Genomic DNA, 72,089 nt, shown 5'->3' with positions numbered 1-72,089 from the left:
TTGATTGGGGGTGACCAGGTGTTGGGGGCATGTTTCACATTTGTTTGCTGAAAGTCAGCATAACGGCGCGGGCCAACCTGATTTCCAAGCACTTTTAACAACAGAGCCACATGCCCCTCTGGTTTCTAACATTTTTGCTCCTGGAGTAAGACTGGATGTAAATGGGGGTTCATACTTTTCGTGGAAGATATTGTGCTTGCCTTGATTGAAAAGCCACCTCCTCGTTTCAGAGGAGCTCGGTAAAGTTAATGACTTTGGACCCTGGTAGAGTCAAGCATTCTAATTTTGCTATACACACAATTCAAAACCACCTAGCATATTTACATTACCCATAATAAACTCTGCACACCTTCATTCAAAACCACATAACATTCTTCTCACTACTACGTAAATGCACCCCACATAAAACCAATCTATACCACATATCAACTCGCATAAATACTTTCCACACTCTGCCACATAATTACAATCAGCATAATTTTACTCAACGCCACACAGTTCCACGCCACATAAAAAAACTCAACATGTTTCAATTACACACCATATAATTCAACAAGAAACCACATAATAAAAATCAACAACACAATTACATAACATACCACATACATACAATCCACATCAGATAATTCCACATCACACTACAAAATGAAACAGTACACCGCATAATCAAACTCCACCACATAACATTTAACACAAAATACCATGCCACATAGTTACTCTCCATAACAATCCCACTCAACATAATTCCTGTACACTAAATTCAAGTGCACACCATACCACATAATTCCATAACACACCTCATAAATCCACTCCACTCCAAAACACATAAGTAAAAAACATTTACAATGCCAATAGCACAACACTCTACTTCAATTTACTTACCTTCACTCACCACCCCTTTACATCAAAAACCTTTAGCCAAACTAGATAGCAACAACAGAAATCTACAACAAAACAACAAACAAAAAAAATAGACAGTCATAACAAGAGCAGATGGGAGGGAGAGGTGGGGGAGGAAGCAGACCACAAACCCAGTGATGTGTGTAAAAGGCCGCTTTATTGAAACAGGTGCACATCACATACTGGTGCACATCACGTACTAACTAGGGGTCGGCAGTGCAGATGCCGTGAATGGCGATTTACCGCAGAATTTACACTTCCAAACCCTTTTTCACGATCGATTTCTTTTTGTAAAAATTACATCGTTTGTTCCAAGAATCCGTGTGTTTTCATGAAACGCGTTTTTGCTGACTGATTTTAAGAGAATGGGTTTGCGTTGTTCGGAATTGACACTTTTTTTTATCATAAATTTGTTCGTGATTGTCACTTCCTCGAGTTGAGTATTTTCGGCTGGTGGGAGGACTGGGAGTGGAGTGGCGTGGTGGGGGATGGGGCGGTGGGGGGTAGAGGGGAGTGTAGGTTGTGAGACAAGACCATCACTGTCTAAAATACGACGAGTTCGCTTACGGGAGGGTGCGGTTCGTTCGCACACCATCTCACTGCAAGGGAAGGCGAACAAGTAAACCTGCATTTTATTTAATTATTGGTTATCGGACACATCATTGATCTAGTCCCTTCGCACAAGGTGGCTGGTATCTTACCTTTTATACGTTGGCAGATTATTTGTTTAGTAGCAAGCAGCCCGAAACATGTAGTTTAAGTTAAATGGCCTTGCAATGCTGGCAAATGGCCGGAGGGAAGCCGGATGGGGGCGGGAGAGCCGGGTGGGGGGGCGGGAATGTGAGCGAGGGGAGGAGAAGTGTGGCAGGCGGATTAGGGAGATGTGCGGAGGGAAGCCGGATGGGGGCGGGAGAGCCTGGTGGGGGGGAGGGAATGCGAGCGAGGGGAGGAGAAGTGTGGCAGGCGGATTAGGGAGATGCGCGTGCTTGTGTGGTCACGTGACCCGCTTTTGTGGTCACGTGACTCACATGCACTGTGAAAAAACCGCAGTGGTTTGATGAGTCGATGGAGCACTTGAATTCTCGCCTATTACATTCGCAAGCGAATGATAATAGGCGAAACCTAAAAACCTTGGCAACGCCTTACAAAACTAGACCTCACAGACCAGCCAAATACCTGACCCCTTGGCATAGCCCCCGCCCCTAAATTCTTTTTGCACCCACCACCACCTAATACAATCCAACATTACAACCGTACAACATTACACGTTAAATGCAAATTATAACATCCCCCAAATACCAACCTTCCATTAAACAACTTCCCCTGCCGTTTTATCACTGTCCACTCCCACACCTGCCCAACTTGAATACAGCACAACTTGCCTACCCATTCCTTGACAATAAACCAACTCCAACAAATAACCTAAACTTCTTTTAACCCTGTCAAAAAACAAACATCCCCGCCACCCAGAAGGGGGGGACTACCCCCCTTTCTGCCCCCCCAACTAAAACTGACACTTCTTGTTCAACCGGAACGAGCCTGAACCTGCAAACACCGGGGTAAAGCTTCCCTCATTTCCAACAGATAGAGGTCCATACCACGTCTGGACAAATGCACCCCGTCGCCCCATAAAAACTCAACTGCCTCAAACCGAAGCTCCCTATGTGCCCTGCCAAAACCCAGATGACGACAAAACCAAGAGATTTCAGAGTTCACCTTCCTTCGGGCCCGGTCAATGGGCCGAGGGTTCAAAGCACCCCTCCACACTCTACGCGGCACCAACTCCGTCCATAGCACGTGGCACCCAGCCCATTGCCTCTTCAAACATGTCATATCTTTTTTCATGGCCCTCATCAACACCACACCATTCACACCTATCAAGTCGTTCTCACCTAAATGAATCAGCAACACATCCGGGCACTGGCCCCCTACCAACCATCTGTTAAGGCTCGGGATCAAATCTTTCCACAAGATCCCCCCTTTACCCTTCCAAACAATGCGGTACATTCGGTCATTAAACCCCAACATTTCACCAAATTACTGCCGGCATGCATGAAACTGAGCCCATTTAACAAAAGAATGGCCCACAATCCATATTGTCAGCTCCGTTGAGTGGGGCCCAGCCACAGAACCTGTAACGAGAAAGACAAATTGAGATTCAAACCAAAGAGGATGGCGGCCTGCAGTATATATCGCTGATAGCAAGCAGACGACCAGCGCCCCAACCTCTTGATATCTCCCTGTGACCATCCCCTGTTATGCGCCTCTGTGGCTGCCCCGATCCTAAAAGAATGTGTCCCATACTCAGCCCCATCCAAACCCAGACTGCTCAATGCCTTCCTCAACACCATGCGCAGCTAATAGTCCATTACCCTCTTCCCGTCAGCATGCTGAGAAAACCTCCTCCGATCCAGCTCCCTGAGACATAGAACACCAACGGCGCGCCCATCTCACGGGGCACGTGGCAGAAGGCACCGCCGCCTCCAAACGTACCCCTTTTCCCAAACCTCTCTGGTCCGTTTTCGAGCTGGCCAACCAAAGATGGATGCCAGGTAAGGGGGGTACGCGCCGCACTCCCCCCCTTCTCCCTAGCCCACCCTTACAACATCCTCCTTCCCACTTCGCCTACCGATGGGGTGCACCCACATAGGAGTTTCCCCATGAAGGCAATGCCCGCCAACTTTCCCGCAATGGTAACCTTTGTCAAACCTCTGTCAATAAGTGCTAAAATGAACTGGACTACATCCTCTGACCGCCGCCCAAACTCTGTCCGCTTGCTTGCCCCAGATGCCAGGAAATCCCTCCACACCAGCTTGTACGATGCCCAAGCCGAAAGGAAGCCTACCACCAGTTTTAGAACCCTATGTTGCCTACATACCACAGATGTTCCGGCATTGGGGTCGGTGTCCTGTCCACCTCCTGTGCAAGTCAACGGAATCTCACCCACTGTGAACGAGACAAGTCATCCGCTATGTCATTGTTCACACCTGGGATATGCAACGCTTTGAAAGCAATTTCTTGACGCAAGCATCCAAGCACAAATACCTGCAGCAACTTCAGAACTTGTTCGTCTCTTGCGGACTGCCTGTAAATGACCTCCACAACTGCCATGTTATCCACCCTGAACAAGACCTTCTTATGCGCCAATTCCTCACCCCACAGGGACAGTGCCACCAGTAACGGGAAAAGCTCCAGGAACGCAATACTCCTCCTACCATCCTTCCACTGCTGTGGCCACTGCTCAGCGCACCACCTTCCATGCCAGTAGACACCAAAGCCCTCACCGCCTGCCGCATCCGAAAAAATGTGCACATCCCATTGGACGTCCTCCTCCCTGGCCAACGGCACACCATTGAAAGATTGCAGGAAAACTGACCACATCCGCAAGTCCTCCTTCACCTCTGCTGACAAGCGAATATGGTGGTACGGCATTGGCGGTGCATCCATTAGGGGCGCTTGGGCGTTGCCCCACCAGCCACTGTGCATTGCCCACTGGCCACTATGCCACGTTCGGCATCGGACGCAGCAGCTGCAGCCTGCGCCCGACTCCAAGTTATTCCCCCGGGCACTCCGGACTCCAAGGCAGTGTTCACTATCAGCGTCAGGACAGAGGAGGACGCTCTGAACGGTGGTAGGGGCAGGCTCAATGATACTCGGCATCATGCATTGCAAGCGAAAGCAGGGCTTGCTTGTAATGCGCATGTTTGGTCTGGGGCAGGTAATTTTGAGGCGCAGCACGAACATGTGCACTGGCCTGCACAATAGGAGACCGGGGGTTGCTTCATGCCGCAGCCCCAGGTCTCCTAATGGGCAGGGAGTGACTCTGCTCCAGGCCAATCCTGGCGCTGCCGGAGCAGCGTCTGGATTGGCTGGGCACGCGGCAGGACTGCCGCGCGTGAGTGGCACTGGCACACTGGTACGTGTAAGTTGTCCAATCACTGTGGCTTTATGCACACAGTGATTGGCCCGACAGATGGCGAAGGACCGTGACGTGACGTCGCATAGACCGAGATACCTCGTGCTCAGTGCTGTGTAGTCGTGTCGTCGGTCCTCACAGGCTATTAGGCTAAGCCTTGATTGATTTTATTAATTCGTCTTCGATTGATGATTTCAAATATCGCTCCGGCTCATCACAACATGACAACGAACTGGCTGCGATTCCTGTGATACACACATACAGTAAATCTCTTAGACTTAGTATTATTATTACCCCTGTAGGCGAGCCTAGGTGAGAAATAAATTAAATCCCCGCTCGGCCGCTCCAAGGTGGGAGGTCTCTTTTTGGCGCGGCCTAGAGGCCGTTCACGTCGTAAAGCCAGAAATGTGTGTTTGTTGTTTTCTTTGTTTACATCAGTCTTGGGTGCGCAGACGCTTGCACTGCTACAACTCTCATTTTTTCTCCAAGTTTTATGAGATGCCTGAAAAGTTTAACGAATAGACAAACAGGCTGTTTGTCTATTCGTAGGGACAGGATACTTAAAACCATGGGTGAAAAGGCTGCTGTGCTTTAATTTGCCAATGCAACTCGAACAAAGGCCTCCGGTTCCCCATTATTTTGTTTCATTAGCTCAGTTTTTAAGAACTCTTTCAAATATCCAGGCACTTTCTTAACCCTCCCATCCATCTGATTGTCCCCGTCATGAAACCAAGGGAAGTGAATGTCAAGAGGGCCAGGGATTATTTGTCTTAACCTTGGACCCGCGCTGATCAGAATCTCGGGTCTAAGTCAATGAAGGTGGCCCCTGTTCAGAATAACCTGATCACTTTCGTCTCCTGAGGTTCCGCGATTCTGAACCCGTTCAATAAAGGTCGTCGGATAAAGACGATTTTGGTATCAGCGGACCGCAAATGACGAGTGTGGCATGTACGAGTGTTTTGGACATAATCAATCAATGGAAACACTACGCATTCAGGGATTTCGTTCAAACCTTCGAGTTCCATTTTGTGTACGGCAGCCATTTTGTGGTTGCCCTCACATAGGCCGATGACTACGGCCGAACGAGTCCTTGGGACACGTACACCTTTAGCTGACTTTTGTGTGACCTGAACGAGCTGACTCCCTTGCCCGAGGCTGACCTCGTTGAGCCAGTTCCTTGTTAGGCAGCTGGTCAGATAGAGATCAAAGAGCAGGACATTGGTGAGATTATGGTACATGCACACACCCTTCTATCTTGCTTCTCATCTGTTTCTGTTCCTTCCTTTATGGCTTAATTTCTGATATGGGTTGAGGTCTTTTATTATGGGTCCGTCCGGCCTGTCCAACAGGAATGTTGGATTTTGCCTAGTCATTTCTGGTGGGCTGGACAACGGAAAGTGGGTTTGTCGTCATGCGATATGTTTGAAATGTCATCATCTGATTGGTTCGTTTGTATGTAACTGATGCTAGCCAGGATTGTGAATTTTAGCATAAAAGACGATGCTCTGCTCTATGAATTTGTACAGTCTCTAGCGAACCACCCGTGTTGTGCTTCGTAGACCTCTGTTCCTGGTTGCAGCCAATAAATTTGGTCTTTGACGTCACCGAGAAGTATCCCGTGTCACTGTATTCTAAGACAGGTAAACCCGAAGACATCGGGCGTTTCCCCTGGCGCCGCTGGGTTCTAAAACCCGGTTCTTCAGTTGGCGCCCAACGTGGGGCGACTTCAGCGGTACCGGTCCAAGCCTGAAGATCGTGAGGAGCTTCGTGTGAAAATTCTGAAGGAAGGCCTGCCACTTCATCGACCCCTGTATGTCGTGGTGGTCTGAAAGTCTTTGCTGCGAGGTTCCCCGCTTTCCGACGGCTACGAAGGACTGCTGCCCTGACTGTCGCCCTATCTTGGAGCCATTAGACGATTTGTAAAGTGAGACAATAGACGGGTCTTCTGGCGACGCCATCGACATTTCAGTTAAGTATGAGTGGAGCGTCTCCCAGTCCTTAGTTTTGTTTTGGTATCCCCTTGGGATTCTTTGATTTGAGACCTGCAGGCCTCAAAGCCGAGGGACTCAGGTATTCGCGAGACTATTGTCTTTGACATTCCCTTGAAGTTTGAAGCTAGACTAGTGAGCGAAGATGCCTGGTCTTAGCAGACTTGGAAAGATATTTTGCTGTGGTTGTAATAGGGATTCCCGATTGGAGGACTCGTGTCCGGTTCCTCCGATTGGAACTCCGACCTATGAGCTCTATGTAAAACATGGTGTGGGCCCTATCGCGTATAATGAAGTATGGATTAAGTATACCAGGAAAGACGGTGTCCTACAGTGGCCCCGATATGGTAGCTTTGAAACAGAGATTTTAGACAATCTCGAAGTTAATCTGTTCAAGAAGAAAGTTCGGTCGGCAATGTTTGACTCTTTCCGCTTATGGCGAAAGGAAGCCAAACAGAAAGAAATTAAGTTAGCGAAGCGAAATAAACGAGAACGAGGTATGTCAATGGTGCAAGCTGCTATACAGTTTAGGGATAACGAAGAAGAACAAAAAAGCGAACAGTTGCTTAGGCAACGTAAACTGGCGATAGATAAGTGCTATCCTGCTTTGCCACCTCAACAGCAGGATGAAAAGAAAGATCTCGTGAAAGATCCTTTAATGTCGCACCTATTGAGTTCGCCACCCCCTTATGTGCAGAGTGCTACCGCACCTCCACAAGCTTTAGTTGCTCAACCTCTGGTTGCTTTGCCACCTGTGGTTCCTCAACAGCCAGCACCTCTTCCGATGGCTCCTGCTCCTTTGGCGCATCCTCCTCAAGGGATGCCGCCTTTTCTACCTCCTTCATCTGCTACTCCTACGCCTGTATTGCCTGCTCCTTCTGTTACTGTTCCGACTTTGGTTTCCTCTCATTCTGCTTTGTCTCCTGTCAACTTCTCCTTCTGTTCGACAGAGAGTGAACAATACTGTTGCTGGTCTCTTTTCGGATCATTGGGTATGTCTCCTGTTGCAGAGCGTAAGCAATTGCGTAGCCAATTGCCTGGTCCCGATGAACGGACAGTGTTGGATCACTTAGCGCGTAAATGGGTTACTTACCTTTGCACTATAGTCTCGAGTGTGTCATGGATGCTTTCCGTCAATGGGGAGCACCGACACAGAGATATGTTTTTGAGATGATGTGTTCTTTCCTTCGTGAAGAATGGGAAGATGGTGAGTTAGGACAAGCTCCGCCTGAGTTGTTCCGTATACAGTCTGAGTTTGCGAAGGGAACTCTAGTGGGTATTGAAGTTGAGAAAGTGGTTGCGACATTGTTGTCGTTCAGGAGTGAGTCTCCTTCTAGGTCGTTGTTTGAGCCTGATTCTTCAGTTAGGAGAAAGGCGCGACAATATCCGATGAGAGAGGTTCCCCCGGTTTGGAGATCGGGTGATGCAGCTGCTAATCCACCTGTTCCGCCACATTTTCAGCGTGTTTGGGTACATGTTCCATGGAAGCGTGCGGAAGTTTTAGCCCTTAAGCAGACTTTGCCTGATCCACGTAAAAATCCTTCATGGTACTATAAGGAATTATCTCAGACTGCAGATTCATGCACTATGAATTTGGCTGATATAGACATGTTGTTTGGGAATGTAGTTCCACAGCCTTTATGGGGATTGATTCGTCACACGGATCATGCACAGGAATTGGGTGATACATGGAATAATATTAGAGCCGCAGATGCTAGACAAGTTGGTGGTGCTAAACCAGAGGATGTGGTTGCTGACCTCGCTGGTAGGATTATTAATTACATGAAGACTTTGATGCCTGCTATGCGTGTCAATTGGGACAAGTTGTCTGCGTGTAAGCAGAAGAAAGACGAAAGTGTGTCTGACTTTTTCACTAGGTTCGAAGAGACGATTATCGACCATAGTGGTCAGGACATGAGTACGGAAGGTGGTCAATGGTTGTTCGTTGACAAGTTTGTGCATAATTTGCTTCCAGAAATATGCAATAAAGTTGAAGGATTCTGAGAGTGCTTGGGCTGTTTCTTCGTCAGCGCAGATTTTGGCTACTGCCCAGTACTACGAAAATAGAGATAAGGACGAGAAAGATAGAGTTGACAAGAAGACTAAAGAGCTTAAGACTAAGGTTCTTTTGCAGCAAGCGTATCCGCCTCGTAATAATCAGTGCGATTATCAGCAACCTCAGCAATATCAGAGAAACTCGCAAAGGTTCGAGTCTTCTCAACAGCGTTTTCCCGTAGGCCCTAATCAGTGTGCGTATTGCAAAGAAGAGGGTCATTTCAAGAGCAGTTGTCCGGTTCTGTTACAGCGCATGAATGGTGCTTCTGGTGTGAGACGTCGAGGTGTTCAGCAAGCTCCTAGTGGTAGAGGTCGTGGTCAAAATGCGCGTCCTTTGCCTCCACAGAATTCTATGAATAACTTTGATCAGCAGAATGGTGCGTCTGGTAGGACGGCTCAGTACTATGCGGATGATTACTATGTCGAAGGTGAGGATGTGGATGGTAATGATTGCTAGCACAGCCATAGACAAAGAGTGGGAGTTGTTTCAGTTCCAGTAGATCAGAGTGGACCTTATGTTGAAGTGATTGCATCAGGTGTGTCAGAGCCTTTTCTGTTGGATACTGGTGCTGCGAAGAGTTCTATCATGCACTCTAAACTCCCTGGTGCACCTTTGTCTGGCTTAACAAATGTTTCAGTAGGTTTTTCTGGCGCCCCGGTTACTAATCCAATTTCTAGTCTGTTGTCTATTTCTGTTGGACCTTGTGAATTCGAAGCACCCCTTATTTTGACGACAGGTTGTGGTGAGAACTTGTTGGGATTGGACTTGCTGAAGAGATTGTATGTGACGTTATATTGTTCTCCTTCGGGAGTACAGCTTACATTGGGTAAGAGAGTGATCTCTCCGATGTATTTGTCTAAAGATAAACTTCCAGCTGAATTGTCTTCTCTCCCTGATTCTCTTTGGGCTACTGGTCCTAATGATGTGGGTCTCTTGGACATTCCGCCATATGTTGTGATGTTGAAAGCGAATGCTAGATTGCCACGTATTCCACAATATCGGATTTCCAGTGATGGTGAAAGAGCACTTTTGGCGATCATCTATGATCTGATTGAGAAAGGTGTGATTGAGGAAACGAGAGGTAATGTGTGCAATAGTCCGGTTTTGCCTGTTCTGAAAAGAACTGATTCCTCACAGCCTCCTGTTTATAGGTTTGTGATTGATCTCCGCGAGGTGAATAAGATTGTAGTTCCGCAATTTCCTGTTGTGCCTGATATCACCGCTTTACTGACTTTGATTCTGGCTACAGCCACGTGGTTTTCGGTGATTGACCTGAAGAATGCTTTCTTCAGCATCCTGATTGCCGTGGAGAGTAGGGATATTTTTGGCTTCTTTTTAGGAGGCCGAAGTTTCCGGTTTAAGCGCGCTCCTCAAGGCTATTGTGAGAGTCCATCGATCTATAGTCAAGCTTTGAAAACACAACTTGATTCGATTGTTTTACCTGATGGTGCTGCTCTTATTCAGTATGTTGACGATTTGTTGGTTGTGGCAGACAGTGAAGAGATTTGTAGAGAGGCTACTTTGTTGTTGTTACGTCATTTGTCTGATTTCCATCATAAAGTTTCTCTTTCGAAGTTGCAATATTGTCGACAAGAAGTTACCTACTTAGGTCACCTCTTATCGAAGGAGGGAAGGAAACTGTCCCCAGAAAGAATTCAAGCTATTGCGAAAATGAGTGTGCCTACGACACAGAGAGGAGTACGTGCTTTTCTGGGTATTACGTCGTATTGTAGACAGTGGATCAATAATTTTTCGTTACTTGCGAAGCCTTCGATAGCTCTTACTGTTAAGGATACTCCAAATCCTATTCCTTGGACTGACGAATGTCAGAAAAGCTTTTCAGAACTACGCGATGCGTTGTGTTCGGCTCCTGTGTTTGGTACTCCCGACTACAGTAAGCCTTTTACATTGTATATCCACGAGAGAGAGGGATGTGCATTGTCAGTTTTGACTCAACAGTTTGGCGATAAGCAACGTCCATGTGCGTATTTTTCGTCGACTTTGGATCCGGTAGCTAGAGCTTTGCCGAGTTGTCTGAGAGCTACTGCAGCAGCAGCTGTTTCGATTCGACAGTCTGCTGGTTTGGTGATGGACAATACACTGATTGTGATGGTTCCACATGCAGTGGATACCTTGTTGAATCGTACCAAGACACAGCACTTAACTAGTGCTCGGTTGTTCGGTTACGAATTGACACTGTTAGCGAGTCATGTGCATATAAAGAGATGCAACACGTTGAATCCAGCTACGTTGTTGCCGATTTCAGTTGAGACAGATGTTGTTGAACAGCATGATTGCTTCCTTAGGACAGAGGAAGAAACAAAAGGGAGGATAGACCTTAGGGACAATCCTCTTCCAGAGTGTGATGGTACCTTATGGGTTGATGGTTCATGCTTTAAGCTGCCGAATGGTGATGCGACTGAGGCATATGCTGTTACGACTTTGCATACGATTGTTGAAGCTGCACGTATCCCACATAATTCAGCGCAAGTAGCAGAATTGATTGCATTGACAAGAGTGTGTGTGTTGTCGAAAGGAAAACGAGTGACTGTGTATACCGATAGCCAGTACGCGTTTGGTGTGGCTCATAGTTTTGGACGTTTGTGGAAAGAGCGTGGGTTCCTGACTTCGCATGGAACTAAGATTCAGCATGGTCAGTGGGTGAATGAACTTCTTGAATCTCTTACTTTGCCATTGCAAGTTGCGATTGTGAAATGCAGTGCGTATAAGAAAGTTACTGATGATGTTGGTCGTGGTAATGCGTTTGCAGATGAAGTTACGAAAGAAACTGCGAGAGTCGAATGTATGTTGCGGGTCCGGTGAGATGGGTTCCGGATAGAAGTATTTGTGAAAACGATTGAGAGTGTGAAATCCATCCAAGCTGAAGCTACAGAGAAAGAGTTGAATGAATGGAGAGTATGCAAGGGTAAATTGGATTCGAATGGTTGTTGGATTGAATTGTCAGAGCATCAGAGATGGTTGTTACCCGATGCGTATGTACTTCCAGTGGTTATGATGGTTCATGGAATGGCTCATATCAGTGTGAAAGGAAATTTGCAAGTTGTTAGCTCCAGTATGGCAGAATGCTGGAATTCCTAAGTGTGCAGAGAATCTGGTTAAGAATTGTATGGTGTGTTTGATGTACAATTCTGGTAAGGGAACTCCGACTCCAGCTGGTCATTTTGCTCCTCCATCGTATCCGTTCGAGGCTTTGCATCTAGGTTTCATCCACATGGAGAGGTACAACAACCTGGACTATGTGTTAGTGGTTGTTTGCTCTTTTTCGATATGGGTGGAAGCCTACCCTTTGAAAGATAACACTGCCTTGTCCACAGCGAAAGCCCTTATTAAGGAATTTTTCCCTAGGTATGGTTTGCCGAGAATGATCTGGAGTGACAATGGGAGTGAATTTGTGGGTCAAGTGATGAAGAGAGTGTGTGATGGGTTAGGAATAAGGCAGAAGTTCCACGCTGCAAATCATCCCCAATCAGCTGGACTAGTTGAGTGCTATAATGGCACCCTTAAGCTAAAACTAGCCAAGATTCAGGCGAGCTCTGGTTTCCAATGGCCAGATGCCTTGCCATTAGCCCTTTTGTCCACTAGAATGACTGCGCATTCACGAATGGGACTTAGTCCTTATGAGGTAGTGTTTGGTCGCCCGGCAAATATTTGGGGAGTGCCGCGGCCGACAAAATTTAGCGAGATAGAACATCCTGTATTGCTTGTTTACCTGTACGAATTGACGGCTAAATTGCGTGTTTTGCACCAACAGGTTCATGATACACTGCCACAAGCTTCTGACATTCTATTGAACCTGGAGCGTGGGTGCTTGTGAAAAACTTCCAGCGGACCAAGAACGATCAGCCCCGCTGGATCGTCCCCTACTTGGTTCTTCTGTCCACGCATTCCGCAGTACGAATGCACGGTAAAAAGAACTGGATCCACGGCGTACATTGTAAGAGGGCCCCTTTGCCTCTGCCATACGACCGGTGGGTCCAGAAAGGACTTCCGGATTCTGAGACTGAGACAATGCCTCGTTTATTGCCTTTTAGTGATGCCCGTTTGATTGGAACGAACACTGAACGAGAAAGTGAAGATCTTCTGCAAGAAGCTGTGCCTCCATCGAATCGTTTGGACACTTCTGAACCTGAGCTCTTGTTCCGAGAACAGACATTGCCTGGCAAAGAGCGTTATAATTTGCGACCGAGAGTCGCTGGACTAATAACATAAATTCTTTCTTTTCTGACTTTTACGGTTAAGCTCTCCTCCGAGGAACTATTTTGATTTTTGTTTTTCGAACCACCATCTGGGTTCAGCTGTAGGGTCCCGGTGTCAAGTCTTTGGAGTGCAAGCCAAAGACATTAGGTCGACGGTTCTGGTTGGTCTGAGGGCGTTTCCCTGGACTGACAGATGCATTCCTTAGCACGGAACACCCTACCGCCGCGAGCAGCACGATTAGAGGATGGAGTTTTTCGAGATGGAGAGACCTGTTGAAAGAATAAGCTTTAAGAGCAAAATATGTACAGTTATGAGCAGAAAACGTTTTTTTTAATATTGTGTTCGTTTATGTTGTTTAGCTTAATGATGTTTTTAATTGGATATGTGACATTCTCTTTTCAAGTGGCGTTCATGCCCACTATGCAACCTATGCCTCCTCCTACTGTTTCTTCACATTCTTTTCACCCTCTGCCCGAACATGAAACTGTTAGAAGATTGGAATTTGCTAACAATTCCTTTGTTCAGCTTCTGCACCAACACCAGTTAGTATTGAACACGACAAATTGTTGGGTGTGTGGCCTTATGCCCCATACTACGGATAAAGGTATTCTTTACCTGGTTTTGCCTTTTAGCTATAATGGTTCTGTCTGGGCATACAGAACAATGTTCATTTATGCTCATGGAGTCTATCCCCAATGTTCTGTGAAAGATAGCCCGAAGACTAGTGCTCTGGTCAAGGGTATAGTCGACATGATTAGGGGAATTAGTTCCTATGAGACTATCCAGAGAGATGAGACACAGGCATACATTGGATGGAACGTTACTGGATATGGAGTTAGTCTGAGTGTTAACCAGCGAGCGAAGAGATCCCCTCCGATTTGGATAGTGCCCCATCAGGGTCAGTATTTTCTGCAAGGTAATGGCAAGAATCCGAGAGCTCAGTTAGGGAAGAGTGTTTGCCCTGAGACTTATGTTTTTGCGTCTCAGACTTCCCCAGCGTTCCTAGCAGCTAAGGGTACCTATTTCATCTGTTAGGATAAAGCATATACATGGTTGCCTTCTGACTTTTCGGGCACATGTTTTGTTTCGTTCCTGTTGCCTCTCACATTTACAGCTGCAGCAGATTACCACAAGACGAGAGTTGCTAGAGGTGTCTTCAGTAAGGAAGATACCGCAGGACAGGAATTAGGAGATTTTCTGAAGGGTTTTCTGCCATTTTGGGGACCTATGGCTAATAGCAGGAACATTCGACAGTTGACGAGAGTGGTTGAGTCCACCATAGTCTAAACTGCCGGTGCCCTTAGTAACTTGACTGCTGAGCTCCAGTCGGATCGCCTTATGACTCTTCAGAACAGAGTTGCGTTAGATGTCATACTTGCAGATAGAGGAGGGGTATGGAACTTGATTAAGTCGAGCGGCTGCGTTTTCATTCCAGACAACGCTCCAACAGTTTGCCAAGCCATTTCCAAGCTACATAAGATCTCCGAGTCTGTACATATAGACGAAGGGGATTGGTTGTTGATGGGATGGTTTTGGGGATTGTTATCCACGTGGGAATGGAAGATTCTGATGGTCATTGGTATGATCTTAGCTATCCTTTTCCTGTTCTGTCTTTGCGTACAGTGTGCTCCTGCTATTTGTGGCCTTTGTGCTACTTCATGTGCGAGGAGACCTGTCAAGAGAGAGTTGCTAAGTACTAGGATGATGCTACAGCAACATCTTGATGATCTGATGAACATAGACCTGGATTCAGACTGACATGGGTTTGGGTTTGTTGCCTATGTAAGGGCAAAAGGAGGGGCTGAGGTTCCGTGATTCTGAACCCGTTCAATAAAGGTCGTCGGATAAAGACGATTTTGGTATCAGCGGACCGCAAATGACGAGTGCGGCATGTACGAGTGTTTTCGCCATAATCGATCAATGGAAACACTACGCATTCAGGGATTTCGTTTGAACCTTTGGGTTCCATTTTGTGTACGGCAGCCATTTTGTGGTTGCCCTCACATAGGCCCATGACTACGGCCGAACGAGTCCTTGGGACATGTACACCTTTAGCTGACTTTTGTGTGACCTGAACGAGCTGACTCCCTTGCCCGAGGCTGACCTCGTTAAGCCAGTTCCTTGTTAGGCAGCTGGTCAGATAGAGATCAAAGAGCAGGACATTGCTGAGTTTATGGTACATGCACACACCCTTCTATCTTGCTTTTCATCTGTTTCTGTTCCTTACTTTATGGCTTAATTTCTGATATGGGTTGAGGTCTTTAATTATGGGTTCGTCCGGCCTGTCCGAGCAGGAATGTTGGATTTTGCCTAGTCATTTCTGATGGGCTGGACAACGGAAAGTGGGTTTGTCGTCATGCGATATGTTTGAAATGTCATCATCTGATTGGTTCGTTTGTAGGTAACTGATGCTAGCCAGGAATGTGAATTTTAGCATAAAAGACTATGCTCCGCTTGAGGTAATATCAATTTTATGATCGATTGTGTCCCCTATCTTAGACCCCACCGACTCCATGTACTAGCTTGAAGTGCATGTAACTTCCCTCCTGTGCTAGCTATGAAGACGCAAATACATTTGCGTCCAACGTTAACATGTTCTCTTTCCGATCCGCCATGAACGGATTGGATATTCAGTTCCTAAATATGCTATGCCAACGTCTTTTTGTGGTATACCTTACACGTTTTTCAGCTCTGGCGAAGTAGGCCTGAATTCTGCCATCGAGCCTTTTTCCTGCCTTCTGACTCCGAAAACCTCAGCCCAGGCTGCCTCTGTGCCAGTGACCCTTGCCTTACTTCTGGCACGGCTAACGGTGCTCGGCTCAGCCCGTTGCCTGCCAAGACTGCATTCAACCTTCGAATTATCTGCTCCACTCCTCGAAAATACATTCCTGTCTAGTAGATCCACGTCAACATCCTTCCAGCTGCAGGGCAGAGGGTTAGGCCTCACTGTCTCTATGCAAGTAATTCATGGCCCTGTTTCCATGGTAGGCCCATGCCCTCCCCTCGCTCCCCTCGCGTCTCATGTAGACACGCAGACGCTCATACACGCACTCATAACCAGTATAGAAATAGCCTCTTGTCCGAGAGACCTTTTCCCTCCAGATAATGCAGTTCCTTAAACATGAGATATTAGATACGATTTGGGATTAGGTTGATCTGACATCCAGACATCCGTCTACACTTGTAGGGCTAAATGTCAAGTCCCCCTTCACCCCTCAAGTTACACGTACATTATACGTCATCCCGCTGCGCGCGCATCTCTGCCATGTAATTTTGCTGATGCCGGATTCATTTATGGATCCACCTATTTGTGACATCATGTTCAATGACGTTCTTGTCCACGCCTTCATGCACGCCTATTGTAACGCCTTTTGTATTACGTACACGTATTCTTATCTCTCTTCTCAGCTGTTACGCCTCCTGCATATGCCTTTACTGTAATGCATTGACTATATATATGAATGTCTGTCAATTATGTATTGTCGCATACTTGCATATTCGCATATTACCATTGACTCTGTCAGTCTGTCCCTTCCCGAACCTATGTGGTGACGGAATGGTATGCCACCTTGGCTCGAGCCAATATGCTAATCACCCAATTCCTTTTATAGGAATAAAACCCTTTTGAGAAACCTCAAATATCACGGATTTTGCCTCTTATTTATTATGAGTTATTCTTATTGATTATAGAAATTAAGCACCGGTAAATTAATTATTTACGACAATTTGGCGCCCGAACAGGGACCCCTCCCCCATCTCACGCGCCGGTGGTGCGTTGCAGGCCTGGCCCCCTGCCACAGCCGGACGGACAACTACGCGTACCCGCAGGATTTCCTGTATCTCCCTCAGGCCAGCGGAGGTGACTGAGGCTGCGATCGACACCCAGACGAGGCGGTGAGAAGTGCGGAGGATCCCGACCAGAGCCTAGCTGAGAGAGCAAGATCCAAGGTATACGGAGGCCCACCAGGTTCCGACGTTCCGAAGTATCAGCGTCACGAGTCGAGTCCGAATCCAGTCCGAATCCAGTCCAGGGTTTCCGAGGCCTTCCGTTTCCGTGCTTCCCGGTGAGTACCGTTGCTGGGGACGCATATAGACGTGCGCATTAGTTTGTGCTAGGTGACAGGTGTGGGTACACAGACCTGGTCTGCACTGTTTTAGACAGTGTATCTGTACTGTTTAGCAGTATATCCAGTCTGCACTGTTGAGCAGTGTATCTAGTATTATGCAGTTAGCAAGTTACCTTCTAATTGTCATCATTCATGTTAAAATGTTTTAATGTGTCTCAAAATGTTGTGGTATGAGTGATTGTTCGATCGTAATTATTGTGATTATTGTGTTCAGTATGTTCATATCTGAGTAAGAACCAAGTAGCCAGATTTCAAGATGCCGTTGTTCTCCAAATTAAGACAGATAAAAACTAGAAAAGGGGTATTAGAAGAAGCTGTTCCCATTCCACCTAGGGACACTCCAGGGTACTTTATGTACCACAAACATGGCCTAGATGCCGTTTTATTCCTCGACTTATGGGTGGACTACACTAAAGAATTATCCGAGAATCAGAGATGGCCTGCTGCTGGGACATGGGATGCAGATTGCATCATGAGGGTAGAGGAAGCATTGTGGAAAAAGAAAGCCAGACAGTCACAGAAGGATGCCATTGAATTATGGCGTAAAGAATCACATAGGCGTACAGAAAAAGCACTTAGAAAAGAAGAGAAAAGGAGGGAGGATCCAGAGAAAGCCCAGGAAAACGTATTAGTTGAGGAAGGTACCCGAGTAAAATTAGAACAGGTAGACAGGCAGCGAAACACACTCATGAACGGCATGTACCCCCTCTTGACTGAGGGTTTGCCTAAAGCCACCCCGGAGGTACCAAAAGAACTACCACCCCCACTGCTCCCGACTAAGACACACCAGAAAACAGCAAAGGACATTTTCCTTTCGTCCTACCTAGATGATGTGGCTCCCGCATATGTAAATACCGCACCGCCACGCACACCTCCTCCTGCCGACCAAGATGGTCAGCTCCTTCCTCCCCGACAAGCCACTCCTCCTCCTGTTCCTCCTGGTCTTCCAGCTGTCCTTCCACCTATTCCTGGGCCTGCTCCCTCCGCTTTTCACTCAACGAACCCCTTCGGAGCTGGCGCCTCAGGAGGCGCGTCCGGAGGAGCGACAGGTTACCAGACCCCGCCATCGGCCCATCGGCTGACCTATAGAGACCTAGCACAGCAACGTACACCTAGAACAGGCGATATTACACTACATGGAGATCGTCTTGCAGACTGTAGATATGATCCAGTGCCTGGTAAAAAGAATGACGAAAGAATGTTGCTCGCATCAGTACGCTTACGACGAGTTACGAACTTCTTATTAACCCTACCTGGAATGGTAGATCATCTAGATCGAATATATCAGTTCGTACAGACAGGAGTAGGGCCTGAAAGTATTAAGGAGGCCATGACCTATCAGAAAGTGGATACGAAAGCCAAGATATTACGGTTTCTTATAAACTGTTTCATAAGGGAAGTGGATAGGCCGGGTATGAACCCGGAAGACGTGATAGCACTCCACCGGTGGGGCCAGAATATCGCAGATGGGAATCACGATAAAGAGGCCTGTGTAGAAAATATGTACCGAAGAATAAGAAATGCAATAAAAAAGATGCATGAGAAAAGACAGCCACCACCGGAAATAGATTCAGACAAAGTTGAATCCTCAGAGGAGGAGGATGAGCATGAGCAGACCCCAGAGCAGACACAATTACCAGTCAGAGAAACGATAGCATATGTAGGTAAGGGAAGACCTTTCAATAATTCAATACGGCCAGTACGTCCAGAAAGTAAAAGAATATTCCAAGAAGCCATGTGCAATCCAAGAACTCCTGAACACTTATTCCAAGCTACTGATAACAGACTTCGAGAACGAATGGGGTACCATGTACTCGATTCTATGGATGAACAAGAATTAGCCAGGTCAGCCGTGCAATGGGCTGACAATTCTGAGAAATATGGTGATGATGCGTTAGCGCATACGTTTTTGAACCTGACACCGAGTGAACAGCGTTTAGCTGGTACATACATGATACAACACCTGCTCTTATTGTATAGAAGCCAACATTCTGACCCAGGCCCCTTGCCTGATATATTAATAGAACTACTCATGAACAAATGGAGAGGTCTAGGTACCGATCTAATTAAAATAATTCTAGAACACCGACACAGATATAGCGCCTTCCTATGTCCACAGACCAACTCAGCTCATGTCATGGAAAGAAAAATGTATTACATGGACGGACAGAATCCGTTGCGAGAAGTGCACCCAGTACAGAACGCAGACAATACGTTTAGACGGGTGTTTGTGTACACCCCCATAACTAAAATAGAACTATTGGAAATGAAAAAATTAGTACCTAGTCATGACAAAGATCCCGCAGGTTTCCACCGTGAAATAAAAGACATGATACTAATGGGTGACTATACTTATCCCGATATTATGAAAATATTGAAAGTATTACTGCCTCCCGGTATATATGAGAAACTCAAAGAAAAAGAGTGGGAGGTGGGAGACACAAAGATTGATTGGGCTGCATTAGAAAACGAAGAAAGTACTAGAATTCCGGGCCAAGGGCTCGGGGATAAAGTTAAAGCATTACCAGGATTGTTAGTACAAGTGTTGCCACGTTTATTAAGTACCAAAAAGGAAGATTGGGGTGCCATTTCAGCTTGTAAACAGAAACCCGATGAAGATACCAGTGATTTCTATACCAGATTTGAAAAATGTTTTGGCATTAATAGCGGTCTGAAAGCAAGTAGCGAGTCATATCCACATCTTTTTGTAACGAAATTAGTCGAGAATTCACTGCCCCAGGTTAAGAATAGAGTATTGAAAGTCGAAAGTACTTGGCAAGCTAACACCCCTTCACAAATGTTACAAATGTTACAGTACCACCAGAGTAGAATTAGAGAAGAACAAGAACATGAACAAAGACGTATGAAAGACACGAAAATGAAAATGTTAGTTGCCCAGTCAGTTCCCGCCGAAGGACATAAAAAGGGTGGGACCCAGCCTAGTAATACGACAGCTCCTGTTAAAGGGACATGTAACTACTGCAAACAGCCAGGCCATTATGTAAACGATTGTGCCGTTCTGAAACACAATATCTCCACGGGTAAGACCAAGGAGAGACCGCGCGTACCTAGACAAGATCAGGTCCAGCAACAAGTACCACAGAATATACAACATATTCCGCCTATGCCAGCTTCATCACAAACTGTGGCAGTCCCACAGCAACAGCCTATAACTGCAACGCAGAACACAACACAACAGATGTACCAGTACGCACAGAACGACTACCCTGATTATCAACGATACACATGAAACAGCCTAGAGAGGGAATTTGGCTTGCCCCTTATTGAAGTTCCCGTAGATCAAGAGGGTCCTTATGTACACAGTCAGGTGCTAGGAAAAGACAGAAAGTTTTTGATTGATACAGGGGCAAGCAGGACCACAATCAGTCACAATGAGGTTCCAGGGGCACCCCTCTCAGGCTCACAGAATGTTTCCCTTGGATTTTCAGGAAAACCTATTATTAATGAAGTATCACAGCCACTCCCCCTTGCAGTTGGTCCTCTGACACGGACTACAGATTTATTACTCACAAAATCATGCCCAGAAAACTTATTAGGAATAAAGACACTAAAAGCTCTAGGAGCTATAATATGCTGTTCTCCGGAAGGAGTACGCTTATTTTTGCGAGATTTTAAAGGCCATTATGTATTAAGAGATATGGATCCCCGGTTACAGAATGTACCTGCACACTTGTGGGCACAAGGCCCCACTGATGTAGGGTGTATGCACATTACACCATATCGAGTCACACTCAAAGCAGGAGTGGTATTACCACGAATTCGACAATATAGGTTACCTCCAGATGCTGTAGTGGCTTTACTGAGAATTATTGACGAGCTCATTGCACAAGGAGTGGTTGTGGAAACCGACTCCAATGTATGTAATTCTCCTATCATACCAGTTCTTAAACGTACTGATCCAAATGCACCACCTGTTTATCGATTGGTTATTGATTTACGCGAATTGAATAAATGTATTGTACCACAGTATCCTGTGGTCCCAGATATCTCTTCATTACTGACAGCTATTGATTCAGAAGCGACGTTCTTTACTGTAATTGACCTCAAGAACGCCTTCTTCAGTGTCCCAATTGATCCAGAAAGCCAATACCTGTTCGGATTCAGTTTAAATGGACGATCTTTCAAATTTGCACGCGCACCTCAAGGATTCACAGAAAGCCCCAGCATCTATAGTCAAGCACTGAAAAGACAACTCGACAGTATCCACATGCCAGCTAACACTGCCCTACTCCAGTATGTCGATGATCTGCTGATCACCGCACGGAGCGAACCCGAATGTGAAAATGCATCACTGACAGTTCTGAATTTCCTGGCCGACAAGGGGCACAAGGTGTCCCCTTCGAAGCTGCAATTCTGTGTTCAGCAAGTTGTGTACCTGGGTCACTTGCTGTCCAAAGTGGGGAGACAGCTCACTCCTGATCGCATTCAGTTAATTGTAAACATGTCACCACCAAAGACACAAAAGGAGGTGCGGGCTTTCATAGGCCTCACCTCGTACTGTAGACAATGGATTCCCCAATATGCATTTCTAGCAAAGCCACTCATCCAGTTGACAACCCAGGAGGCAGCGACATCGACTGTCCTCCCTTGGACTCAGGAACATACACAAGCTTTTGACAACTTAAAGAAAGCCTTATGCCAAGCACCTGTTTTAGCAACACCATGTTACAGTAAACCTTTTACACTTTTTGTCACAGAACGTGAAGGTACTGCCTTGTCAGTCCTCACCCAGGAACAAGCAGGTTCACACAAACCGTGTGCTTACTTTTCTAGCACATTAGATCCGGTGGCTCAGGCTTTACCTGCGTGTTTGAAATCAGTTGCAGCGACAGCTTTAGCAATCAGGCAGAGCGATGCCATAGTATTAGGGCATCAATTGACAGTACAAGTTCCACATTCCGTGGAAGTTCTTTTAAATCGCACACAGACCCAACACTTGACCATAGCAAGACTGACAGGTTATGAATTGACATTGTTTCAACCACACATAGAAATCAGACGCTGTAGCACATTAAATCCCGCCACATTGTTGCCATTAAACGGAGTAGATCCATTGGCACATGATTGCATTGAAGTCATTACTATTACAACAAAACCCAGACAGGACTTGACAGATGTCCCATTACCAGATCCGGACCTGACACTTTATGTGGATGGTTCATGTATGAGAACAGGTACAGGAGAATTAGTGGCAGCCTACGCAGTCACTACAGATACCGAAGTTATAGAAACAAATTGTATTGACACCCTGTCAGCTCAAGCCGCAGAGCTCATCGCTCTGACACAAGCATGTATTCAAGCCAAGAATAAGAGAGTCAACATATACACTGATTCACGTTATGCATTCGGAGTCGTTCACGATTTTGGAGTCCTCTGGCGAGAGAGAGGTTACTTAACTTCTCACGGTGCCAACATCCAACACGGTCCTCTCATTCAAGGTTTATTAGATGCAATACATCTACCTACTGCAATCTCTATCATGAAATGTAAAGCACATACAAAGGTTACCGACACGATCTCCCAGGGTAACGACCTGGCAGACCGAACAGCTAAGCAAACGGCTCAGAATCAAATGCATGCAACTGACTCGACAAAGACAATAGTTCCGACACCATCACACTGCATGACAGTCAGGGATCCCGCCCATGATGTAATTGACATACAGACACATGCCACACCAGACGAAATCCAGAAGTGGACTGAACTAGGAGGGATCCAAACAGATCAGGAATGGATGACGAAGGGAAAATCTACATGGTTTCTCCCCGACTCTATGGTTCAGGTCATCATTAACACGATACATAGTCCAGCACACCTAGGAGAAAAGGCAATGCTAGATAGCATTCAACACATATGGTACAACAAGAACTTACGAGCAGCAGCCAAACAGAAAGTGCGTACTTGCATGATTTGTTGTCAGTTTAATCCAGGTAAAAGCATCCCTGTAGAGCAAGGTGGATTTCAGCCTCCCGATCACCCTTTTGAAGTCCTCCAGATGGATTACATCCAGATGGACCGCTGCCGAGGTTTCAAGTATGTCCTCGTAGTTGTATGTGCACTTTCCCGATGGACAGAAGCATACCCAGTCTCAGATTATACTGCTCCAACAACAGCCAAGCAACTGGTTCGCGAGTTCTTCACGCGGTACGGTTTGCCCCGTATTGTGTACTCAGATAACGGTCAGCCATTCTCATCCGAGCTTGTGAAACACATTACACTCTTGTTAGGCTATCAGTGGAAGTTCCACTGTGTCCGGCATCCCGAGGCAGCAGGTCTCGTGGAGCGTCATAATCAGACCCTAAAAATCCGGCTTTCCAAAATCTGTAGAGAGAAGGGCGTTGACTGGATAGTTGCTTTGCCGGTAGCCCTCTTCTATATGAGGATGGTTGCCCATTCTCGAACCGGGCTATCCCCGTATGAGGTGGTCTTTGGTAGGCCTCCGAATATGTGGGGGACGCCTATTCCGCGAAAAATTACAGATGTTGACTGTATTATGCTGACAGATTACCTTGCCTCCTTGATGTCTGCACTACAATCTTGTCGTTCACAGGTAGCTGCAGCCTTTCCCGACAATGCCGATGTGAAGCCCCACGAGGTGGTCCCGGGGGATTATGTCTTCGTCCGCAACTTTGATCGGAGAAGTCCGTTGGAGCCCCGCTGGCAAACCCCGAAATTGGTTCTTCTAACAACGAGGACAGCCGTCAAAGTAGAGGGCAGGAAGGGGTGGCTGCATTCCAGCCACGTGAAAAAGTTCCACGGACTCCCTTCGGACTTGGACTCTAAACCCTGCCCTCCTACACAAACTGACTCAAAGCTCCCTTTGGTTGAGAAAACAGACTCTGAAAAATATAGACTAAAATTACGATCTAGCAAGTCAGACAGTTTAATTGTTTAAGTCCTCCCCTAGGTGAATCGGTTAAATTAGTTTCTGACATGTATCCCCTAGATCGAGACAGAGAGAGAGATAGACAGAGAATACTGAAGAAACGTGCATATTGTAAATCACTTCGTAGTCACTGTATAGTGACATTGTTAATCATGTTTTTTCTAAGTCTTCTGATTATTGCTGCTAGTATCTTGCTGCACATTTACTACCCTATTTTCAAGCATGTACAATCTGCTTATAACGTCACTGCCGAACATTCTTTTAGCGAATTACCTCCACACGAGCTTTCTTACAGACTTGCGCTGCGCAACAACACATTCATTAGTATGTTACATCACTCTCAACAGACTAACAATGCTACAAACTGTTGGATATGTGGCCGCCTCCCTCCCTACCAGAAATACAAGGGAGTTCTGCCTCTTTTTCCGTACCCGTTCACTCACAATGGCTCCTGTGGGGCATGGTTTAGATTGATTAATTCCTTAGATTCTGACATTGCTGTTTACGATGGGAATTGGGTTTGGGGAAACCTGAACTCAGTTCTACTTAAAGTCTGTTACCCTGACAAGAAAGGACTTCCCACTAGAACAGGAACTGATCTAGAAAATGAAGTATATGGATTAGGAAATTACACAATCAACCTCATGATTCTTACTGTTGAATCCGAAACTGCACCAGTATTGCCTGCCATGTCAGTGTTACCAGTCAAAGGTGAATTATGTATCAGGAAAAATGGTTCCATACACTTAGGTCATAGTAAATGTACTACTGTAATCGAATTCAGTGATCAAGGCAAGTCCACGTTTAGAGCTACACGTCATTCCTACTTTGTTTGCGGTCATATTGCATACATACGTTTGCCTCCAGATTGGGATGGTACCTGTTACATTGCATTCCTTCTGCCACCTGTTTTCCTAGCCCCTCCTGACTATCACCGAAACACCAATCTAGTAAACAATAGACTCCGAAGAGACCTCCCGATTGTCGACTACACTGAAACGGCATGGGAGCAATACACAGACTTCAATAAAGGTTTCTTCCCCTACTTAGGTGCTGTTTTTAACAGTAAACTGATACGCAAATTAACTAGAACCCTTGAAGCAGTAGTGAACGAAACTACCTCAGCTTTAGGTAACTTAACAGAGGAGCAGTCCGCTATGCGGGTTGTTGTTCTTCAAAATCGTCTCGTTATTGACGTCATCCTAGCTGATAGGGGTGGAGCTTGTAAGGTCATCGGGTCAAGTTGCTGTGTTTTCATTCCAGAAAACGCGCCAACGGTATATAAAGCTATAACACGTCTCCATAAAATTGCAAGTCTGATACATCAGAATCCAGGCACCTGGACTTGGTCCGGTTGGTTCTGGACAACGTTAACCGCTTGGGGATGGAAGATCCTATCCTTCCTAGGTATTGGCCTTCTCATAGTATTCAGTTGCTGCCTGTGTTTACAATGTGGGCCGGCGATTTGCGGCTTGTGCGCCACATCATGTATTCCGCATTCAAATTCCCATTCAAAACGTCAAAAGAAGAAAGAAGAGCAAATGATGTTACATGAACAGATTGATCGATTCATGCAGATCGATATATCATGAAGGGTCCGTAGGGGACAAGGAGGGAATGAGGTAATATAAATTTTATGATCGATTGTGTCCCCTATCTTAGACCCCACCGACTCCATGTACTAGCTTGAAGTGCATGTAACTTCCCTCCTGTGCTAGCTATGAAGACGCAAATACATTTGCGTCCAACGTTAACATGTTCTCTTTCCGATCCGCCATGAACGGATTGGATATTCAGTTCCTAAATATGCTATGCCAACGTCTTTTTGTGGTATACCTTACACGTTTTTCAGCTCTGGCGAAGTAGGCCTGAATTCTGCCATCGAGTCTTTTTCCTGCCTTCTGACTCCGAAAACCTCAGCCCAGGCTGCCTCTGTGCCAGTGACCCTTGCCTTACTTCTGGCGCGGCTAACGGTGCTCGGCTCAGCCCGTTGCCTGCCAAGACTGCATTCAACCTTCGAATTATCTGCTCCACTCCTCGAAAATACATTCCTGTCTAGTAGATCCACGTCAACATCCTTCCAGCTGCAGGGCAGAGGGTTAGGCCTCACTGTCTCTATGCAAGTAATTCATGGCCCTGTTTCCATGGTAGGCCCATGCCCTCCCCTCGCTCCCCTCGCGTCTCATGTAGACACGCAGACGCTCATACACGCACTCATAACCAGTATAGAAATAGCCTCTTGTTCGAGAGACCTTTTCCCTCCAGATAATGCAGTTCCTTAAACATGAGATATTAGATACGATTTGGGATTAGGTTGATCTGACATCCAGACATCCGTCTACACTTGTAGGGCTAAATGTCAAGTCCCCCTTCACCCCTCAAGTTACACGTACATTATACGTCATCCCGCTGCGCGCGCATCTCTGCCATGTAATTTTGCTGATGCCGGATTCATTTATGGATCCACCTATTTGTGACATCATGTTCAATGACGTTCTTGTCCACGCCTTCATGCACGCCTATTGTAACGCCTTTTGTATTACGTACACGTATTCTTATCTCTCTTCTCAGCTGTTACGCCTCCTGCATATGCCTTTACTGTAATGCATTGACTATATATATGAATGTCTGTCAATTATGTATTGTCGCATACTTGCATATTCGCATATTACCATTGACTCTGTCAGTCTGTCCCTTCCCGAACCTATGTGGTGACGGAATGGTATGCCACCTTGGCTCGAGCCAATATGCTAATCACCCAATTCCTTTTATAGGAATAAAACCCTTTTGAGAAACCTCAAATATCACGGATTTTGCCTCTTATTTATTATGAGTTATTCTTATTGATTATAGAAATTAAGCACTGGTAAATTAATTATTTACGACACGCTCTATGAATTTGTGCAGTCTCTAGCAAACCACCCGTGTTGTGCTTCGTAGACCTCTGTTCCTGGTTGCAGCCAATAAATTTGGTCTTTGACGTCACCGAGAAGTATCCTATGTCTCTGTATTCTAAGACAGGTGAACCCGAAGACATCGGGCGTTTTCCCTGGCGCCGCTGGGTTCTAAAACCCGGTTCTTCACTCCCAGAAAGCTCTACTTAAGAAAGTGCGCTGCGGCGGTAGGTGGATTAATGGTGCATTCAGCTGTAATGAACCGCATCCTTAAAAGCTGACAACAGCCCATTGAAATGAGGTGCAGAATGTGTAATTACTACTTACTTCAGACGCCGCTTTAGTACCTGTTGTTCGGATGAACAGACAAGGATCTGCAGGTTCAGACTATTAGCCAGATTTCGGGACCTTTTAATGATCAAAAGGCAACGATGATACAGAGATTCTAGAGCGGCCCGTTTTACATTTTGCTTTACTGATCAGTCTGCGAGGTCTACTGAACCCTGATAATTCCTGTAGTTTACTGCCCCAACGGGAGTCAAGGGGGCCATTTTCATTGATTGTACCAGTGCCCACCATTGGACACTACTGCATGTTTGACTTGGGCAGACTCAAGTCAGTGGCGGGGATGAGACATGGGAATACAGGAGAGACAGGCCAAAAGAAAAAGCACAAAGGAAGTGAGTGTTGATGTACATTTCCATGCATTTTCTTGCAGACTAGGTTTTATCTTTCTGAAATCTTCAGCAACGGTAACCTAACTCAGAAAATGTTTATGCTTTTCTTTTAACATAAATAAACGTGTACTATAGCTGTGTAGAGGTGGGAGAGATACAGAAAGCCCGAGCCAGAAGCCTAGCTCTGGCTCAGCGTGAGGTCTTGTTGGAACCTCAAGCTCATACTGAGCTGAGATTTCATGTGGCTTCGGCCTGCTGCCCTCCTTCTACGCACTATGTGGTGTTAGGCCCAGAGCTGCCCACTTGGTAACTGGAGACCCAGGTTTGAGTTTTGGCATGGACTCAACCTGCTGTGATTCTGGGCAAATCACTTAATCTCCCCTGCCTACCAAAAAAACATGAATATGACCTTGTGTAATGTAACTGGTACTCGAGTATGGTAAAGACTACTCAGTGTTGTTAAGTGATTTATTAAAGTCAAAGCTTCCACATGCTTAAGAAATACACTACTTGGAAGAGACATGCATTTTACATGATGTGTTTGTATGATTTAAATAGCAGACATTTTCAGGGCTTGGCTGGTGCATGGACTCCAAGAGCCGAGCTAGACCTTGGGCTCGACTCTCCCTGTTAATTCGTTAACGCGCCACCTTCAAAGTTATAGACAAGGCATGATTTTGTAAACCACTGATAAAGTGCATTGTAGCCTTAGCTATGCCGACGGTGCTGACGCTGGGGCCAATTGTGTTTTTTACTTAGTTATTTTTTTATATTAGCTTTCAATTGTGTTCATTTATTTGGATAGGTTTTCGAGTGCCAAGTTAGATGGTGATTTATGTTCTGTGCTTAAGTTACATACATTGTTATATTTTAACTGTCTGTAACTAGAGTGCTAGGTTAGGCAGTAAGTTATTTTTACCTCCGTTCAGAGATGATAATGACAGAATGCATGGCACAACTGAAAGGCTATCATATATAGAACAAAATCACATGGAAACCTGCCGTATCAGTGCATGTTTTTCAAATTTTGCTTTGTTTGTGCCAGCATTTGGGAGCCATGTTGAGCCTGGTATCGTTTTTTCTTTTGCCCATGTTTGTATTTTTTATGTATCCTGAAGGTATTTGGTAACAAATAATTCCAGGGATTTGTAAGTCAGTCAGAGGGCCTTGTACTCAACACTTACAGCTGCATGGGGAGTCAGGGAAGGTCCCCTAGGTGGGCCAACCCAGTTTGGTGTGTTTTTAAACCACCAAGGTGGGATACAGACACATTTTGGGCATATCCTAATCTCTTGATCTGCTTTGTGTGAAGAACAGCATACCAGGCCATGCCTTAGTCGAGGCAGGATGTGGCCATTACATTCATGCATGGTTCTTTGGAGTGATGAATCACCATCTTCCTTGCGAGTTACAATGACAGGGAAACCAAGTGTTCGTTGTCAATGCATTTTTTAGCCTTAACCAAACTTGGCATTTTTTTAGAGGGTGTAGGGAGTAAGTGGTTGTTTGGAGTCGGAGGGCACTTGGTAAGATTAATGAACTCAATGGTGGCGTGTTAAATGTAAAGATAGGAATGACAACTCAAATATGTTATGCATGCCACATACACTGCAGCTAAGTAACAGCAACACATATCCCTGTTGAGTTGTTTTCTACTCAAGGGTCTAATTCCTGTTGTGAGTGTACAACATGTTATTTTTATCGCGGAAACTGGAAACATAAACTGGCAAACGTATGCATATTAAACAGCTTTTTCTAGCATGCAATGCCGAAAGACCTTAAATGTGCTAGCATTTTTTGTTATTTTCTCTGCTTAAATGAGCATTCCATTTAAAATGTGTGCATTAGAAAAACAATAGCGCACACACAGTACATTATAGCTGATAAGTAATGAAGGCAGCAGATACATGGGTACCTGTTAGAAATTGCCTTTTTGAAGGGTTATCCCCAAATGTTTTGCTTCTTCCTCCTATTTTTCTGACCTGTTTTTGTAGGCTTTAGGTCTCTGGACAATTAACCACTGCTAATCAGTGCTAAAGTGCATATGCTCTCTGTGTACATTGTTATTCTAATTTATTATCCCTGATTGGCATATTTGACTAACTGGTAAGTCCCTAGTAAAGTGCACCTGGTGTACCAAGGGCCTGTAAATAAGATGCTACTAGTGGAACTGCAGCACTGATTATGCCACCCACATGAGTAGCCCTGAAAAGGATGGACTGATTCTTGCATGTGAAGGCTGAGGGGCGCTGTCTTATCTGTGAGAGGACCGTCTGTGTTTGGTTGCCTAAATTGTTATATTTTTATTTTCAGCACCTGGTAAAGCCTGTGAGGTACTCAGAAATGCATTGTATCTCTAAGTCTGTTATGAAGCTCTGTGGTTATACTCAATAAGCAGCTACCTATGTTATGACATTTCTTCATTAATGTAATAACTGCAATTTCACAATTGCTTTATTAACATTCCTGCTTTCTCAAATTTCCTTGAAAATGCACCATTTCTCCACAATTTTAAAAAAAAATTCTTGTGGGGAAAACCCCCTAAACCCCCCTTAGATTGTTCGGGCTCGCGCACTACGCGCACTCGCTATGGTGCAGTATGGAAAACACTTTACGCCTCACCACTTTCAAATGTCACCAGCCACCACTGTGGTGCTGTAAGTGCTGGGCTGCCAATGCCCTCCCCAACCGCCTGCAAAATGTCCTCCCTGCTCTGACCACCCTGCATGCAAATTTGAGTTGGCCAAGGAGCACCTGTACCTCCTTCACAGTCACCTTCTGTTTCGACAGCATACCATCTAACAACTGTAGCCTTTTCACTGTTTTGTCCTCAGACAAGCGAGCCCGCATTGCCACAGAATCAATATCTATTCCCTAGAACGACATGGCCGTGCACGGACCCATTGTCTTCGCAGGTGCCAATGGCACCCCCATGTCACCCATGAGCTCATGGGAAGTGTCCAGGGCTGCCTGGCACGCCGTGGAGCCTGGTGCACCAACAAAGAAAAAGTCATCAAAATAGTGCGTCACCAATGTATGCCCCGTGCATCTCGTAAAGTACCATTGCAGAAAGGTGCTAAAGCACATGACATGGAACAGCCCATCGGCAGCGCCTTGTCCACATACCATTACCCTTCAAACTTGATTCCCAAAAGATCCCAGTCATCCGGATGCACCGGTAACAATCGGAAAGCTGACTTCACATCACACTTTGCCATCTCTGCAGTCGATCACCCAGTCACCACTAGTGACATGTTAACATCGACTGAGGGATAAGACACTGAGGCCGCCTCCTCAGTAATAAAGCTATTAACTGATGACCCCTCTGCCATGACAGATGCTGAATCAGCTGATATTGACCCACCTCATATTTGGGTACCACCCCGATTGGTGAAATAATCAGGTTTTCCATCGGCCAATCCTCAAAAGGGCCTGCCATCCTCCCCTCTCTCACCTCTTTGTCCAGTTTCTCCTGCACCACCACCCTGTGCTCTGCTGCAGATTTCAAGTTGTCCGCCCACCTTCTCTGCCACGGCCCCTGATACCCCAAATGGAATCCCCACTGAAAACTGTCAATCAAAACCCTACCTGCCTCTCGGTCCCCGTACCCCCTCAGCACCTCAACCAACTTCTCCACCCTAACTGGCGTAGGAGCTCTTGGACCCAGCGCCTTGCGACCCTTTTCCCCCCTATTGCTCTGGAACTGCAGAGGGGGGCCAGTTGTGCTGCCACCTGCCTGCTGCCACTGCTGATTTCCCTGTGGCTTGACACCCCAACACTTAACGAGGGGATGGCGCTTCCCACACTTCGAACACTTGTGTCGAAACTTGCAGTATTCCCTTGTGCGTAGACCCTTGTTAAAGTTCCAGCACGCTCCCGTCCCTGCTGGTGAACTCCTTGTGCCAACAACATTCCCCTGAAACAACTGTAACATTTTCAGTTGTTCCCCTGAAAGGGCCGATATACCAGCAGCGGTCCGCTCGCTGTGAACACGGTCTTACCACCTGTAGCTGACCCCATGGTGTGCTGCCACAAATCTGTGTCCAGTTCCCCGCATTTAGCCTCTGTGTCCCATGCCATATGCGCTCTGAACTCCTCATCATACTGAACCCACGCATATCCACCCCCCACGCATATCCACCCCCCGTGATCTGCACCTTCCTTATGACATCCATGTATTTAAATAATGCCACGCAGCACTCCGGAAACTTCTCACAGTACACGCTTGCATATATTAAAAAAGCCGATGTCCAGTTCTTGATCATCACCAGCACCTTAGACCTTTTCACCAGATCATACTCCTCCTCCTTCGAGCCCTCCTTAGCCCGTACCTCCCTGTGCAAGAGCTTCAATAGCTCTACATATTCCCCCTTCCATATACGTTCTTTGGCGGCCAGCATTAAATGGTTTAGTGAGCCCATACACGGGAGCTTCTTAATTTTCAACTCCTTGTTGGACAACGGGTCCTTGCCCCCCCTAGCCACGTCTGTGTTTGTCCCGCTCTCCACCTTGGCGTGTTGCCCCGCTCCGCATCCTACGGTCCCACTCCTGTATCCTTAACAAACGTACCCTTGTGTAGCCTCCCCTCGGACACCCCCCATCCCCTTCACACCCCGTCCCCACAGACACCATTTTTGGTTTGGCCCGTGGTTTATTCGTCTCACCTGGTTCCAAAGAGGGTGTCCGGACAGGCGCCAACTGCCTTGCCGCCTCTTCTACGTATGCCACTGGCCGAGGAGCCCTCACCACGGGGCCGTGTTCTCTCGTAGACCTAGCCGCCGCTACCTTCCTGCCCGCCGGTGCCTGCAACACACTAGAAAAAACAAGAGGGCCACCCCTCATCCCCCTCTCTCAGCTCCCCCTCCTCAGGGATATAATCATCATAATCCAACACCACAACCTCTTCTTCATAACTGACCCCTGCATCCACATCCACAACCCGGGCCTTACCGGGCCCCAGCTGTCCCACACCGGCCTTAATGGCCCTTGCGTTTCATCCGGGCGGGGTAGCCGACTGTACCCGCCAGTGCTCCCCCCTGCGTTGACCTCCATATGACTCTCCATCCGCTGGTAAAGTTGACCCTCGTAATGCCCTAGCCGCTGGGGCCAGCGAAGCCGTGCCGGGACTTTGTGTGCTGGCTGAGACGGGGTCCCTCGGAGGTACAGGCTGTGCCGTGCTGGCCTCTACCCTTCCTTCTCCTCGGCATACGTGGGCCGCAACCGGTCCTAAAAAAAGTTTGGACTGCCGTGCTGGGACCTCTACCCCTCTCCTCCATAACACCCCCATGCTTCTCCACTCGAGGCCTGCTCCCCACTAGCCCAGCACCACCGATGCGCCCCCCCTGCGCCGTATCCCCCACCTCCTCATCCTCGCTCCAATCCATCATGGCCTGCACCATAGCTACAGCCGGGCCCGAAGACCTGCCCATGCCTCCCCCACGGCCCTGCTCTCCCCCGCAGCCCCACGACCTCACATCCGATCAGGAGAAAAGTGCGCTCCCGCCCCTACACCTAAGCTCCCACCCATCAGGTCAACAAACTCAAAATGGTGGCTGGGAGCAGGAGCCCAACCCTTTTATGGTTGGGCTCCCCTTGGGCTACTTTTGGGCTATCTTTTAGAAGCCCAATATACAAAATGTTGGGACCGTGCCCAGCAAACCCCCTCCCCCTCCCAAACTGCCCGGGGGGGGGGGGGGGGGACCTCCCTGCGTTCGGCCACACCCCTAACCCCCCCTTATCAACAGTACAAACGTAATACGTTAGTCGGAAACAGAAATGCTCAAAAAAAAAATGTATTATAACTTTTAACATGCTAGACAGCAGCCGCACTGCTCCAAAACATAACGTTAACTCATTGGCAAAGGTAATTGCTCTAGCTAAACACAAAGGTCCTAAAGGCGAGACCTATTGGCTATACCAATGCATGTTTTTTTTTTGTTAAGCACGCCATGAGAGTGCATGTGTTTTCGATTCACTATCCCTAACGTGCTTCTCCCCCGCCTAATGTTTGCGTGTTGTGCTACTCTCTGCCTTGTGTGCTGCTCTGTCTTCTACTTCTCCCACCACCAAACTCCACTAGGTTTGGGCGCGCCCTGCCCCCCCCCCCTCCACTCCCCCCACTCCCCAACTCACCGCCATTTACTGACATACTAATTACGCCTCAGTGTTGGAATTTTCTGCTCCTTAACGACCAAGAATATGGGCGTTTTAAATTAATTTCTACTTGCAAATGTGGCGCACTTCCACTAACTAGCAGGTCGGTGGGAATTCTTCAATGTTTTGCAGGTAACATTGCACCCCAAATTCACTTGTAGATTTACTCTTGTCAACAGCAGGAACTAAGTATCAATGAAAGGAAACATCTCCAAAAACAATGGGGTTGTAGGATGAGGGATTTATCCACAGGGGAAAATATTTGTCCTGTGGAGACACAAAAAATATATTTTAAAAGCAGCTAATGAGCATTTGGTATCCACTTGCGCTTTTGTTAATACAGAACCCCTACACTTCTGAGTAGTGAGCATGTTAAAAGAACATTTACCTGCTAACTCATTTCCACATATCAAGGGGTAGATAAGGGGGCGTGGCAGATTTCACCGCTGAATTTGCGGACCGAGAGCTATAGAAGTGATTTGTAGCAGAAACAATAGTAGCGAGGTCAACTTGCACCTTGGGATCTCTTCTGGATGCCCTTAACAAAGTCAGTGGGTCGCTTCTCAACATTAATGACGTACTAGTGACCACAACAGGCTTGTTTTGGCACCACTTTATAAGTAGAGGTATGCTGCTCAGACGTGAGGACTTTTCTGTGGGTTCTGGAGATATAAGTGTTCACTAAGCAGATACTTCTTGATCACTGGTGGTGACCCGGACCCATGAACACCACCCCCTGCAGTTGGTAAACAAGTTACCCCATCTACATTCATGACTCTCCAGAAGTACGAAGTTGGGTAGTCAGGCTTACTCAAGGACATTTTCGGAGCTCAAATGGAGCTGAAGGAAAGGAATCTGTACAGCATCTTAAGTTCCGTGGTATCCCACTTACGGGGCCAGTGGGGGTCTGCGAAACTGCTGTAGTTAGTATCCAGATGACATTTACATTCTAAACTGGTCACAAGTTAATATTTAGGGAGGTACCCAGTGCCTTCCCCAACTGTAAGACTTGTATCTCGTCAATGCAGTCGTCTTTGTATAAAATGGTGTGGCCCTCTGAAAGTAAAGTAAAGTAAAGTAAATTTTATTTGCACAATTAATTAAAATCGTTGCACGATACACAGTAGGAAAGTAACTTTTGAGGGTTAAAAGTTTAAAAAAAAGAAAGCAATATAAAAGTCAATTAAAAACAGAGAGATTGCAAATCAAGTTAAAAAGGCGCAGGAATGTCACAGAGGAGAAGGGAGCTCAAGCTTTAACAGTAGGAAAATTCGGGGAGTTGATTTCTGTGATAAACTTAACAAAGCGAGCAGCCAACTGCGGTGAGTCTCCCCTCATGCATGCATCTAGTGCTTCCTGACAAGTCCTGATGTTTAGTAAGAGCCAAATTGGGCGCAGCCAGAAGTTTCTTTGGGCTCTGAGTTTTCGGCAAATGCACAGGATATGAATAAGATTTTCCTCGTCCTGTTTGCAGAAGCGGCATTGTAAGGGGGCTTTTTTCCTGTAACCTTGGCCAAACTTGTATGCCATCAGTGGGAATAATCCGAAGCGTAGTCTCATTAATTGGAGTTTTATATGAACTTTCACTGATGAAGCAAGGTACGACGGAAGGGTTTTTGAGGTGTGTAGTTTGGCGGCCCAGGATCCATGGAAGAGGTGGTTGACCCGTTGCTCATCAAGATCATTTGAAAGAATTTTTGCTTGCTTTGTTAAAAGATTAGTTTTCACCTCGATGGGCAGCGAGGATAGCCCTCTGAAAGACACAAAGAGATGTTTAGGAGGAATGAATCTGTGGGACATTCAAGCTAGCCTGGCTGATGACGGGTGTTACCCCGAAACTGGCCACAGGATGCTTGTCTCTGGGCCAGGGAAGACATGGCTTGGCAGTTTTGGCTGGACTGTTCCCATAAGGCACAGGGTCAAGACTGTTCTGCATATAGTTGGGTCTGAACTGGCCAAGTGAGCTAAAGAACAATGATGGATTCAACCCAGATCTGTGACATGGGGTGAGTGAAAAGTTTCAGTACTCCGTCCATCATTTCCTTGTGTTTGCTTTGTTCGCCCTAAGTTAGCCGGGTAGACCCAGACGTGGACCCCTTGCTCACTTTGCCATTGGATTCAAGCTAGCCTGGCTGATGAGGGGTGTTACCCCAAAACCGGTCCCAGGATGCTTGTTTCCCGTCCAGGGAATATCTGTCTTGGCAGTTTGGGCTGGACTGGTCCCATGGTTACCATGAGGCACAGGGTCAAGATTGATTTGCCTATAGCTGGGTCTCAACAGGAGTGGCAAAGTGAGCTAAAGAACAATGATGGATTCAACCCAGATCTGTGACTGGGGGTGAGTGTCTGAAAAGTTTCAGCGCTCCGTCCACCATCTCCTTGAGTTTGTTTTGTTCACCCTAAGTTGTCTGGGTATGGCCAGAAGTGAGTCCCTTGCTCAGTTTGCCATTGGATTCAAGTTAGCCTGGCTGATCAGGGATGTTATCCCAAAACGGGTCCCTGAATGCTTGTTTGCGGTCCAGTGAAGATCTGGCTTGGCAGTTTAGGTTGGGCTGGACTGTTCCTTGATGCACAGCATCAAAACTGATTTGCATATAGCTGGGTATGAACTGGGGTTGCAAAGTGAGCTTAAGAATTATGATGGATTCAACCGAGATCTGTGATTGGGGGGTGAGTGTCTGAGAAGTTTCAGTGCTCCGTCCATCATCTCCTTGTGTTTGCTTTGTTCGCCTTAAGTTGGCAGGGTATGCCCAGACATGGGTCACTTGCTCACTTTGCCATTGGATTCAAGATAGCCTGGCTGACGAGGGATGTTACCACAAAACTGGTCCCAGGATGCTTGTTTCCGGTCCAGGGAAGACCTAGCTTGGCAGTTCGGGCTGGACTGTTCCCATGAGGCACAGGGTCAAGACTGATTTGCATATAGCTGGATCTGAACTGGGGGGGGGCACAGTGAGCTAAAGAACGATGATGGATTCAACCCAGATCTGTGACTGGAGGTGAGTGTATGAACATTTTCAGAACTCCGTCCATCATCTCCTTGTGTTTGTTGAGTTTACTAGAGGAGCAGGTATGCAGCAGGTCAGAAAAGGAAATCCAACAGAGTGGACCCAACTTTTCTACAGCCTTCGCCCCTACATAAGATCACCAAGCTTTGAAAACCTCTTGCTTGGGTGATCTTTCTGTGTTTAAAGGGCAGGTAGAGTTCCTTTCATGCCAAGACTGTTTGTAAGGTTAGTTGTCACGCTCCACAGCAGTCTCATTTGCAATGATACACAATTACAAATATAAACATAAACCGAGTCAGCCCTGGAGGTTGTGTGGGGTGAGGTTTTAGCCTTGGCTCATGAGTTCAATCTACTGGATCTATACGCCACCTTCAACACGATAATGTGCTCTGTCATGTTGGGCAGATTGACGTGGACAGGCAAGTCTCTGAGGTGGGGCTATTTTGAGCAATTGTGAACAAGGGATGAGATTAGGACTTGGATACAGGTCAATGAAACATGAATGGGTGTGAGTGGTTTGATATTAAAAGGGACGTGCCATTGCTAAACCAATACAATTCCTTTATTCAATGCAAACCAGGGTATTTAGGCAGAATATTGGAAACAGAAATATTGGGTCAAGAACATCGAGAATACAAATATTGCGAAGGTAAGTTTCTACAGGTAAGCAAAGTTTTACCATATATAACTCCACATAAATGTACCTTGACGATTTATATATCTTTAAGGTACATATATGTGGAGTAAAGAATAGTAGATCTATACTTACCTATTCACACTTCCCTTCTCGACATTTTGGTCCTCCATAATTTTTGACACAGTATTATGGCCACATGATGTTCTGTTTCCGATATTCTGTCAGTGATCCGATGCCAGACTGGCTTCTTTGCTAAGTGGGCTAAGTTGGTTGAAGGAGAGTGCTTTTACTCAAGAGGATACCTGGTCCGTAGTAGTCACAAAATCTTACTCAAATTTATACCTGGCCAGTAGTAGTCGCTGTTTTGTACTCAAACAGATACCCTGCCAGTAGCAGTCGCTGCCTTTTACTCGAGAGGATACCTGGCCAGTAGTAGTTGTTGTCCTGTATACCAGAAGAAACCTGCCCAGTAGTAAGCCCTGCCATTTGCTCAAGAGGATGCCTGGCCAGTAGTAGTCACTGTTTTTTACTCGAGAGGATACCTGGCTAGTAGTAATCGCTAGCTTTTTTATTCAGTGGTATAACTTAGTCAATAATGTTAGGTGGAGTGTCAGACTGAGATTTTCCAACAAACAGCATGATGTAGTCAACTACAAAAGGTCAGGCTGCGGTAGGTGGCTGGATTAATGGACATGGTTAGGAACATTAATTTTGAGTTGAGGGTGGGTCAGCACAGGGCAACAGTAAGTAGTCTATACTTCTCGGTGTGCTCCAGTCCAGTTCTTCCACGCAGCAATGTAAGGGAGGAAGACCAAAGATAGAAGGCTTAGCACCAGCACAGGCGGGCCTAACATAAGCAGACCAGGCTTGGGGGGGGGGGCTGTGAGAGCAGGGTTAGTAATATTATAGTAGTAGTACAAGAGTCCAGCCCTGCAGATTTTCAAAGATTGGGACACTCCTTTAATGCCCACAGTCAAGGTCACCTGCTGAAAACCCATACCCAGATACACATCTTGGACACCAACATGTGGGTACACCATAGCATGTGTGCCTAGTGTTTCTAACAAAAGGGAAGGACCACCATCAGTGTGGTAAGTGCCCCTCATATAATAGGTACAGGTAGGCATAAACCGTGCAAGTTACCCCCTTTCACAGAACAAGTACAACACAGCAGCTTGAGTGCAAGATTCACTCTCTCAGAGAAAATATATAGGAAACTATCCACAGGTTTGAAATCCAATCCTTACAAAATAGGTACAGCACAGCAGCTGAAGTTCAAGCTACACTGACACAGAGCAGGTACAGGCCCCCATAACCTGTGCAAGCAGCCCTCACAGAACAGCTCCAAATGGGAAGTGCAAGCTTCTGTTTCTCATGAACACATACAGCATAATAACAACAGTACAGGCTTCCCTCCCTGACAGAAAAGTTCTAGAAGTACATCCTTGGTTGTCATATGTGAAAAACGTTTTTGCTGATGGTCTTTCTGAAGCTTTTTATGACACCACTTCATGTGCTTCTATTAACAAAAGACAGGCGTCTGCAATGCTGCTAGCTCGTTTGCATGATAAGAGAGTTGAAGTTGAGTCACAGAAAGTGTCCATTAGAAAGTATTTGTTTTTAAGTGCGGAGACAACCTCAAATACCTTTGTGTGGAAACCAAGCAGGGCTTGGCAGCGCTATTCAGGTTCAGAGCTGGCACAGTGAAATTCCTTTGCTGTCCTTTAGGGTATCAGCCGAACTTGGAAGCAATGGTTTGCCCATGTAATAGTGGCACTACCCAATCCAAGACTCACTTTCTTTTGCAAATTTTATGTATTCTATACAAAAAACATTTTTAGGATCTATAAACTTGAGGCACTGTACCGCGCATTATTTCTTCCTTCAATGTCTGTTAGACGAAGAAGCTTGAACTGTTGTAACTTGTTAGGTCGAGCTATTTATAGCTCTGACCTATTGCAGGGGAAACAACACTCTTGAACAAGAGGATTCCTCCCAATGCATGTTGTCTACTGAAGCGTGACTATTCGCCAGGCGCACGCTTGGCCTCACACCCCATCCCCACATGCTTGTTTGCCTCCCAAGCTGCTCCCCCGCCCCGCCATGAGACTTCAAAGCAATGCGCTGTTCTGAAGTGATTGTTTTTCACGCGCTCTGCAGGTCACCATTTGCCACTAGCGCTTTCATCCCTATCACTTCAGAGAGTTGAAATCCCTTGGTGACTTCTGGGGACTGACATAATGTCTGGTATGCAGCTTATCCATAGCGGCAATAGTGAGACTACATGCTTACAATGTATTATCAAAACCAATTTTTTCTTACTTTCAGAATGCAATTTCGGGAGTTATCGACAACGCTCTGCTCTAAATTTGAGGACCACTTTGTGTTCTGGGGCCTCATATTTTGGATGCCCATTTGATCCTTTTTAGGTCGAGCTATTATATCCCGCAGGATATAACATTCACGGGTATGCCACATGCCAGCCGGACACCTATGCTCCCACTCGCTCGCTCCCCCGCCCCCCACCCCCATCCAAAGTTCTCGTGATGACTGCTCCACCATTCTAAGCCTCTTATAAAATATTTTAACAAACTACTACTCCGTACTTGTTTGCAAACATTTCACTACAACTTTAGGGTCCATTATGTACGTAGTATCAATATTCACAAAACTAGCGTTATTGGTTTGCAGCTGCTGTCCTATTATTAAGCCACTTTGCTATGTCCCCCATCACACTAGAAGTTCGTATCTCTTTCCTACCTTTATTAGGCATCTCATTTCAGTATCCAACTACTGTGCGTTTCACACAATCCTTTTACGAGCATTGTGTGAGCGTTTTTTGCTAACGTTCGTTTTTAATCAACCTTGTATATCTCCTCACGGCCGAGCCGCACTTCTACAATTCCTCATGTTACCTCATTGTTTTACGACGCATGCAAGCTTAATCTGCAGCCATAATGAACTCATCATACATTTTATGTGTAATTGTATGTTCTCGTGTCATCAGAGCGCATAAACATTCATTTTTGCAAATTTTTATTTGCGAAATGTCATTTGCAGTTTACTTTACGTAGTCCTCATTCACATTCCTCATGGGGTCCGCTTAACTGGACAGCAATTCAGGCTTGGGCTACATTTTCTGCGAGGCTTTTATTTACTACAATCAACCTTTTATGCCTCCTCACGGCCGAGCCGCATTTCAAAGGCAGCTCGATTTAATTCTACGGAAAACTCAGGGCTCCCCCGCTGTGTCCATTAACTTACCTAGTCAAGCGAGAACAGCATTTAGCGGATGTCCGCCGAACGTAGCATGTGCACGTTTCTGGCCTCGAAGCCGCTACTAAACCTGAACACGCTCAGTGTTCCGTTTGCAAGCCTGCTTTGTGGTGTATCTGAATCTGTAGGGTAGATTTTTATTTCTTTTGGTTTGTATTGCATTAATCTTGCTGCTCTATGCTGGTAGAATTGCTGTTGTTGCACCCCTCAATGCCACAGCACCACTCAATGCCACAGCACCACTCACTGCCACAACACCACTCAGCGCACAGCATCCCTCAATGCGACAGCATCACTGAACGCCACAGCATCACTCAATGCCACAGCATCACTCAGCACCACTCAATGCCACAGCACCACTCAACGCCACAGCACCACTCAATGTCACAGCACCACTGAGCGCACAGCATCCCTCAATGCCACAGCAACACTTAACGCCACAGCATTACTCAACGCTGTGAGAAGTTGGCCTGATATGTAGTGCTCACTATTCTAGTGATCACTGTGTATCATTCCAAACGACCCTTATTGATGATTGGTTGTAAGTCAACCTTTTAGACCAGCTATCCTAGTAGCATGGACAAGAGCAGTCTTTAGGCTAAACTCTAGAGGGCGTGTTAAGCCAGCTGTTATTTAATTCTCATGAAAGTTCATTTGTCATTATCCTTTTCATTTCAATCACAATGTAGTAATCATTAATTTTTACATTGCCCGATGCATTTCGAGCTACACAGCTCTTCCTCAGGGGACTCTATGTCTGCAAACCAAAATATATTCATTTACTGATGGGTAACTTAACTTTATTCAAAATCTTTATTCACGCCATGTTCAGGCACACGCATTAGACCACATCCACAGGCACACGCGTAATTGACAACACATAGAGCCAGCGCGCTCCAAGCGTCACTCCGCGGAAGTAAATAAAGCGGTCCCACGTGACCGGCACATACACCATAGAGATACCGGGCAGAGAGAGCGACGCACGCCGGCGGTTCTCCGTTGGAACTAACACGGACAAATATTCGGTAAGATCAGATTAGAAGCCTCCACGGGTGGGAAACAAACATTCGTCACGCTTAGCCAAGGTTGTAACTCTAGCGCGTTCACTTGTTTCGTTACAGCGCACAGCTCTATACACAAACCATGAAGGTACAGGTCAGTTACTGAATTCACTTGTATTTAAGTCTCCGACCTAAACACGGGGATATAAGGTATCATTGCCAATCACTGAATGTATATTGTTTTTCACGCTGGGGAACCATAAAAAAGTGTTTCCGATCAACTAACGACAGTTAATGATTCATTAAGGATGTATTTTGTTTGCTTTCACACTAAATCGTTACCCATCAGTAAATGAATATATTTTGGTTTGCAGACATAGAGTCCCCTGAGGAAGAGCTGTGTAGCTCGAAATGCATCGGGCAATGTAAAAATTAATGATTACTACATTGTGATTGAAATGAAAAGGATAATGACAAATGAACTTTCATGAGAATTAAATGAAATTAATCAACATATTGAGTAAAGAAATTTATTGGACAAATTGATTCACCGACATATGAAAATACCCAACAGAGTGCGGATGTGAGTGTGAATCCTGTGACACAGGAAACACGTATTGACACTGATTACTTGACCCTCAGGCTCAGAAGGGCATCCACACCCAGCACCAACGACACTTCAGAAACTGTTTATAAAAAAAACCTTACTGTTCCAAGTAACACAGAGTGCGCAGTCAAAATTCCATTTGGTCATAACAAGCCAGCTGTTATACCATCACATATACCCCTTGAACACCAAGTGAAAGGACACCACACAAGTTGTTATGAAAATAAAAGGATATTTATTTAGAACATAACAGCCCTGGACTCTTTATGAGGACAGGGCGCTAAGCACAATACAAAGCTCTTAAAGAATTTCTGAAAGTCGCACAATTTACACAAATGCCCGAGGGGCACGAAAAACCATATACTCTGGAAGTGGAATGCGAAATACTAGCAGGTAAGTAACTAGTCTCAAAGGCTTTAGGATCGCTAGGACTGGACTACTGAACCTTCAGATTACGAGCAGGAGGCCTAGGGAGATCGGGTGCAGAGTGTGCACTCTCACGCGGGATGCGGGACAAAGTCAATGAATGCTAGATTTCGTAAAGTTAGTGTTATCGGACGAATCTGACTAGGTAGAGCTGAAACGAAAAAGGATCTGGATACTTAGATAGTTAAGCTATGCTGGAGCACCGAAATGCTCAGGTTACCTAGCCCAGGGGCTGCGGCTGCATAGGGCTGAAAAGAAATCGGGAATCCTCGTTGCAGTCTATGGAGCCTGAAAGAAGAAGTTGCTGGCAGGCGACCAGTGATGAAGTTCGATGTGATCCAAGCCTGGGTCGATGATGAAGGATACCTGTAAGCAGAGGGGACCAAGTTCTGAATCACTAGCCAGTGATTAGGTGGGCACCAGGATGGCACCGGACGAAGTCACCTCGACCAGGTGAGTGGGCGACGCTGGGCTCTGCAGTCTCTCGGACCAGGAGGCGTTGTCGGCGACCAGGATGGAGGTGCGAGCTGTCCCACGAAGGTATCTGCTGTCGGTGATGCTGGACCCAGGATTGGGGCAACAACTCTTGGCAAATGCAAGCCCAGCGGTGGACTCAAAATGGCGTCTGGAGTGGACCAGGAGGGTCCGGGGTGCTCCTCTGTTGGAGGGGAGCAAGGGCCAGCCTGGAGCAACCAGACCAGCGATGGAAGTGTCATCGTTCGTCGCCAAGAGGGCTACAAGCCAGCAGGCAAGTGGCCGGACAATGCGGTGAGCAGCAAAGAGCAGTGGATGCTGGGGGGCTGGACTTCGGTGCTGGAGCTGCTCAAGGTTAGGGCTTCTCAAACCCCAAAGCACTCACTCGAGGATCCCTCGGCGGTCGTGCTGGATAAGCATCGTGCAGTTCTGAAGATGGCCGGTCCCTCGAGGTCTCATCACACCCACGGATCTCTGGGCTGATGATGTAGGTAGAGGTCAGAGGTGCCAGGGAAGCCGGGTCTCGTCGTGCTGGTCGGTCTGGCTCCGGAGGAAGGACGTGCAGCAAACCGCAGTGTTCTTAGTTGGTGCCCGCAGATGCAGGGTGACTACTCCTTAGTCACAAGGGAGAAATCTTAGGAAGAAGTCTTAAGTTCCTTTCGTAGAAAGTAGTTTCAGGATTCAAAGATGATCTAATTTGGAAGGCTCCCCGCTCCCACCTTTATACTAAAGAAAGGGGCTGGTTCGGGACTAGGTCCTGCCCATGGGTGGGACCAGGAAGGCGGGTGGTTACACCCCTCTCCCATGCCGGACTTTCCCCAGCTCAGGGGCTGGTGTGCCCCTAGAACTGGTTCAAACTGGCAGATGCACAGTGAGCACCGGGGTGCCACTTGCAGTCACCTTCCTATTCAGCCCTGCCTACGTAGGATACACAAAACCCTGTCTGGGATGGTGCTAGCACCGCCCCTGACCGGAAACCCTTTGTCCAAGCTCCCCTCGCTGGAAGGACTCCCAGCTGCAGGGGGTCAGACTTGTGTCTGTGGTGGCAGCATCCATTTTGTGATGCTGAGGCTCGAGTTAACTTTAACCGGGGTTCACAGTTACATACATGTCGTGTCCCTCTAGAAGGGTGGAATGCTAACCCCATCGCCAGAATTGGCGAGGGGTTAGTATTCCAATTCGTATGACACCTTACTCGACATGTTTTGATAAAGCGATACCAAAGATAGTAAATAACCGCGAGGATTATAATGCATTTAAGAGCAGTGGCGTCACTAGGGGTGCGCGGGGGGTGCGGCCCGCACCAGGTGACACCATCAGATGGGGTGACACCAATCAGGTAATAACCAACTCGTTTCTACTGCGGCAGCCCTCTGAGCAGGCCTGAAATAACTTTACATATGAAAAGAAAAGTGCTGCGCGCTTACGAGCGCCGGGCGGGGTCACCCCTCTGTCTGAACGTCAAATCTATTGACGTCTGGACGTCACGTCTATTGACGTCAAGTGTTGCAGCAGCAAGGGGGCGAACTGTTCTCTTTTCAGCTCAACGAGGCCCTGTTCCAGTGCTCAGAGTCTCGTGACCCAGCTGTGTGAGTCGAGTCTTTGCAGATGTCCTCAGGTCAGTGGGTGCAGAATTACAGGGAAGGTGGGAGGGAACTGTAGTGATTTTGATTTTAACATTCCCACACGGAAGAAGGCATGGAGGCGAGTGGTTTAGTCATTTGCAGGTAGCACTTGCCACGTAGCCAGAGCTTACTACTCCTGCTCAGATGTCAGATCCTGTCCAGTGATCTCTTGCACTCTAGCATTATAGATGCATTTTAACAGCATCTGATAACGCGCTCGAGCAGCATATCGTAGCTGTATGTGCTAAGTATTTTTGATTGATGCCTACTTCACATTCCTTGTACGGCAATAAGGTACTAACAGTGCAGTCCCCTCATAATAATTCTATGTGTAGTAATCGTATGTATATTAGAAACGGCAGTTTTACATTGAAGTGGGATTTTATTTGTTCTCGAAGACGTTCAAAACCCACCCAGTCTGCTTTTCAAAAGTGTACATAGCACGGAGGGTCTCCCTTTTAGGAGCAGGAAATGGCATCATTGATGTTGCCCTTTGCCTAAAGTGATTTACAGGTTTGGTGGCCTAGTCTTTTGACCTTTCTGGGGGTTAGGAAGATGGATGGTCGTAGGGTGCAGTAGGGGCCGTTGGTAGTTGGTAGTTTGGCAGACTGTCCTGTCTATCCAACAATGTAATTCTAGCTCAAGGGCTTTGTTTCACAAACTCCTATGAGCGTTTATTATTGCACACTGCTTTTAAAGCTTACATGGTATAGTAAGCGTTTTTATTATTGTTGTAGGGTCTTATCTTCATATAATGAACAGGTCATAGATGTATTAAAAGCGGACAATCTAAACATGAGCTAGGCAAGGTGATAAAGTGCCTCATCCCAGCGAGTTAGGGCTCCCTCACAGAAGATAGGGTTGAAAGTCTGAGGTCTCTAGGAGCTAAGGATGTCCTAATCTGATGAAAATATACCTTTGCTCTTTCCCAGTCTTTGTGCCAGGAGGAATCTGTTACGGTGAGCATTTTTTTTGCTTGAAGGGCACCCATGCGAGTTGGCAATTTCTTTTCACAATGTGCAAAGCAAAAGAGTGCACCTTTTGGCTGTTTGGTAGATGTGATCTTCGCATGAAGCAATTAAGGTGCGCCACTGGAAAAACGGATGGGTGTAGCTTCCGTCTCACAATTTGCTTACTCACATTTCTATAATAGGTCACGAATGTCCCTCTAACAGAGTATGCACACTGTTATGATGATTAAGGCATATTATTATTGCATACCATAACAGATCGGATAGCTGGCTTTTGCCAGTTAGAGAGTTCATTGTTTAGGAGTGGAAAATGCGTCTGCGGCTAGTATTATTCTACACAGAGTCCTTCTCTACAGCCCACAGGGTGGAAAAAGATGGGTCTATGGCTATACATTGTAAAGGGCTTGGACCAGTTGCCAATTACTATCTCACTAATGAATGCTTGTGGGTGGCTTTGGGTTCTCGAACAAAGCTGTTCTAAATAAGTGTCTGTCTTCGAGCCAATAAGGTAGAGGGCCTAAGTTTTTAAGCACACTCAGGCACTGATGTATTCTTAAAAATTCAGTCCACTGTTCTGTAGAGGAGCTGTAATAATTGTGTAAACACAAAAAAAGACCTGTCCCCAAGAAAAATGCTGTTAAGTCATTGAGTTGTGAAAGGTGAAGCTAACAATGAGGCACAAGAATGATCTTGAATATATTGCACGTGATTTTTTTAAGATCTCATTTTTTTTTAAATTTTACCTCTTCATCAAATTATAAAGAATTAATGTACACTCGGATATTTCCACACAAATTTTCTTGGGTGATCCTATGGCAATGGCATAGTTAACAAACGCAAGCCAAACCTATAGACGCCATACTCCATAGGAACTGGGATTAATGTATTGAATCACTCTCCTTTTGGACTGGGCCTTGTAAAATCAAGTTAAAAGGCCATTGGGAAGAGTTGCTGTGGACTTATAGTAGTAGTTCCAGCTCTGTTTTTCATCTTGCATTGCTAACTACGTTCTGTGATCTTAAAATAGGAAAAGATGAACTACGCTGGGCTGGTAAATGCTGTTATAAATACCTATAAAGCAGAGTGAAATTTGAAAGCATACAAATGTCAATATTAGTGTCAATGGAGGAGCATTGCAAATGGTTTATCATGGACCTAAATTTACAAACTTTACTAAGGATTCTGTATGGTCCCGTTATTTGCCAACTATGTCCACTGGGGGGAACAGCGTTTACAACGCAACTTTAACAACGCAGTACCTTTACGACGCAACCATTACAACGCAAGTCATTACAACGACTTGCGCTGGGGAGGGCAGTCTAGGATAGGGAATAGTTTTAATTTACTATCCAACACCTTCCCTACTATCCACGGGGACTGGAGTTGGAATAGTAAATTAAACTATTCACTAGCCAGCGCCCCCCAACGCAAGTCGTTGTAACGACTTGCGTTGTAAAAGTTGTGTCGTAAAGGCATGCGTTGTTAAAGCATGCGTTGTAACGACGTACATCCGTCCAGTGGCGGACTCGGAGCGGAGGAGGTCCATGCGGTAAGTCGTGAGGGGGTGACACCAAGAGTTACCCGCACCGGGTGACACCAACCCTAGTGACGCCACTGTTTAAGAGTATATTGTACGAGTTATCATAGAACAGCTATTAGGACTTGGTTCCGTAAGCTGCAGACGGGCTCAGCTCATGCCAGAGCACCATCTCACATAATTCCAAGCACTCTGCGCGGATTGTCAAGGCCTGCCATAGGAGTGACTGATAGGAATACATGTGTCCATTTTAGGGTTAGATATAGGTATACTATATCTACAGCAAAGGGTGATTATACCACTTTGCCCCAGCTGTCGTGCAGCCAGTTGTGTCAGATTTAGATGGCCAGCCAGGGGTGGCATAATACATGCTGCAGCCCCTGGTGGGCCCTGGGTACACCTATGCCCTGAGTTACAGGGTCTGATAAGGTGGCCCAGTACCAATTGGTAAATGCACCTAAGGTACACGTGTCAATTTAGTGAGAGAACAGCAAGGCTGTGGGTCTGATTAGCAGGCCCACAGCCAGAGAAGTCGTAAACCAGTGAAGCAAAAAGCAAAAATCTGGGGTGATCATAGAATTGCAGACCCTACTCTCCTACATGACCCCCCAAACTTTGGGACAATAAACTAACCTTGACCAGGTGAGTCTTCTTGCTCTAAGTCGAATTACCTGGAGAGCCCATCTGCATTGCCATGATCAGTGCCAGGTCTATGCTCCACTGTAAAATCCATGCCCTGTAGGGAAATGGACCACCTAAGCAGTTTGGGGTTTTCACCCTTCCTCTGATTTAGCCACAAGAGGGGCTTATGGTCGGTCTGAATCTTGAAATGAGTGCCAAACAAGTATGGCCTCAGTTTCTTCAGGGCCCAAACCACAGCAAAGGCCTCCCTCTCAATAGCTGACCAATTTTTCTCTCTGGGGGTCAGCCTTATGCTAATAAAAGCAATGGGCTGGTCATGACCATCAAAATTCAGCTGAGATAGAACAGCTCCCACACCCAACTCAGAAGCATCTGTTTGGACAATGAATGGTTTGGAGTAGTCTGGACTCTTTAGGATAGGTGCTGTGCACATGGCCTGCTTTAGGTCATCGAATGCTTTTTGACAGCCTGCTGTCCACTGAACTTTCTTTGGCATCTTTTTACTTGTCAGGTCATTAAGTGGAGTCACAATTGATCCATAATTTCTGACAAATTTCCTGTAATAACCAGTCAGGCCCAAGAAAGCTCGAACCTGAGTCTGGGTGGTTGGAGGAGCCCAGTCCTTGATGGACTGTATCTTGCTCTCCAGTGGCTGAACCTGGCCTCCACCTACAAGGTGGCCCAGGTATACAACCTGTGTCTGCCCTATCTGGCACTTTGTGGCCTTGATAGTGAGACCTGCTGCTTGCAGCGCCTCTAACACTTTCCTCAGGTGGACCAGGTGATCCTCCCAGGTGGAACTAAAGACAGCTATATCATCAAGATATGCTGCACAGAAGTCATCCAGCCCAGTGAGAACTTGATTCACCAGCCTTTGGAAGGTGGCAGGTGCATTTTTCAAACCAAAGGGCATTACCACAAACTGATAATGCCCACCAGGGGTAGAAAATGCTGTCTTGGGCTTGGCATCCTCAGCTACCCTGATTTGCCAATACCCAGCTGTCAGGTCAAATGTGCTTAAGTAGTTGGCAGAAGCCAATCTATCTATAAGTTCATCTGCCCTTGGTATTGGATGGGCATCAGTCTTAGTGACTGCATTGAGGCCTCTGTAGTCTACGCAAAACCTCATCTCTTTCTTACCACCCTGGGTGTGAGGCTTTGGCACTAGAACTACTGGACTAGCCCAAGGGCTATCTGAGGGCTCAATGACTCCCAGCTCCAACATTTTCTGCACTTCAGTTTTGATGCAGTCTCTGACATGACCAGGTTGCCTGTAGATTTTACTCTTAACTGGCAGACTGTCACCAGTGTCAACCTCATGGGTACACCAATTGGTTTGACTGGGTGTCAGAGAGAACATATGTCTAAAGGATTGAAAAACTTGTTTGCAATCCTTTTGCTGATGTTCAGAGAGGCTGCCACAAAAGACAACACCATCTACTGACCCATCATCAGGGTTCTGAGTGAGCAGGTCTGGGAGAGGGTCACTCTCCTCCTCCTGTCCCTCATCTGTGGCCATGAGCAAGCTCATGTCCTTCCTGTCGACATATGCCTTGAGCCTATTCACATGGAGCACCCTGAGGGGGCTCCTGGGAGTTCCAAGGTCCAACAGGTAGGTGACCTCTCCCTTTTGCTCAATGATTGTGTGGGGCCCAGACCATTTGTCTTTGAGTGCTGCTGGGGCCACTGGCTCCAACATCCACACCTTCTGTCCAGGCTTGTACACAGTCAGGACAGCCTTTTGGTCATGCCAAGCTTTTTGGAGTTCTTGGCTTGCCTCAAGGTTTTTAGAAACCTTTTCCATGTACTCAGCCATCCTGGAGCGGAGACCAAGTACATAGTCCACTATGTTGGTTGCAGGCTTTTTGAGAGGTTTCTCCCGTCCTTCCTTCACCAAACACAGGGGTCCTCTTACAGGATGTTCATACAAAAGTTCAAAAGGGCTGTAGCCAACCCCCTTCTGTGGGACTTCTCTATAAGCAAACAAAAGGCAGGGTATCAGGACATCCCATCTACGCCTGAGCTTTTCAGGTAGTCCATGAATCATCCCTTTTAGGGTCCTGTTGAACCTTTCAACAAGCCCATTGCGTTGTGGATGATAGGGTGTAGTGAACTTGTAGTTGACACCACATTCCTTCCACATAGCAGTCAGATATCCTGACATGACGTTTGCACCTCTGTCAGAGACAACCTCCTTAGGGAAGCCCACTCTGGAGAACACTCCAACTAGGGCTCTTGCCACAACAGGTGCTGTAGTGGTCCTAAGGGGAATAGCTTCAGGATACCTGGTGGTATGGTCCACCACCACCGGTATAAACTTGTGCCCTGATGCTGTCTGGGGTTCCATTGGACCAACAATGTCAATCCCCACTCTTTCAAAGGGCACCCCCACCACAGGCATTGGTATAGGGGGGCCTTTGTTGTGCCACCTGACTTACCACTGGCTTGGCAAGTGACACAGGAGCGACAAAACTCCTTGGTATCTTCATTCATGTGAGGCCAGTGAAAGTGTGAGATAAGCCTGTCCCAAGTCTTTGTCAGGCCTAAGTGTCCTGCAAGGGGAATCTCATGGGCCAAGATAAGAAGGAAACCTCTCTGTGACAAGGGGATGACCAGCCTCCTGGTTGCACCAAGTTTGGGGTCTCTTGCTTCAGAGTACAGGAGTTCATTATCCCAGTATACCTTGTGGTTACCTGTGGCGTTCCCTGCAGCCTCAGCAGCAGCCTGCTGTCTGAGGGGTTCAAGAGAAGGGCAGTCTAACTGTGCCTTCCCCAGGTCTTCTCTGGAGGGTCCCCCTGAACCCAGAAACTCAACCTGATCAGGTTCAAGTTCTTTAGGCTCAGTTTCCCTCAGCTCTTTGAGGTCAGCCTTCTCTGAGACTTGATCCTCAACCTGGGGCAAGGGGGAAGGCAATGCCTTAACCCTACTGCTCTTCTTCTTGGAAGGTGTCTGGGCCATTGTTCCAGGATCCAGCACCTGTTTAGTGGGGCATCTTCTGGCATGTGACCTAGTCACAGCAAGCACATGTGCTGGCAAGCCTAACATTTCCATTTGAGTCCTCTGCTCCACTTCTGACCATAGTGATGACTCCAAATCATTGCCCAACAAACATTCAACTGGGAGGTCTGAACTAACCACAACTTGCTTTTGGCCACTTACCCCTCCCCAGGAGAAAGCCACAATTGCCATACTATGGTGGGTAGTGACATTGCTGGCATTGGTCACTAGGTAGTCTGTACCTAGTATGATCTGTCCAGGGTCCACAAAGTTAGGTGTCACCATTGTGACACTGGCACAAGTGTCCCTATAGGCCTGAGCCATCTTTCCATTTATAAAAGGTGTCTGCCTGTATTTGCCCAAAGTATTGGGACTTGCATCAGGGGATATATCCATATCCCCTGTACAGACAAGGACAGCCTGAGTGAGTGTGCCAACTAAGTTGTCATACCCCTCAGATCCCAAGGTTAACCCAACTATTCCCTTGGGAGGTGCACTACCACTGCTGACTGTACTAGGGGGTGCAGGTGCCTTAGGGGCTGCAGTGGTAGGAGTTTTCCCTCCTTTCTTGGTGCACTCACTAAACCTGTGAGTTTTACTTTTACAGTATTGGCACCACCTTTTAGACTGGCCTTCTTGAGTCTCTTTTTCTGCTGTGAAGCCTGACCCCCACCCTCTTTGGTTTGTTGGGGGCCTGTCGAAGACTTCTGGTCATTTTGCTCATTCTTATTGTTACCCTTTTGGTCTGCTTTCTTCTGACCACCCTGGTTCTGGCCCTGGTTCTGCTTGACCTTTGTCCTTACCCATCTGTCTGCCTTCTTTCCCAATTCTTGGAGAGGTCAGATCTGAGTCAACAAGGTGCTGATGCAACAGCTGGTTCTGACAATTGTTTAAAATCTATTCCCTCATGATCAGAGTATACAATCCTGTGTAATCAGTAACCTTACTGCCCAGCAACCAGCCCTCCAAAGCCTTAGTGGCACAATCCACAAAATCAGACCAATCCTGAGACTGAGTTTTCTGGGTATCCCTGAACAGCAACCTGTACTGCTCAGTGGTTAAGCCAAACCCATCTATCAGTGTATTTTTCAGGACTTGGTAATTGTTAGCATCCTCAGCTCTAGTAGTGAGGAGCTTATCTCTACCTTTGCCTTCAAAGGAGAGCCACAAGACAGCTGCCCACTGACTCTGGGGGACGCACTGGACAGTGCAGGGCCTCTCCAAAGCAGTTATCCATTTGTTGATATTATCCCCTTCTTTAAAGGGGGGCACTATCTTACTCAGGTGTCTAGTGTCTAAACTCCTGTCCTTCTCTCGAGGTAAAATGCTGCCACCAGTGGGGTCTACCCCACTCAATTTCTGTCTCTAGCAAAGGCAAGTCTCTCTTTGGCCAGGGCAAGTTCTTCCCTTTCAATCCTCAGATTGACTTCCCTCATCTTAGCTTCATGCTCTCTTCTCTGAGGGGATGTCAACCCTCTGTGAGAAGAGGTCTGAGAGCCATTGGTTCGAATGGATCTGTTAGAACCTCTGGATAGAGACCTAACTCGTCCATTCCCAATGTTAAGTCTGCCTGAGAGTGGCCCTGGGGGTCCCCCAAATCCATTCTCATGCCTACTTAAGTTGGTCCTGGTGAGTCTACTGACTTCTACCTGACCCTTGTCTGTCTCATCCCCTGACACTTCCTGATCCTCCTCCTCTCCTTCACTAACTGTTCCATTGAGATGGAGGTCAGGGTCCCCAAGGGTTCCCTCTAAGGGGGGCATGTTCCCATCTGGATTAGAAGGGTCTGTGTTAGCAGTAAGTATGGGTGGAAAATCCGTCCCGCTCGCGGATTTTGCGGATTTTCGGTAAATTCGCAATCCGCGAGATTCGCGAATTTCCCGCAAAATCCGCAAATCCGCGAGCAGCGGATTTTATGGCTTGCTCGCACTGTTCGCGTGAGTTCGCGGCTTCCCAGTTCAACTTCGCGCCCCGCGAATAAGCGCTAAATTGCAGAAATACGATCTTAGCAAAACTGAAACTACTTACCAGGTTCAAAAGTTCAAGCTCATCATTAGTAGCCATTTCCTGTAGTGCTTCCTGAGGGGCCCCTCCAGAGTTCAGTTGCCTACTTGCAACTATTATGTGACCCTCAGAATAGTTACACATATGCCACAAAGGTCCTGAATTACAGCTAAGGGAGACAAGCAGGAGCCAGGCTGGAAGTTCAAATCCAGTGACACATTAATCAGCCCCTAATTCATTATTGTCAGTTGGGGCAGGGCAGGTGTTGTAACTAATTTTGCAACAATGAAAGCACTTAGCAAGTGCAAAAGATCACTAATCAGGAAGCACTAAGGAAGCAGGTGCCAGCTAAAAAAATATTCTGTGACACATTAATCAGCCCCAAATTAATTCAGGTCACTTGAGGCAGGGAAGGTGTGCTTTGCTTTGCCACAATAATGTACACTGGACAACCAGAGGGTGCTGTGATGAAACAGAGGGTGGCATGGGTGGGCCAGAGGGTGGCATGAGTAGTCAGAGAGTGGCAGTGGTGACAGAGAGTGGCAGTGATGAAGAAGAGTGTCCCAAACAGGCTGGACACGTAGAAACAACAAGTTCGCAAAACTTGCGACCCGAAAGGTAAGTTCGCGTTTGCGAAATTGTACAAAACCCTCGCGAACTGGCAGAAACCCGCGCGAACACACACAAAAAAAAAACGCAAATTCGCGAGAATTCGTGGATTTTGCGGATTGCGAGTTCGCAAATCCGCAAAATTCGCGAACGCGAGATTCGCAAAATTCTCCCATGCTTAGTTAGCAGTCCTTCTGGCATCATAGGTCTCTAAGAGACCAATCAGCAATGGGATTGTAGGGTTAGAACCCTGTTTTAGCTTCCTGGAGGTACCCACTTGTCTCATCTCCAGGAAGCTAAGAGCTGCATATCTTGAGACGACCTGTGGAGGGTCAACTGACACAAGGGGGGCCTCTGAGTTCCCTCCTTTGTCTGACATGCTTTTCTAGTGAGGTGTAAGTGGTGCACTTACCTACACTATTTGTTTGCCTACTGATCCCTTGCTAAGAGTTGTAGTCAGGGTGTGCTAGGCCCTGTTGAACTACAACAGCTGGTTCAGTAGAACTCAGAGTATTCTAAGCTAAGTTATATGTACCTTGGTACTTATGTGATCTTTCATATGATATTCTTAGGATTCGTGTGGTAAAACAACAGCAAGCTCAAATCCCAACCGCTGCTCACCAATGTGAGAAGTTGGCCTGATATGTAGTGCTCACTATTCTAGTGATCACTGTGTATCATTCCAAACGACCCTTATTGATGATTGGTTGTAAGTCAACCTTTTTGACCAGCTATCCTAGTAGCATGGACAAGAGCAGTCTTTAGGCTAAACTCTAGAGGGCGTGTTAAGCCAGCTGTTATACCATCACATATACCCCTTGAACACCAAGTGAAAGGACACCACACAAGTTGTTATGAAAATAAAAGGATATTTATTTAGAACACAACAGCCCTGGACTCTTTATGAGGACAGGGCGCTAAGCACAATACAAAGCTCTTAAAGAATTTCTGAAAGTCGCACAATTTACACAAATGCCCGAGGGGCACGAAAAACCATATACTCTGGAAGTAGAATGCGAAATACTAGCAGGTAAGTAACTAGTCTCAAAGGCTTTAGGATCGCTAGGACTGGACTACTGAACCTTCAGATTACGAGCAGGAGGCCTAGGGAGATCGGGTGCAGAGTGTGCACTCTCACGCGGGATGCGGAACAAAGTCTATGGATGCTAGATTTCGTAAAGTTAGTGTTATCGGACGAATCCGACTAGGTAGAGCTGAAACGAAAAAGGATCTGGACACTTAGATAGTTAAGCTATGCTGGAGCACCGAAATGCTCAGGTTAACTAGCCCAGGGGCTGCGGCTGCATAGGGCTGAAAAGACGTCGGGAATCCTCGTTGCAGTCTATGGAGCCTGAAAGAAGAAATTGCTGGCAGGCGACCAGTGATGAAGTTCGATGTGATCCAAGCCTGGATCGATGATGAAGGATACCTGTACGCAGAGGGGACCAAGTTCTGAATCACTAGCCAGTGATTAGGTGAGCACCAGGATGGCACCGGACGAAGTCACCTCGACCAGGTGAGTGGGTGACGCTGGGCTCTGCAGTCTCTCAGACCAGGAGGCGTTGTCGATGACCAGGATGGAGGTGCGAGCTGCCCACGAAGGTATCTGCTGTCGGCGATGCTGGACCCAGGATTGGGGCAACAACTCTTGGCAAATGCAAGCCCACGCGGTGGACTCAAAATGGCGTCTGGAGTGGACCAGGAGGGTCCGGGGTGCTCCTCTGTTGGAGGGGAGCAAGGGCCAGTCTGGAGCAACCAGACCAGCGATGGAAGTGTCGTCGTTCGTCGCCAAGAGGGCTTCAAGCCAGCAGGCAAGTGGCCAGACAACGCGGTGAGCAGCAAAGAGCAATGGATGCTGGGGGGCTGGACTTCGGTGCTGGAGCTGCTCAAGGTTAGGGCTTCTCAAACCCCAAAGCACTCACTCGAGGATCCCTCGGCGGTCGTGCTGGATAAGCGTCGTGCAGTTCTGAAGATGGCCGGTCCCTCGAGGTCTCATCACACCCACGGATCTCTGGGCTGATGATGTAGGTAGAGGTCAGAGGTGCCAGGGAAGCCGGGTCTCGTCGTGCTGGTCGGTCTGGCTCCGGAGGAAGGACGTGCAGCAAACCGCAGTGTTCTTAGTTGGTGCCCGCAGATGCAGGGTGACTACTCCTTAGTCACAAGGGAGAAATCTTAGGAAGAAGTCTTAAGTTCCTTTCGTAGAAAGTAGTTTCAGGATTCAAAGATGATCTAATTTGGAAGGGTCCCCGCTCCCACCTTTATACTAAAGAAAGGGGCTGGTTCAGGACTAGGTCCTGCCCATGGGTGGGACCAGGAAGGCGGGTGGTTACACCCCTCTCCCATGCCGGACTTTCCCCAGCTCAGGGGCTGGTTTGCCCCTAGAACTGGTTCAAACTGGCAGATGCACAGTGAGCACCGGGGTGCCACTTGCAGTCACCTTCCTATTCAGCCCTGCCTACGTAGGATACACAAAACCCTGTCTGGGATGGTGCTAGCACCGCCCCTGACAGGAAACCCTTTGTACAAGCTCCCCTCGCTGGAAGGACTCCCAGCTGCAGGGGGTCAGACTTGTGTCTGTGGTGGCAGCATCCATTTTGTGATGCTGAGGCTCGAGTTAACTTTAACCGGGGTTCACAGTTACATACATGTCGTGTCCCTCTAGAAGGGTGGAATGCTAACCCCATCGCCAGAATTGGCGAGGGGTTAGTATTCCAATTCGTATGACACCTTACTCGACATGTTTTGATAAAGCGATACCAAAGATAGTAAATAACCGCGAGGATTATAATGCATTTAAGAGTATATGGTACGCGTTATCATAGAACAGCTATTAGGACTTGGTTCCGTAAGCTGCAGACGGGCTCAGCTCATGCCAGAGCACCATCTCACATAATTCCAAGCACTCTGCGCGGATTGTGAAGGCCTGCCACAGGAGTGACTGATAGGAATACATGTGTCCATTTTAGGGTTAGATATAGGTATACTATATCTACAGCAAAGGGTGATTATACCACTTTGCCCCAGCTGTCGTGCAGCCAGTTGTGTCAGATTTAGATGGCCAGCCAGGGGTTGCATAATACATGCTGCAGCCCCTGGTGGGCCCTGGGTACACCTATGCCCTGAGTTACAGGGTCTGATAAGGTGGCCCAGTACCAATTGGTAAATGCACCTAAGGTACACGTGTCAATTTAGTGAGAGAACAGCAAGGCTGTGGGTCTGATTAGCAGGCCCACAGCCAGAGAAGTCGTAAACCAGTGAAGCAAAAAGCAAAAATCTGGGGTGATCATAGAATTGCAGACCCTACTCTCCTACATGACCCCCCCCCCCCCCAAACTTTGGGACAATAAACTAACCTTGACCAGGTGAGTCTTCTTGCTCTAAGTGGAATTACCTGGAGAGCCCATCTGCATTGCCATGATCAGTGCCAGGTCTATGCTCCACTGTAAAATCCATGCCCTGTAGGGAAATGGACCACCTAAGCAGTTTGGGGTTTTCACCCTTCATCTGATTTAGCCACAAGAGGGGCTTATGGTCGGTCTGAATCTTGAAATGAGTGCCAAACAAGTATGGCCTCAGTTTCTTCAGGGCCCAAACCACAGCAAAGGCCTCCCTCTCAATAGCTGACCAATTTTTCTCAATGGGGGTCAGCCTTATGCTAATAAAAGCAATGGGCTGGTCATGACCATCAAAATTCAGCTGAGATAGAACAGCTCCCACACCCAACTCAGAAGCATCTGTTTGGACAATGAATGGTTTGGAGTAGCCTGGACTCTTTAGGATAGGTGCTGTGCACATGGCCTGCTTTAGGTCATCAAATGCTTTTTGACAGCCTGCTGTCCACTGAACTTTCTTTGGCATCTTTTTACTTGTCAGGTCATTAAGTGGAGTCACAATTGATCCATAATTTCTGACAAATTTCCTGTAATAACCAGTCAGGCCCAAGAAAGCTCGAACCTGAGTCTGGGTGGTTGGAGGAGCCCAGTCCTTGATGGACTGTATCTTGCTCTCCAGTGGCTGAACCTGGCCTCCACCTACAAGGTGGCCCAGGTATACAACCTGTGTCTGCCCTATCTGGCACTTTGTGGCCTTGATAGTGAGACCTGCTGCTTGCAGCGCCTCTAACACTTTCCTCAGGTGGACCAGGTGATCCTCCCAGGTGGAACTAAAGACAGCTATATCATCAAGATATGCTGCACAGAAGTCATCCAGCCCAGTGAGAACTTGATTCACCAGCCTTTGGAAGGTGGCAGGTGCATTTTTCAAACCAAAGGGCATTACCACAAACTGATAATGCCCACCAGGGGTAGAAAATGCTGTCTTGGGCTTGGCATCCTCAGCTACCCTGATTTGCCAATACCCAGCTGTCAGGTCAAATGTGCTTAAGTAGTTGGCAGAAGCCAATCTATCTATAAGTTCATCTGCCCTTGGTATTGGGTGGGCATCAGTCTTAGTGACTGCATTGAGGCCTCTGTAGTCTACGCAAAACCTCATCTCTTTCTTACCACCCTGGGTGTGAGGCTTTGGCACTAGAACTACTGGACTAGCCCAAGGGCTATCTGAGGGCTCAATGACTCCCAGCTCCAACATTTTCTGCACTTCAGTTTTGATGCAGTCTCTGACATGACCAGGTTGCCTGTAGATTTTACTCTTAACTGGCAGACTGTCACCAGTGTCAACCTCATGGGTACACCCATTGGTTTGACTGGGTGTCAGAGAGAACATATGTCTAAAGGATTGAAAAACTTGTTTGCAGTCCTTTTGCTGATGTTCAGAGAGGCTGCCACAAAAGACAACACCATCTACTGACCCATCATCAGGGTTCTGAGTGAGCAGGTCTGGGAGAGGGTCACTCTCCTCCTCCTGTCCCTCATCTGTGGCCATGAGCAAGCTCATGTCCTTCCTGTCGGCATATGCCTTGAGCCTATTCACATGGAGCACCCTGAGGGGGCTCCTGGGAGTTCCAAGGTCCACCAGGTAGGTGACCTCTCCCTTTTGCTCAATGATTGTGTGGGGCCCAGACCATTTGTCTTTGAGTGCTGCTGGGGCCACTGGCTCCAACATCCGCACCTTCTGTCCAGGCTTGTACACAGTCAGGACAGCCTTTTGGTCATGCCAAGCTTTTTGGAGTTCTTGGCTTGCCTCAAGGTTTTTAGAAGCCTTTTCCATGTTCTCAGCCATCCTGGAGCGGAGACCAAGTACATAGTCCACTATGTTGGTTGCAGGCTTTTTGAGAGGTTTCTCCCGTCCTTCCTTCACCAAACACAGGGGTCCTCTTACAGGATGTTCATACAAAAGTTCAAAAGGGCTGTAGCCAACCCCCTTCTGTGGGACTTCTCTATAAGCAAACAAAAGGCAGGGTATCAGGACATCCCATCTACGCCTGAGCTTTTCAGGTAGTCCATGAATCATCCCTTTTAGGGTCCTGTTGAACCTTTCAACAAGCCCATTGCGTTGTGGATGATAGGGTGTAGTGAACTTGTAGTTGACACCACATTCCTTCCACATAGCAGTCAGATATCCTGACATGACGTTTGCACCTCTGTCAGAGACAACCTCCTTAGGGAAGCCCACTCTGGAGAACACTCCAACTAGGGCTCTTGCCACAACAGGTGCTGTAGTGGTCCTAAGGGGAATAGCTTCAGGATACCTGGTGGTATGGTCCACCACCACCGGTATAAACTTGTGCCCTGATGCTGTCTGGGGTTCCATTGGACCAACAATGTCAATCCCCACTCTTTCAAAGGGCACCCCCACCACAGGCATTGGTATAAGGGGGGCCTTTGTTGTGCCACCTGACTTACCACTGGCTTGGCAAGTGACACAGGAGTGACAAAACTCCTTGGTATCTTCATTCATGTGAGGCCAGTGAAAGTGTGAGATAAGCCTGTCCCAAGTCTTTGTCTGGCCTAAATGTCCTGCAAGGGGAATCTCATGGGCCAAGATAAGAAGGAAACCTCTCTGTGACAAGGGGATGACCAGCCTCCTGGTTGCACCAAGTTTGGGGTCTCTTGCTTCAGAGTACAGGAGTCCATTATCCCAGTATACCTTGTGGGTACCTGTGGCGTTCCCTGCAGCCTCAGCAGCAGCCTGCTGTCTGAGGGGTTCAAGAGAAGGGCAGTCTAACTGTGCCTTCCCCAGGTCTTCTCTGGAGGGTCCCCCTGAACCCAGAAACTCAACCTGATCAGGTTCAAGTTCTTTAGGCTCAGTTTCCCTCAGCTCTTTGAGGTCAGCCTTCTCTGAGACTTGATCCTCAACCTGGGGCAAGGGGGAAGGCAATGCCTTAACCCTACTGCTCTTCTTCTTGGAAGGTGTCTGGTCCATTGTTCCAGGATCCAGCACCTGTTTAGTGGGGCATCTTCTGGCATGTGACCTAGTCACAGCAAGCACATGTGCTGGCAAGCCTAACATTTCCATTTGAGTCCTCTGCTCCACTTCTGACCATAGTGATGACTCCAAATCATTGCCCAACAAACATTCAACTGGGAGGTCTGAACTAACCACAACTTTCTTTTGGCCACTTACCCCTCCCCAGGAGAAAGCCACAATTGCCATACTATGGTGGGTAGTGACATTGCTGGCATTGGTCACTAGGTAGTCTGTACCTAGTATGATCTGTCCAGGGTCCACAAAGTTAGGTGTCACCATTGTGACACTGGCACAAGTGTCCCTATAGGCCTGAGCCATCTTTCCATTTATAAAAGGTGTCTGCCTGTATTTGCCCAAAGTATTGGGACTTGCATCAGGGGATATATCCATATCCCCTGTACAGACAAGGACAGCCTGAGTGAGTGTGCCAACTAAGTTGTCATACCCCTCAGATCCCAAGGTTAACCCAACTATTCCCTTGGGAGGTGCACTACCACTGCTGACTGTACTAGGGGGTGCAGGTGCCTTAGGGGCTGCAGTGGTAGGAGTTTTCCCTCCTTTCTTGGTGCACTCACTAAACCTGTGAGTTTTACTTTTACAGTATTGGCACCAACTTTTAGACTGGCCTTCTTGAGTCTCTTTTTCTGCTGTGAAGCCTGACCCCCACCCTCTTTGGTTTGTAGGGGGCCTGTCGAAGACTTCTGGTCATTTTGCTCATTCTTATTGTTACCCTTTTGTTCTGCTTTCTTCTGACCACCCTGGTTCTGGCCCTGGTTCTGCTTGACCCTTGTCCTTACCCATCTGTCTGCCTTCTTTCCCAATTCTTGGAGAGGTCAGATCTGAGTCAACAAGGTGCTGATGCAACAGCTGGTTCTGACAATTGTTTAAAATCTATTCCCTCATGATCAGAGTATACAATCCTGTGTAATCAGTAACCTTACTGCCCAGCAACCAACCCTCCAAAGCCTTAGTGGCACAATCCACAAAATCAGACCAATCCTGAGACTGAGTTTTCTGGGTATCCCTGAACAGCAACCTGTACTGCTCAGTGGTTAAGCCAAACCCATCTATCAGTGTATTTTTCAGGACTTGGTAATTGTTAGCATCCTCAGCTCTAGTAGTGAGGAGCTTATCTCTACCTTTGCCTTCAAAGGAGAGCCATAAGACAGCTGCCCACTGACTCTGGGGGACGCACTGGACAGTGCAGGGCCTCTCCAAAGCAGTTATCCATTTGTTGATATTATCCCCTTGTTTAAAGGGGGGCACTATCTTACTCAGGTGTCTAGTGTCTAAACTCCTGTCCTTCTCTCGAGGTAAAATGCTGCCACCAGTGGGGTCTACCCCACTCAATTTCTGTCTCTAGCAAAGGCAAGTCTCTCTTTGGCCAGGGCAAGTTCTTCCCTTTCAATCCTCAGATTGACTTCCCTCATCTTAGCTTCATGCTCTCTTCTCTGAGGGGATGTCAACCCTCTGTGAGAAGAGGTCTGAGAGCCATTGGTTCGAATGGATCTGTTAGAACCTCTGGATAGAGACCTAACTCGTCCATTCCCAATGTTAAGTCTGCCTGAGAGTGGCCCTGGGGGGTCCCCCAAATCCATTCTCATGCCTACTTAAGTTGGTCCTGGTGAGTCTACTGACTTCTACCTGACCCTTGTCTGCCTCATCCCCTGACACTTCCTGATCCTCCTCCTCTCCTTCACTAACTGTTCCATTGAGATGGAGGTCAGGGTCCCCAAAGGTTCCCTCTAAGGGGGGCATGTTCCCATCTGGATTAGAAGGGTCTGTGTTAGCAGTAAGTATGGGCGGAAAATGCGTTCCGCGTGCGGATTTTCGGTAAATTCGCAATCCGCGAGATTCGCGAATTTCCCGCAAAATCCGCAAATCCGCGAGCAGCGGATTTTATGGCTTGCTCGCACTGTTCGCGTGAGTTCGCGGCTTCCCAGTTCAACTTCGCGCCCCGCGAATAAGCGCTAAATTGCAGAAATACGATCTTAGCAAAACTGAAACTACTTACCAGGTTCAAAAGTTCAAGCTCATCATTAGTAGCCATTTCCTGTAGTGCTTCCTGAGGGGCCCCTCCAGATTTCAGTTGCCTACTTGCAACTATTATGTGACCCTGCTCTGACCCTCAGAATAGTTACACATATGCCACAAAGGTCCTGAATTACAGCTAAGGGAGACAAGCAGGACCCAGGCTGGAAGTTCAAATCCAGTGACACATTAATCAGCCCCTAATTCATTATTGTCAGTTGGGGCAGGGCAGGTGTTGTAACTAATTTTGCAACAATGAAAGCACTTAGCAAGTGCAAAAGATCACTAATCAGGAAGCACTAAGGAAGCAGGTGCCAGCTAAAAAAATATTCTGTGACACATTAATCAGCCCCAAATTAATTCAGGTCACTTGAGGCAGGGAAGGTGTGCTTTGCTTTGCCACAATAATGTACACTGGACAACCAGAGGGTGCTGTGATGAAACAGAGGGTGGCATGGGTGGGCCAGAGGGTGGCATGAGTAGTCAGAGAGTGGCAGTGGTGACAGAGAGTGGCAGTGATGAAGAAGAGTGTCCCAAACAGGCTGGACACGTAGAAACAACAAGTTCGCAAAACTTGCCACCCGACAGGTAAGTTCGCGTTTGCGAAATTGTACAAAACCCTCGTGAACTGGCAGAAACCCGCGCGAACACACAAAAAAAAAAATCCGCAAATTCGCGAGAATTCGCGGATTTTGCGGATTGCGAGTTCGCAAATCCGCAAAATTCGCGAACGCGAGATTCGCAAAATTCGCCCATGCTTAGTTAGCAGTCCTTCTGGCATCATAGGTCTCTAAGAGACCAATCAGGAATGGGATTGTAGGGTTAGAACCCTGTTTTAGCTTCCTGGAGGTACCCACTTGTCTCATCTCCAGGAAGCTAAGAGCTGCATATCTTGAGACGACCTGTGGAGGGTCAACTGACACAAGGGGGGCCTCTGAGTTCCCTCCTTTGTCTGACATGCTTTTCTAGTGAGGTGTAAGTGGTGCACTTACCTACACTATTTGTTTGCCTACTGATCCCTTGCTAAGAGTTGTAGTCAGAGTGTGCTAGGCCCTGTTGAACTACAACAGCTGGTTCAGTAGAACTCAGAGTATTCTAAGCTAAGTTATATGTACCTTGGTACTTATGTGATCTTTCATATGATATTCTTAGGATACGTGTGGTAAAACAACAGCAAGCTCAAATCCCAACCGCTGCTCACCAATGTGAGAAGTTGGCCTGATATGTAGTGCTCACTATTCTAGTGATCACTGTGTATCACTCCAAACGACCCTTATGGATGATTGGTTGTAAGTCAACCTTTTTGACCAGCTATCCTAGTAGCATGGACAAGAGCAGTCTTTAGGCTAAACTCTAGAGGGCGTGTTAAGCCAGCTGTTATACCATCACATATACCCCTTGAACACCAAGTGAAAGGACACCACACAAGTTGTTATGAAAATAAAAGGATATTTATTTAGAACACAACAGCCCTGGACTCTTTATGAGGACAGGGCGCTAAGCACAATACAAAGCTCTTAAAGAATTTCTGAAAGTCGCACAATTTACACAAATGCCCGAGGGGCACGAAAAACCATATACTCTGGAAGTGGAATGCGAAATACTAGCAGGTAAGTAACTAGTCTCAAAGGCTTTAGGATCGCTAGGACTGGACTACTGAACCTTCAGATTACGAGCAGGAGGCCTAGGGAGATCGGGTGCAGAGTGTGCACTCTCACGCGGGATGCGGAACAAAGTCTATGGATGCTAGATTTCGTAAAGTTAGTGTTATTGGACGAATCCGACTAGGTAGAGCTGAAACGAAAAAGGATCTGGACACTTAGATAGTTAAGCTATGCTGGAGCACCGAAATGCTCAGGTTAACTAGCCCAGTGGCTGCGGCTGCATAGGGCTGAAAAGACGTCGGGAATCCTCGTTGCAGTCTATGGAGCCTGAAAGAAGAAGTTGCTGGCAGGCGACCAGTGATGAAGTTCGATGTGATCCAAGCCTGGATCGATGATGAAGGATACCTGTACGCAGAGGGGACCAAGTTCTGAATCACTAGCCAGTGATTAGGTGGGCACCAGGATGGCACCGGACGAAGTCATCTCGACCAGGTGAGTGGGTGACACTGGGCTCTGCAGTCTCTCAGACCAGGAGGCGTTGTTGGTGACCAGGATGGAGGTGCGAGCTGCCCACGAAGGTATCTGCTGTCGGCGATGCTGGACCCAGGATTGGGGCAACAACTCTTGGCAAATGCAAGCCCACGCAGTGGACTCAAAATGGCGTCTGGAGTGGACCAGGAGGGTCCGGGGTGCTCCTCTGTTGGAGGGGAGCAAGGGCCAGTCTGGAGCAACCAGACCAGCGATGGAAGTGTCGTCGTTCGTCGTCAAGAGGGCTACAAGCCAGCAGGCAAGTGGCTGGACAATGCGGTGAGCAGCAAAGAGCAGAAGGGCCCCACGCAGATCTCGTGGATGCTGGGGGGCTGGACTTCTTTGCTGGAGCTGCTCAGGGTTAGGGCTTCTCAAACCCCAAAACACTCACTCGAGGATCCCTCGGCGGTCGTGCTGGATAAGCGTCGTGCAGTTCTGAAGATGGCCAGTCCCTCGAGGTCTCGTCACACCCATGGTTCTCAGCTGGGCTGATGATGTAGGTAGAGGTCAGAGGTGCCAGGGAAGCCGGGTCTCGTCGTGCTGGTCGGTCTGGTTCCGGAGGAAGGACGTGCAGCAAACCGCAGTGTTCTTAGTTGGTGCCCGCAGATGCAGGGTGACCACTCCTTAGTCACAAGGGAGAAATCTTAGGAAGAAGTCTTGAGTTCCTTTCGTAGAAAGTAGTTTCAGGATTCAAAGATGATCTAATTTGGAAGGGTCCCCGCTCCCACCTTTATACTAAAGAAAGGGGCTGGTACGGGACTAGGTCCTGCCCATGGGTTTGACCAGGCAGGGGGGTGGTTACACCCCTCTCCCATGCCGGACTTTCCCCAGCTCAGGGGCTGGTGTGCCCCTGGAACTGGTTCAAACTGGCAGATGCACAGTGAGCACCGGGGTGCCACTTGCAGTCACCTTCCTATTCAGCCCTGCCTACGTAGGATACACAAAACCCTGTCTGGGATGGTGCTAGCACCGCCCCTGACAGGAAACCCTTTGTCTAAGCTCCCCTCGCTGGAAGGACTCCCAGCTGCAGGGGGTCAGACTTGTGTCTGTGGTGGCAGCATCCATTTTGTGATGCTGAGGCTCGGGTTAACTTTAACCGGGGTTCACAGTTACATACATGTCGTGTCCCTCTAGAAGGGTGGAATGCTAACCCCGTCGCCAGAATTGGCGAGGGGTTAGTATTCCAATTCGTATGACACCTTACTCGACATGTTTTGATACAGCAATACCAAAGATAGCAAATAACCGCGAGGATTATAATGCACTTAAGAGTATATGGTACGCGTTATCATAGAACAGCTATTAGGACTTGGTTCCGTAAGCTGCAGACGGGCTCAGCTCATGCCAGAGCACCATCTCACATAATTCCAAGCACTCTGCCTTCAGGATTGTCAAGGCCTGCCATAGGAGAGACTGATAGGAATACATGTGTCCATTTTAGGGTTAGATATAGGTATACTATATCTACAGCAAAGGGTGATTACACCACTTTGCCCCAGCTGTCGTGCAGCCAGTTGTGTTAGATTTAGATGGCCAGCCAGGGGTGGCATAATACATGCTGCAGCCCCTGGTAGGCCCTGGGTACACCTATGCCCTGATAAGGTGGCCCAGTACCAATTGGTAAATGCACCTAAGGTACACGTGTCAATTTAGTGAGAGAACAGCAAGGCTGTGGGTCTGATTAGCAGGCCCACAGCCAGAGAAGTCGTAAACTAGTGAAGCAAAAAGCAAAAATCTGGGGTGATCATAGTATTGCAGACCCTACTCTCCTACAAACGCCATGGCATCACTCAATGCCACAGCATCTCTCAATGCCACAGCATCACTCAGCACTACTCAATGCCACAGCACCACCCAACGCCACAGCACCACTCAACGCCACAGCATCACTCAGCACCACTGAAGGCCACAGCATCACTCAGCACCACTGAAGGCCACAGCATCACTCAGCACCACTGAATGCCACAGCATCACTCAGCACCACTGAACGCCACAGCATCACTCTGTGCAACCATTCAACAACAACTGGTTCTAATATGTTCTCTCAATGTTTCAAGCTTTATTAGAAATGTCACAAAAATATGTTAATGTTTCACTGCTGTTCTTGGATTTTCATCACAATAAAATACAATGAACATAATCTTCCCAAAAGTTATTTACAAAAATGTAAGCTATTGCCATTATAAATTACAATAACTTTTATTTAAGTATTAATTATAAAAAAAATAAAAGCCATTGTTATTTGTAACAAATACATCTTAGTCATGTAAATACAACACATATTGCATTGCAAATGCTATAGGTGTCACGTTTGTGAAAGTTAAAAATATTGGCATTGTAAATGACAAAGCTATTAATTACACTATTTTCAAAACCAACACATAAATAAAATATTTGTCATTTACAATACCAATAGATCAAACTTTCCTAATGCGAGACCTATTGCATTGCAAATGCTTGTTTTTGCCTGCTGCTGTTCGTTCACGTGGCAGTATGTATTGTTTCTGAACAATGGGGTATTGCATTACATTGTATGAGTCTTTGTTTTAAACGTAAGGCACTATTCATTTTATTAGGATACATGGTTTTATTATTTTATTGCACATGGAGTTATTTATAACGTTTATTATAAATTGGACATATTTGATATGTTTGTATGTGCTGCATTGCTTTTATGGTTACTTATTTATCGAATAAAGTTATTTTGAATTTAATTGATCTACATCAGCAAAACAAGCATCCTGCATGTAACAGGTACAGCACAGTCTGCCTCAGCTGTGCAAACATCTCCACCTATTCGATGTTTATGCTTTAGTATGGTTATGTGGGCAGGTAATTGTATGCATGGCTGAGTGGGTAAATGGTTAAATGTGGAAGGGGAAGTGGGGGGTGATTGGCTGTATCGTCATGTTAGTGAATAAAGGGGTGAGTGATAGGATGGTGATTGAGCTGGTGGGCAGTTGGGGGAGTCAGAGGTGAAATGGCTCAAGAACTTATGTTTGGATGAATGTTGAATTTGTGTATATGCCTGTGGATAAAGAATGTATGTTAAAAGATGATGTCTGTGGATTGATGGGTATTTGTGCAAAGATGAGTTATATTCAGTTCGCATGTTTATGGGTGGAATAACGATCACTGTGTGCATGAGGTGTATATCTCTGGTGTGTGGATGTATGTGTGGACTGATTATGTGTGCGCACATGCACCTTAATGCTGCTCTGCTTGGAGCTGCTGTCCTTGGTACATGGTGAGCTGTAAAAAATGGCTTGTGACCTTTCAAGGCACTTTCATCTGCCAGCTGGGCAACAAAACACTGTGATCACTGTGAAGGGACAACACTGCCATCTAATACCATTGGGAATCCTAAAGCTACAAAACGCTGTGGTGCTGGCTTTTGCGCACTTAGGTGTCGTACTCCAATTTGAGAAGACTGCGAAAGAAACAAACATGAAGTCTTTCATATGATGCTGTGACTCTGACACTGTTGGTTGTAAGCTAGGACCATTACAGAAAAGCTCATAAGTCAAAGAATAGAAGTGAGCCATCACAGAATGAGGTATAATATGTGGTGACACTGGTAACAAAGGAGGTGAGATACACATTCCAAGAAGTGAACCATCTCAGAATGAGGCATAATGTGGTAGTACTGAAATAAAAGGGTGACGAGTAATAACATGATATATCATTGATAACAAATGGAGTGACATGCATATTCCAAGAAGTGAGCTGTCTCAGAATGAGGTATAACATGAGGTAAAACTGAAATAAAACGGTGACATGCACATTCCAAGAAGTCAACGATCTTAGAATGAGGTATAACACGTGAAAGGACTGGTAATAAATGAGGCGACATGCCCATTCCAAGAAAGGAGCCTTCTCTGAATGAGGAATAACATGACATAGCATTGGTAACAAAGGGGTCGACATGCACATTCCAAGAAGTGAACCATCTCAGAATGAGTCATAATGTGGTAGTACTGAAATAAAAGAGTGACGAGGAATAACATGATATATCATTGATAACAAATGGAGTGACATGCATATTCCAAGAAGTGAGCTGCCTCAGAATGAGGTATAACATGAGGTAAAACTGAAATAAAAGGGTGACATGCACATTCCAAGAAGTCAACGATCTTAGAATGAGGTATAACACGTGATAGGACTGGTAACAAATTAGGCAACATGCGCATTCCAAGAAAGGAGCCTTCTCTGAATGAGGAATAATATGACATAACATTGGTAACAAAGGGGTTGACATGCACATTCCAAGACGTGAGCCATCTCAGAATGAGGTATAACGTGGTAACACTGAAATATAGGAGTGACATGCACATTTCCAGAAGTGAACGATTTCAGAATGAGGTATAACATGCAGTGGCACTGGTAACAAGGAGTTTACATTCACATTCCAAGAAAGGAGCCATATCAGACCAACACTTTCAAAGAAGTGAGCCATCCCAGAATGAGATTTAACATGTTGTAGGGCAGCTATGTGGAAGTGGCATGCACATTCCGAGACGTGAGCCATGAGGTATAACAGTTGGTAGTGCATGAAAATAAAGGGGTATACATGTACATTCCAAGAATTGAGCCATCTCAAAATGAGGTATAACACATGGTGGCAATAAAATAAAAAGTTGGCATGCACATTCCAAATAGTGACCCATCTCGGAATGAGGCGTAGCATGCAGTGGCACTGAAAATAGAGCGGCTGATATGTGCATTCAAATTCTAGGATCACATACACACAACTGTGACTCCAACAAGTGTGTTGACTAAGTAACTCTTTCTTTACATTGCTTAGGAATGACATAGCATGAAGTGCTGTAAGACGTAATCAGTGTGCTGTGACTGTGAGTACCTGCACATCTTTACACTACGATTCTCAGCACACGGTCCCACAGTGCACAAAATTAAAGACCCAACTTTAAATACTGGGGCACTGCACCCAATACCGACAGGGGCACAACTTTCCAAGACTGTGTGGGATTGGATCATCATATCCGGCAGCACATAGGAGTGGAGTCAGTGACAGGAAGGGGCCTTGTGCATCGTGCCAATTTAAAATCAAATCTGCGCTCTGGGCCCTGCCTGTAGGCACACTCTGCCTTCATCTAGCATGTTTGATGGGAGACACCAGGACCCGACTAGTGCCACCATATTCACCCGCCTGCCCCCAAGCTATGCTCTTGCTTTTTTTCTAGAAGATACCTAGCCAGTAGTAGTCTCTGTCTTTTACTCCACAGGGTACCTGGCCTGTAGTTATCTCTGCCTTTTACTCAAAAAGATATCTGGCCAGTAATAGTTGCTGTCTTTTACTTGAGATGATACTTGACCTGTAGTAGTCACTGGCTTTTACTCGTGAGGATGCCTGGTCAGGAGTAGTCGGGGTATTTTACTCAAGAGGATAACGGCCCATAGTAGTCGCAGGTTTTTACTCAAACGTGTACCTGGCCAGTAACAGTCACTGTCTTTTACTCAAGGGGATACCAGGCTAGTAGTATTCACTGTCTTTTACTTAAGAGGATACTCAGAAAGTACCAGTCATTGCATTTTACTCGACTCAAGAGGGTACCTGGTCAGTAGAAGTTGTTCCCTTTTACTTGAGCGGGTACCGGGTCAGTAGTAGTCTCTGCCTCTTACTTGTGAGGAAACCTGGCCTGGGGTTGTCACTACATTTTATTCCAGAAGACAACTGGCCAGTAGTAGTCATTGTCCTTTACCTACTATTTTATATAGATTCGGACAGTTAAGCCTTCTTCTGGGCAGCAGGGAACAAACTCCTCTTCTGTCATCAAGCAGTCCAGCTCCCTTTGCTCAGGTCACAGCAACAGGGCCCTTGGAGAGATACGTGTTTAATCCCAACCCATAAAGGGTTGTTCTTGGTGCGCATCCAAATCCAGACAAAGTACAACTATTGGCTGGATGGGTCCTGTGTGTATGGTGATTGGGCCACTTGCTGAAACCCAAGACCAACCAAAGCCCAACTTAAAAATTTCAAACACTTTTCCAGTCAGAAGAAATATGGCTCCTGGGCTTTGCCACCATGTTTCCACACTTCTCTGGATGATAAAGGAAGGCTGGTTCCCAATGGAAAAGGTGGATTGCAACCAGGCATCCTCTTCCATGGTTCTCTGGCCGGTGGATGACACCGACACAACACAGAAAGAGAGGATGGGGCCTCAAATACAGTATAGGCAGAAACTGATTTTACAGGGAAAAGATGTAGATTCACCAGCTGAAGCCGGGCAGCATGTTTTCACTTCTGCAATGGATGAAGAAAGTCTGACCAGGACCACCATTTTGTGCAGGCAAATCCTGTGTCCACATTAGGTAACATTAATTCTGCACATGGTCTCCTGATCCTAAACAGCACACTGTACACCACACCCCATGTATTGCCACTACCTTTTGTCAGTAGGCTACAAAGGGAAAGGTGTGTCTAGCACGTCTAACGAGATAAGCCCCTCCAACCAGCTCCTGAGTCTGTTTCCATTCTGGTGGTACATTTAATGAAATTCCCCCTGGTGTAGTAATAAAGCAACAATTCTCCCTCTCCTCAGTTTACATCCCACAGTTCATTGCTTCGATACCTGGGACTCTTTCTGAGTGTCTGATTGAGCGTATGTTGGGTGTAGAATGACCTCTGTGGTAAATGTGGGTTCCTGTGCTTGAGGTTCTGAGACCTGCTCCAAAGAGTGTGAAGATATTTACATTTGCGTATACATACTTATTAGTTTATTTGTATAGCTCTTACTTGGGATATTATGGTTATAGTGTTGGAAAGAGCCATGTTTTTAGAATTTTTAGGACTGATCTTGATTTGTAATGCTCCTTATTCGAGCTGACATTGAGTTTCAGTAGGATGGCAACCTGCAATCGGTTTGTGTCTTTTTCAACGAAAGCACAGAACGTATAAGGCCATCCTTGAGTATAGGACCCTAGATCAAGGATAGCTATCGAGTTTTTCTTGAAGGATGAGTGTTGCATCCCTGGAGATTGCTCAGTGAGACATGTACTTTGCTTTGAATGTGATCCGTCTAGGCACTGGCAAACAATGCCCTAAAATGGGAGCACGAGTGACATCCGTCCATAATGGAAGGTTGATCAGATGTTCGGTGGCTGCATTTTGGTGCTCCCAGGTTTACTGCATTGGTGTGGTCAAGATGGGAGCGAAATGTAGCGACAGGGTCTTGGACTTTTTCTGGAAACCCGAGGTATGGGAACATGTGAAGGCATCATTTGTAAGCTTTGTTTGCTCAACTTGTGCTTTAAGAGACAGCTTGGAGTCCGCAATCAGCCGTAGAGTCCTGAATTGGTCATGTGAACTGATAAGTTCAAGAGACTGATCTTCAAGGATAGAGAAGTGGCCTGTGAACTTGTAAAGTACGCACCTGCCTGCACATTTTAGTGCTTGAGGGGCTCAGGACAGCACAAAGCTGAGAGGGATCCCGGCCCGACGTTTTTTCGCTATTTGTCCAATGGTAAATCTATCTTTGCATTGGGACTGATGAAGCGCAGCTACTAAAATTCTTTATAAATGATGTCATAATCCACTATCACACTTACACTTACCAATCAATACCAGGCCCATAAGAAATCATGAGGTGAATAGATACTATATGTTGAATTTGAACTCTCACAATAAACAAGACCAGCTTGTCATTTTAAAAAGTTTATTAAAACATATTTAAGAAAACTTAGGTTTGGAACTTTATTTAGCAAGCATTAGAAAAAGTCATAAGAAAGTTTTATTCAGCATTTTATAAAGAGAGCTTAATTCAAGAAAATATTATTCATTAGCAGAAATAAGTGAAAAAGAGCATTTCCAAAACCTAACTAACTCTCTGTCTCTACCCTCATCGCCTGGAAACAAAGTCTTAAAAGGTTACTTTCCTTACGTGTAATCA

The sequence above is a fragment of the Lissotriton vulgaris genome, chromosome 7, assembly GCF_964263255.1.
Source record: "Lissotriton vulgaris chromosome 7, aLisVul1.2, whole genome shotgun sequence".
Lineage (NCBI taxonomy): Eukaryota > Metazoa > Chordata > Amphibia > Caudata > Salamandridae > Lissotriton > Lissotriton vulgaris.
This window is presented reverse-complemented; position numbering follows the sequence as displayed.